At 32.1% G+C, this 72,089-nt stretch overlaps 3 protein-coding genes and 2 pseudogenes across 3 annotated transcripts; 3 read left to right on the forward strand and 2 right to left on the reverse strand.

The window, feature by feature from the left end:
- Positions 1-17,266: 17,266 nt before the first annotated feature.
- On the reverse strand, positions 17,267-19,188 carry LOC126839782 (uncharacterized; annotated as a pseudogene).
- Positions 19,189-20,586: 1,398 nt separating this feature from the next.
- On the forward strand, positions 20,587-27,815 carry LOC126839714 (cilia- and flagella-associated protein 298-like). Its single transcript, XM_050575134.1, has 5 exons — positions 20,587-20,725; positions 20,805-21,040; positions 21,115-21,285; positions 21,840-22,061; positions 27,695-27,815. The coding sequence occupies exons 1-5, from the start codon at positions 20,587-20,589 to the stop codon at positions 27,803-27,805; spliced, it is 879 nt and encodes a 292-aa protein (XP_050431091.1). The 3' UTR covers positions 27,806-27,815.
- A 3,751-nt stretch (positions 27,816-31,566) lies between these two features.
- Positions 31,567-33,947, forward strand: LOC126839783 (zinc finger protein interacting with ribonucleoprotein K-like). The gene is made up of 4 exons (XM_050575191.1): positions 31,567-31,723; positions 31,802-31,897; positions 32,203-32,298; positions 33,858-33,947. The coding sequence occupies exons 1-4, from the start codon at positions 31,567-31,569 to the stop codon at positions 33,926-33,928; spliced, it is 420 nt and encodes a 139-aa protein (XP_050431148.1). The 3' UTR covers positions 33,929-33,947.
- Positions 33,948-34,252: 305 nt separating this feature from the next.
- Positions 34,253-41,095, forward strand: LOC126839784 (uncharacterized). Its single transcript, XM_050575192.1, has 8 exons — positions 34,253-34,276; positions 38,066-38,265; positions 38,555-39,497; positions 39,565-39,697; positions 39,768-40,049; positions 40,136-40,414; positions 40,731-40,811; positions 40,944-41,095. The coding sequence occupies exons 1-8, from the start codon at positions 34,253-34,255 to the stop codon at positions 41,093-41,095; spliced, it is 2,094 nt and encodes a 697-aa protein (XP_050431149.1).
- A 27,100-nt stretch (positions 41,096-68,195) lies between these two features.
- On the reverse strand, positions 68,196-68,674 carry LOC126839688 (deoxyuridine 5'-triphosphate nucleotidohydrolase, mitochondrial-like; annotated as a pseudogene).
- Positions 68,675-72,089: the final 3,415 nt, after the last annotated feature.

A 72,089-nucleotide genomic window follows, 5' to 3' on the forward strand; every position in this document is an offset into this window, starting at 1 on the left:
ATTGTAGATACCTTATTTTATTCTCTTTATATTTTTATATTTTTTGTTCTAGCTAATATTTTAATTCTCGTTTTATGTTTTTGCTGCATTCCTGTTATTATTTCGTTCATTGTACTAAAAGGGCTCAGCCCGTATATTAATAAATAAATAAATAAATAAATTTGTTTTTAAAAAAACACAAAACCGATAATATTAAAATTAAACACTGAAAAATAAATGTAATATTTTAACGGAGTGAAACTAAGATGCACTTGTTAACGTTTTCGCTGTAGAACCAAATCTAACGTTGTTAGAAATATTGGTTCACTAGCATGGTCTAAGATTTAATCATATCCTCCCTCCAACAAGCAAAATAATCATCCCTCCCAACTCGTTGGAAGGGATGATATTTCGTTTCAGATTGCATCTACCAAACATTAGCAACTGGTCTGAACCTGATTTTTTTTTGAGTGCGTTATAAGATTCTATGGAAAGACCTTTCGTTGACCGAAACGAAATTTATGTATATATTTTTACACGTAAATACTATTTTAAAATGACCATACGTATCGCCACATGGGGAGGTTTTTTTTAAGCAAACAACCCAAATTCTTCGATAACATGGTTACACGGTAAATTTACGATTTATATTTATAAAGAAAATAACGGGGTTGACCTTTTCTGATGATATATTACACACCCTGACTTTACCGAAACGAATTTTATGTACATATTTTTTACACAGTAATCATTATTTTAAAATAACCTTACACGTCGCTACATGTGGGAGGATGTTCTTTACGTGACCAAACCAAATTCTTCAGTTTTACATCATGTATAACCTAACCTAACGGTAGATTTACTATCTACATCTATAAAGAAAACTTCTCGGGTACATACACAATTTTTTTTTTGAATCTATATATCATGGAAAATAATTAGATACGTAAATCAACATTTACTGTTAACCATTTCAGTGAACAACCCGTGTATTTTTTTTAACTTAAAATATTAGCAAATTAACTATGTCAAGTCTATCAGAAATTTATATAAGAAACGATATGTTTACCTCACGTTTTGTTTTTGAACGTATATCTCAATATCCTCTAAAATACGGGGTAGATCATATACGACGATATTCAAGTGCGTTTACCGAATGGAATGCCGCGTATTGTTGTAAACGTTTCAACAGTTGCGATTATATATGCAATGAACGCCCGTGTTGGAGTACTTTTGTAGGAATAGAAAGACAACCTGAATTTGGGGTAAGATCATTTGCCATCAACGATATTAATGGATTTTTCGCATTTATGCGTTTAATGCATTGTAAACAATGCAGACGTCCACTGTACCGATGGCTCACACTCGATAGATCAATCGCCAAGAATTGGAGCCTGCTTACATTAGACAAGTTCGTAAATTACGTTGATCTACCTATTGAATATGTTAACTTGTAATTTTTTTTTTTACTAAAATTAGATTTAAGAAACCAGAGTTATTTAATGTAATTTTTTTTTATTAATATTAGATTTTAAGAGGTATGATTGTGACTTAAATATTTTACCTAAAAGAAACTTTTTTTTAAAAAAAACAATAAATCCTTATTTTTTTTTAGTTAACTATGTATTTAATTTAATTGAATTTATTAAATTTATTTAAACTAAATTACCATGACTCGTCTATGAACTAAATATCTATCCTTATTATTTTTAAAAAAATATCGTTAAGCTTATGAATAGTTTAGGTTAGGTTAGGTTAGGTTAGGTTGAATATTAAAAAAAATTAGCTGTTAAAAATAATAATATAAAAATTGATAAAAATAATTTTCTTTGAATATAATGCATTAAATTTGCAGTTTAGGTTAGGTTAGGCTAAATATTATAAAAAAAATTAGCTGTTAAAAATAATAACATACAAATTGATATAATTTGATAAAAATAATAAAGATTTTTTTTCTTTAAATATAATACATTACAATTTGCCGATTGGGTTAGGTTAGGTAAGGTTAGGGTCAACGAGGCGGAGTTTATTGTTACACCGTCATCCATTCATACCCGCGACGGCCGACGGCCATTCTCCGGGCGGCGGACGAGACACCTACAAGACGACGTGAGGCGGGGTACAAGACAGCTGTGAATTATCCGATCGCCACCTGCGTAATCCCCAATCCCCAAAACTAATCTCCAAGGCTAATCCCCAAGTTAATCCCCAATCCCCCCATTGTTCCAGTACATACATTCCCCTTCTACTGGCGTCGACAAGATTTAAATTGAATGAAACGGCGTTGGCAAAAATTTGAATTGTTTTGAACGGCTTTAGAAACAAAATCGGAGTTGAACTGAACACGATGTTGGTAATAATAAATATAAAAATAAATTATAGGGTGCTGAAGATTGATTGACGTTAAATGGGTTGAATAGAATGGTTTGCTTTTTTAAATTGCCATTAACTTGAATAATTACGGTTCGGTAGACTTGAAAAATATTCAAATTAACGCGGCAGTCTCGGTACGGTTTTGTTATTGTTTACACACGCGCAGCACGGTATCGGGCGGTCGTGTTGTTCGGCGGCGGCGCAGTATTAATATCGGTCATTAGGTCGCGACGCGATAACTGCCGGTGTCGGAACAACTCTAGCCGGTAGGTCGCGACGGAATAACACGACGAGAATTTAAATTAATAAGTCACTCGCCACTAGATCGCAACACTATTTACAACGAAGGTTTAAAACTCCAAGTTGCCACTAGATCGCGACGACTGCGATTTACCCGCGCGACGTTCAACGGCGACGGCGACGATTTACCCGCGCGACGTTCAACGGCGACGGCGACGGAACCGGTCGGATGCAGTGTTACCACTATGAATTTGATGAAACGGTGCGTTCACACTGAACCGATTTGTTAAAAACTAGTATAAGACGTAGAATTGGAAAGACGCGGTGATAGGCTGCGTTCACCCTGAACTAGCTACTATCGGTCTTCAGCACGCGGTCAAGCAAGAAAAATTCTTCAACTCACTGAATCTCGATCCTTGGTGCTGGCTTTGGTGCTTGGCTGATATTAATAAATAAAGCTTTAATTTCAACATCATCAGTATCCCTGGCATCTCGAGGTCGTTCATATTTTTCTCTTGTAGAAGACATTTTTATATTTGTACTTTTAACAATAATATTTATTACAACTTCATCAAAAAAAAGAAAAAAACATTCTAAATGAGTTTTCATATTTTTTGCGGTCGATTTTGGACCAGGTAAATGAATAATTAAATTATGAGCACGTGTCCGATGTGTTCTAGTAGGTGCTTTCTTATTCCACCTAGTACTATCCTTCCCAAAAAAATATTTTTTTCGTAAAATTGGACCAATATCGTCACTATTAGACTCACTTTCATTTTCATAGTCACTATTTTCCGTATCCGTGTTTTCATTATTTACCTGATCCTCTAACTCATCATCACTGTCAGTGTTGTTTCCATCAATAAGTTCATCTTCATCTGCATCTAGCCATTGTTCAATATCGGTTTTGTTGCTCATTTTTTTATAATTAACACATAAATAAAAATTATAGATATAAAATAAACTAAAAAATTAAAACTTTTGTGAGGGTCGCGTGGCATTCAATTGTAATCCAACACACATTGACCTTAGATAACGACGACAAACGCTACGAACGGTATTCGATAACGAACTGATAAAATTTAACAGTATGTCATTTAAAGGTACTGAAAGTTTAAGGTAATTCCAGTGGTTTTTAAAATAGGAGAGTTAGTTTATTTTTTGATGGATTACAATAGTAATCCGCGCGACCTATGCAGGGTTAAGGCATGCGAAACTTGCCAGAAAAATAAACATAATAAAAACTTAAAAAAAAAAATGATGATTACTACTTCTTCTACAAAACCATTTCAACGGGTTTCTATGTATATAGTGGGGGGTTTTAAGAAAACACCTATGGGCAATACCCATATTTTGACTTTCCAGGACGACCTTTCACGTTACGTTGTTGCAATAGCTCTAGCCGATATAGACGCTGCAACGTAAACCAGTTATTCCATCAGTTTTTTTTAGAAATCCGGATCCAATGTATAGCTTTGACGACTATGTAGCCGATCTAAAAAGAAAGATGCAAGAAACACACAAAATCGCGCATGATAATCTTCTTAAATCAAAAAATAAAAACAAAGATTATTATGACAAATCCGCACGCGAACAGAATTTTCCGGTGGGAGATAAGATTCTACAACTACTCCATATGTTCGGAAATGAAACCAATAAACTAAAAAAACTAGTATGTTTTGAAAAGCTAAAAACTGAAGAATTGTATAATATCTTAAACAATAAAGATTAATGAACGAATTCGTTAAATTTTTTTTTCTTCCATAATAAGTTAGTAAGCATTTTTGTTTCTTTTTCATTAGCAAAAGATTCTTGTCGACAATAATATTATTCACAATTATATAATATTTTTTTTTTTGACCACAAGCCAACTTCTTAGTCGTGGACTTCGAGTTTACTAATCTTAACAAAAATAATCTTATTTTAGTATCAGGAGCTATCAGCAACTCTTTACAGCGGTATTCAGTACAAAAATTGTCTGGTACACCCATTATTTTCCATTTAGATAAATCGCAAGAACGTTTTTCCATACAAAAACATTTAAAACCAACCGTAATCATGTTAGAAAGAATTTTCAAAATAAACCGGATAAATTAGCAGCAGCATTTAATAAACTTTATGACAGCCTTTTTGAAGGAAAGGCAAACTTAAATAGTAGCTTTATTACATATTATATCAATTACAACATAGGACAAAATATTATAGTCACATGGTGTGGTGATGTCGATCGGTTGTTATTGGACCTGTTAGGAGTAAACAATAAAATTATATCAATCAAGGGTTATGATGTGCATAACAATGGCATTTTTTACATTCTAATTTCTGATCTTTGGTCAAAACAGGATATTTGTAGCCCATTTCATTATATTCCCCAAATATTTATTGATATATATAATTGATATACCCAAAAATCTTATAACACTTATATCAGTCGATTCATCGATTAATATACTATAAGGGCTATCACCAATACTAGAAATAAGATCATCGGTAAAATGTGGTGCCAAAACGTTATTAATGATATTAGTCGTTTAAGTGCTACGTAGTTTTAAGTCAACAGCTGCTTCGGATCCTTTAAAATAAGTTTTATAAAGCTCACCTAGGTAATAAATAGGAGGAATCGAGCAATGAGCTGCAATAAAAAGACTCAAGCTTCCTTCAGCACTAGACGTACTCAAGGACAAATTTGGTTTTAAAAAGTTAGTAAGACTTCTACTTGAAGAAAAGAACGAACATGCAGTTTTGTGTTTCTTACTGTTCATATGTTGTTCAAGATCGAATTTTTTAGCATTTAATGTTGACTTACAAAATCTACATTTTGCCTGTGTTGAATCGCCTTCAATTTCTAGCAACCAATCTTTAAATTCTTTTTTTAATAGCCACTCTTTACGGAATTTTTGGAGGTACTGAGGTTTACCCATTTTTGGAAATATAAATTATAATATTACACCTTACAAGTTACACAAGGTACAACGATTTTCAAATTAAATGTTTTTACTTTCTGTTATTAAAAGCAGTTATCAGTATCTTTATTATCAACTTTAATGAAATTGATAAGGCAGTTAAATTGTTAATACGATTATCAGTTGTCACACTAAACACTGTATTATCCAGACACATAGTAGAGTTTTAACCAGACAGTTTATTATCTGAAAAGTGAAATGTGATAGTAAATAATATTTTAAATTATGTTATCACTTATCATACAGATATTTTATAATTTTGAAAAATAATTTTTTTAAATACAAATTTTCTGTATAATTATTATTTCTATAAAATATTTTTTACACCAATTTCCAAAAAAGCCATTTTTCAAGCAATATGCTAGATGGTATTTTCAATAGCTATCTGTGGTTTGAAATATGCTAGGTCTAGCTATAAAATAGCTAACTTGGCAACACTGTTTTCCATCTGATTGCACGTCTAATGTAAAAAATTAACCACATTATTTAATTTGTTGGCACCAAGCTATGTAAAACTAATAACTTACTAAATTCGCCTCATACGTGTTTTGTGAACGTTCTCCTTGAACTAAATTAGGTTCTAGTTCACACTATTTTCTATTTTATTTGCATTATTCACTTTCACAGCAATAAATTGTTTATTCAACTGGTTTTGAATAACAGCAATTTCAATTGCTAGTTCAAATGTTGATAGTTTTTAATTAAGACACAAAAGATTTAATTTATAATAATAATAATCAGAAATCAAAGTCATCAATTGCGTATTTGTAGCATGCTCAATGAAAGTGATCAAGACAATTGTAACACGCTTATGACTTCAAAATAAGATGACAGGTAGGAGCTTCAAGTATAGTGTGTGGCGGTCCCAGATCATCTGCCTTGGTTTGGCGCTCGGTGCTCCTTTTATGACGATTCGCCAGGAGAGAGAGTGTTGCAATTGTACACGTGCATGACCTTAGTGTCTCTGGACATCCGGGCGTGAGAGGGGCGGGGAGAAAGTGGAAGAGCGGAAACCAGCTTTCGCACATTCGAATAGGGCAAGTTTCGAGGTGAAATCGGAACGTACAGGTTGCCAAAACATCGCGTTCTCTTTAGTTGGCCTCATTGTCGGGGTCACCGAGCTGTGAACAGAATTACAAGTCGTCTGCTTTCGCCAATATCGTCATTATGACCTTTTGGGATCGACACGTGTTGCATAAAATAGTATATTGTAGATATCACAATAGTTCACAATGTATAGTTAGATAGCATTTAAGGGCTGTGTTTCTAATATAAGTTGTACAATGTAATATATATATATATATATAAATGTATGTGTTATTTCTGATAAGGGTTGGTTCACAACAGGATAACCAAAATAATAAACTCTTGTTACGAGTAAATTACTAAATTATACGAGTTGAAAAAACTAAATCAGTTATACGTCCTTAAAGTTTTCTTGGTCACTTTTGTATTGCACAGTTTTGGATGAGTGCTTTTTACAAACGTGATTACTACATTGGTAGGAGGTTGTCGAAATTTGATTATTTTTTCGTTTACCACACAAAACGCATGTCCGACTTAGTGATGGAGAAATAGTTTTGTATTTTGATTTCTTGAGAAAGGCTTCAATAATTAAAATTTTTTTTTTTATTTATTCGAACTATTGTAAAGTCTGGGTCATTGGCTCTGAAAATTTTGTAGAAATTGATTGCTGATAAAGATAAGTAAAAAAAACGATCATTGGCACACATCAAATCTACGGTGTCAACTCCACTTTTGGTAGCGTTGTAATCCATTATTTGGTTTAGTTTACTTGTATTTTCATCAGCGACGTTATCATCGTGCATTAAAGACAATATTAGCAAAACCTTTTTTCTTTTTCGTCGCCATAGACACTAGCGTCATATCTAGTTGGGCACCGAATTGCTAACTACCAAGTTCCAAATTTCTATTCTAAACATTGCATTCGGGAGGTATTTTTTTTTTTTTTTTTGGTACCCATAAAAGTTAATCCGTATTTTAATAAATTTTCAGCTAGTGCATTACTACTAAAATACTTATCGGTTGTTGGTTTCGCTTTTTTTTAATATGTTCAGTTAGCCTGGTAACTTTTGAAATAGATAGACGAGATGCATCACTAAGACCATTATAAAAATTTTCTAATTCTTCGAATATATTATTGCTTCATATCTGTACATGTAAAGTATACCAAAAAAAAAACGATAAGCTTTATTTTTTGATAATACTATATCTTAATGTATACTCACAAAAACTTTACTAAAGTAGTTTGTTTGGTGTCCATATGTATCATAATTTCTATATGCCAAATCTCAAATTTCCCTACGTTTTCAGTATGCGTTGATATGAATTATATTATACCAAGTTGCTATACCTAGAAACACATTCACATTATCGTCAATAGCCTAAAGATAAACAGATTCTATCTCTTTTATAATTGATGCAACTAATATTGCCTTTTTTTTTTAAGTAATCGCTAACCTGAGAGGGAACTGTTTACACACTACTTGCTCCCAGACAGCATCGTTTATTAGCATCACTACAAATATTTAAAGTTATAAAATCCCGTTTTCCTCTTCGCGAGGTGGGCTCACAATTAACTTAGTTCTAATTTTGATATGTTGTTCGGACATTAATTGGGCTGCTGCTCCCCACACCACCGCCTATGCTCGCCACTCCGACCGTTTTGATACTATCATTATATCTTAACTTATCTCTTATTCCCACAAGAAGTATCTGCCGCACAAAGCAACATAATTATAGAGTCACTCGGTTATTCGGTTATGAATCAAGGACTCAAACTTAATTCATTAATTGATCAAGACATACTTAGCAAAATGATTGAACAAAAGATTGCTAATTTATGGGGTTGGTTTACATGGGTAGGAAACATGGTCTCTGGTTGTCGGAATTCTGTTTTTATATAAAATCACCATGATTTTCCTTAATACAGTACTAAATATGTCAATATTATACCAATCCTTCGGATTCAGTATAAAGTTACTTGCCGCAGCCTGTTCAAGTCTCACGCATTATGTAATGCATAAATCCCATCAAAAACAATATAAAGATAACACTAATATGCATAAAAACAGAACCCTTATAAACACCAACTCCACATGTACAACCAGACATCACGTTTATGGACAAACTTAAATTTAACATGCCCAACACACAACTACCTAAACCACCAAAACGCACATACCCGACATTACCTTCAGAATACAGTAATGTTTTAGATTATCAATCTCCCAGAGCTTCCTTATAAAATACACAATACCCACTATTACTCATAAATTTATTAATTAATAGCACAAACCTGGTACCCTAGATAACAAAAACGATCCTTATATTATAATCACATCTACGCTTTACCACTTAACCACTTCTAAAACCAACGACAAATTAACCCTTTACTCCCTCTACACAAATCCCTCAAAATGAATAAGAAAATTTCCCTAACACACGGATCTTAAAGGCGAACATTGATCAGTCCATTTTAACTTAAACGCCGCATCTTATACTACTCTTGTGCTTAAAAATATATATCTATCGTGTCTTAAACAATTTTATCTTTTACCTTTTTATATTACATACAATTATATATATATATATAAACATTTTTCTTTTAAAGTGCGTATTTAAACAATTTTTTGTGCATAAACTAAACAACATTTTACTCAATATTGTGATTAAATTTGTGTAATACATTTTTATTTTTATCTCCAACGAAAAAAGAAAATATGGAAAACAAAGCTACATACTTAGCCCTGGACACAGAGTTCGGTAATTATCAGGGCAATGACATTTTAGTTTTGGGTGGCGATTGTTGAGAGTTTTGGAAATGCCACCCCTGTCAAACTTAGAGGACCCCCTTTAGTATTGAGAGAACTTCAACCATCACCGCTCCCAAAACATCACTATACAAATTTTAGAAAATTTGTTGAAGCTTACATGTACAACAAACCTCAGCCAACCAATACTTGTTACATATCACTCTATGATTTCAAACACAAAAAAAAAACCCATCTGTTCAACTATATTAGGCATTTTCATAAAAAATGGCAATTTACTCAACCTAACCGAAGCTCATAGTTTAATATGCAAAGACACACATTCTAAATTACAGGCACACAACCCTATCTACGATGCCATGAATACATCCTGCCTTTTTAAATACTTAATCTCCAAAACCGGACTTAATCAAATTCAACAACATATAAACAACCTACCATAAATATTTAATTCATCAATAATTTCACAATTCTATTAAAAAAAAAAAAAAACCACAACACCCTTTTTACTCAAAATGACAAACAATATTACAACAACCACATTATCACAACCTTAAACTTACATAATCCAAACATTAACTTTTCAACACAGAAATTTTTTTTACACATATATAACACATTATATATATATTACACAGTTCCCATCAAACACAATATATCCGACACAGTAACCAATTCCATGGAAAAACACAATGATATAACAAATCACACCACAACTTCTTGCGCCTCAGATCGCAAAAGGCCATACAGAAAAAAACATCTGTATCTCCAGATGAACACGCAATTTTTTTAGAAACAAAACGACATCCCATCTGATGCAGGTTTACACTATGAAGGTATGAAAAACATTCTAACAAAATTATACGTAGCACAAATGTTAGACAAAATTAATTGGGATTCTACTGACTCATATCATTCCAAACTTCAGTATTTTTATACACTTGATACTTTAAACATGTTTACAAAGAAACAAATGCACCAAACATTTCGCAAAAAATTCTTACACGAACAAAAGCTAAACAAAAAATCCACGACAAACAATCACGAAATGAAAACAAATTAGCATAACAAAACACAAAACATAATATCTCGAAAGAAATAATACCAATTCAATTACTTTTTATTATCACCATCAATATTTCATTTATTAACTAATACATTAACAAAAGGACATATCTATACATAACACACAAATACATCTATCATATCAATCTAACTTTTATTTTAGAACACAAGATGCATAAGCTTTTTTTTTAATACAAATTACACAACTTACATCGACCGCAAAAGCGAGGATATGGTGAGAAATATTACTTTTGAGTATCAGGAGATCCTTTTATTATAACTGATTGCACCAAAAAAATACCTTCAACAAGTCCACAAATAAAATTGGCTCCCATCACACTACATTTTTTTCACAACAGAAACTATGAGCGTATCTTATACAATAGAGAATACATTAACATACTAAAATCAGACGACAAACAACATTTAATATATCAACACCCTTATTCCATATCCATCCTACATAACCCAATTAAACATTTCAAAGATGATAATGACAACTTATACTTTTTTTTTGACACACAAAACAAATTTTTTCATCCAAAACATCTAACCATCATTCTCACCGATGCAATAAAACAAGGCACCGATCAAGGTTTTTCTATTTCACAAATCCTAACTATCTGTAGCAAAACAGAATTCTTTCTTTTCTTTGCCACTCAACTTTGTCTCAACACAACCTTGGTCATTACTCCAAGCTTTATAAATTAATTGAGGTTTTCGCCTTAACATTATCATACATGCACTATGCTAATATTTTTATTATCAAAATCTTATCAATCACTTCAGGTATATGGGATGATGATGTGGATATACAAAACTCACCAGATGATTTAATAATACGATCACATGCTAACAAACATTTATTTTACCATTACTTTCACAATCATGCCAGAATACAAAATTCTTTTAAATATTTGACATATCCTATCAAACACTCAGAACACTCCACATTTTTCATAATGATCACTGTTTAGATCGAAATACATATACAAGAGTTTTTCCTATTCATACTAATTATATAGGCAATATTATTCACAACAAAATCATTCAGATCACATCAATCAAATACAGAAATAATAAACTAATGTCAGACGCCATTCCCAATGAAAACGGATGCATTTACCTTAATAACTCCAATAATGAACCTATAAGTGTAATATTAGATATTTTGTCAGAAGCATCCTTAATTCATGACTCTCAATCTAACAATGACCATTTTAATCTAGGTCAATTACTTTTGGGTTTTAAATTCATTGACCACAACTAAAAACACCAAAATCCTTATTATTACAATGGATAACAAATGAATTATCAACCAAACAAAAAATTCTCCAACTTATCACACAATTACATTGTAAATAATTTTTTATAACAATTGCATAAATAAATACGCGATAATCCACGCTTTTATACTATATATATCATATATACAATAATATATATTAACCTAGAATAAGGCATATCACTAACCACAGAATTTTTTTTAACTAACTATAACAATTATATATCACACAAAAAAAAAAACCACAATGCACTTATATAACTAACCTAATTTACAATAATACATCATGCATGTTAAATATATTATATATATTTTCTTTTTATTATTTCCATATAACTTAATTTCATAACCATAAAATATAAAATTATAAAAAAAAACAAAAAAATATTTACGTTATTATACACCTTAGTTCATAACATACAAATCTTTTTATATTAATTAAATCTTATAACACAATATATTCACAAATTGATGTTTATTATCTGTGTATAATCCACTATTCTATTCTATTGTTTATACATTTATCGTCTTATTACGAAAAGACTAATTACATTAAATGTTATTTATGTCAATAAACATATAGCATTAAATAACATTCATGTTTTATTATCATTACTATTATTTTATTAATATAGCATACTAGTACTTAATGTTAATTTATATCACAATTTATATATTAATACATATTATTTTATACATTATAATTATTGACTTGCATCATGTTAAATAAGCAACAAAAAAATTGAAAGACAAAAAAAAATAAAAACATTCTATTTTTACATTATATTCACAATAATAAGAATTATTAATACTTGAATGTTACAATACACATGTTAACAACTACTTATTAATTTCATTTATATTTGTTATTAACTCGTATTGCTTATACTTAAAACTTTGTACTTTATTACAAATTTGTATTCAAATTTACTCACATAATATTATTTTATATAATTTGCATACCTTATTCAAAAATTTCTGTTTAGTTATTAGTACATTAACCCTGTAAACAGTATATGTATCGCCCTCTTTTTTTTTTCATAATACCCACATGTTGTATCCATGACCCATTAAATAATAAACAACACTGTAACATATATACACACATGTTAAACTAAAATCGACCCTTAAATATCAACAGGTCAATGACACATGTTTTGACAAGATTTGACACACTAACACAAATTCATCGGCGAAGGATCATTCAACTCACTCAGCACATGCCATCACCGACCACACAAACAAACACCACATTGCCAAGTCTTAACAACACCTAATTACTACAAGGGTGCATACGTTCACACCACTCCGTCGTGACAATTTATACCTTACTGCTACAGTCATTCGTTCGATCTTCATAACAACACACGCGCTTGTTTCATAATTCAGTCATTCTCATCAATATGTCTTCCGATCTATATAAATCTTGGTACACTTCGTTTTTCATCGACGATTACCTCAACTTACTTACACAACACTCTTCTTCAATCAATTATACTTTTCAATCAGGGTTCACAGAAAAACTTTCAACCCATGTGAAAGCACAATTACTCAAACACCCTATTTTCTCCAAGCAATATCTGTTCTTGCCATTATTGGTTAGAAATAATCACTGGATACTAAACACAGTACACATTCCTTCAGCTACAATCACACAATATGATAGTTTACACAGATTCTATCCAGACATCACAAAAAATATTGCCCTAATGTTAAATCAATATTCAGATTTAATGGCCATCAATCAAACTGAATGGACAATTATAAAAGGAGACACGCCGAAACAGACATCGAGTTACGATTGCGGTCCATTTATTCTGGAATTTGCAAAACACATCACTTTACAAATACCATTCAATTTTGATCAACGATACATGCTACGAATTCGTATTCGTCATGAATAAGAAATCAGACTGCACAAAATTTTGCCATTATTCTTACGGCATGGCATACAAGACACTAACCAACAATCACAGTCCAAAACACCAAATGAAACGATTACTCTTTTTAATCTGAAATCTGAACGAAACAAACGCAGACTAAAACGACTGGGTTATAGAAGACCAAGGCATCGATCCAAAGCAAATCATACTACAAACTCACAAACATCCTCACATTAATTCATTACACACACACACACATTTTTGCAACTTATATACAAAGCCATATGCTACACCTTTTTATTTTAGTATAAGACATATTTCATTATATATTGCACTTTTATATTCCATTTATTTTTATATTCCACTTCATGTTACGAGGGCGTAACATAAAAAAGTTATCCCCCATTTGTAATAACATATATTACACAATACTTTTATACAATAATTATTATCATGTTATTAGCAATATACGAAGCGCGCGTTGTGTGTATAGTATCTCATAGGATAATTATCTATTCTCCTTGACACTTATTACACATGGAAGCGTACATCTTAAAACATCAATGAACTAATTAAGAGGGGGTTGTCTTTTCATAATCCGCTGTCCGAATCTGATCGAACTTACACGATCCTTAACGAACTTTAATGACCCGAAAGAGAGGCATAAAACCAGCTTCCGGACCAGCGGAGCGTCAGTCAGTCTTCCTTCCTCTACCTAAACCTTTCCTTTCAATACCATCTACGCCTATCTGGGTAGCTGCTTTGCAGTCCGACGCGGGATGTGCATTCTTAAATATCCATCACATATCCTCTACACACTTCCTTTATACGAGATCTATATCATACGCGTGTCGCATTTACTTAAAACATAAAAGTTGTTTATTCATTTATTACATTACCTTTACTACATCTAACTATTATCCTAATGAACTGATCGCCAAAGTACTTAAATCAATTCTAATGGTTTAACTGGCCTGACTATATTGTATGTGGTTAATTTAACCAGCGAGCAGTATAGAATGTTATAATAATCTCTTGGTGTTGCTACTACTAGCAAGCGTTAAATTATTATTATATACGCTACAAAACCGTATATAGAATTGTACTCTGTCGAGATAGGTTGATAATAAGGGTAGCGTTGTGACGCGAGCACTTAAAACACGTTATTAGTGTCTGTGGTACACCACCGGTCTTAGTTGCGTATACATACTTATATTTTCATATTTAATAAACGTCGAATGCATCTTGACAATATCACACCAGCATTAAGTACATAATAGTAAATAGTATCTCCACACAAAGGTAAAACATTATAATAATAATAACTATGTAATGATAAAATTAGGTATAGCGGAAAACTAATATAGTAATACATATGCATACCCCGCTCTCTTATATACACACATAAACATTATATACTTACCTTACCTTTACCCCCTTCCGCTTTACTTCTTTTTATTTATTACATAAAGATTTCATTGTATAAATTCAATATTTTTTTAAAATAAAAATTCAATTTATCCTCGTGGAACAATTAGTTTATTACAAGTGTGATCTAAATCAGCAGCAATGACCCATATGTTGCTACCTAGAATACAATTAGTACGTTTATATGATGGCGTTAAAACGGTTTGAAATTAAATCGATTTGGAATTTCTTAAAACAGTTTAGCTTAAAACCTATCATATCCGCTTATATATCCAAAATATTAAATCGGTTTAGAGAACATTTTGTAAAACGATTTTAATTAAATGTTTTTGCTATATGACTTAATCATATTTTGTTCCAAGAGATCTGATAATGGTCATATCATTCAATGATGATAATGTTTATACTTGATATTAATAGATATAAATTTACATTCACGTCATATAAATTACAATATATTACCAATTTTTCGTCTTGTAATAATTTTTTACATAACATGGCAAATATTAAATTTATTACTTCTGTTTCTGTGGAATTGATACGCCAAAGATTAAGGTCTAAAATAAGAAGAAAACTATTATTTAAAATTATAAAAAACAAAAGAAAACTATTAAAATATAAATTGGCGTTATATCTTTGTGGCACTACCACATTACAATCGACTATTGTCCAGGATGCTCCTTTCCTTGTTCTAGTGGACCAACAGAGTACATTTACTAGGGCTAGGAGTTTATGGATGAGGGTAGTTATATTATAACAATAATAGAAATATTAGAATGAGCCTCCTTCTAGCTACTAGTTGCATCTCTTAAATTATATTAAAAATTATTATTTACAAAAGTATTTATTTTATTAGGAGAGAAGTGAAGACTTTTGGGAGCGTATTGTAAACAATAATTTCACAGATCAAGATTGGCTAGAAAATGTTCGTATGTCAAAATCAACATTTGATTATATATGTACCCAACTATTTTTTGAATTATCACCTAATCCACTCGCAGTTAGACCATCACTATCTGTTGAGAAAAAGATGGTAATTGTGATTTTCAAACATACAAGTTGCTCAGAGTATCGAGTAGTAGGTAACCTTTTCGGAGTGCATAAAAGTACCGTTCATAATTGTGTTTACCAAGTTTGTAAAGCCATAAATACATTTTTGAAACCATTGTAAATAACCATGCCTACAATTGAAGAAGCTAAACTTATAGCACAATCTATAAAACAAAAAACTGGAATGGAACAAATTACTGGTGCTATTGATGAGACTCATGCTCCCATATTGCCACCGATAGTTGGTTATAGAGATTTTGTAAATAGAAAAGGTTGGCCATCAATGGTATTGTAGGGTTTTGTTGATCATCATTAACTATTTCGTAATATCACAATTAAGCATCCAGCAAGTGTACACTATGCCACTGTTTTAAAAGATTTAAGTTTATATAAAAATAACAACAAATTAATTCCAAAGCACAATATACATATCACTAATACAGAAATACCTTTAATGATAGCTGGTGATCCTGCATACCCTCTTCTACCTTGGCTTATAAAAGCGTATACTGGAAGTCTAACACCGGAACAAGAATCCTTTAACACCTACCTTTTTTCAGCTAAAATATGTATTGAAAATGCCTTTGGTCGCTTTAAGGGACGTTGGAGATGCTTATTAAAACGATGCGATGTAAATTATAAATTTATGCCACAGGTTATCTGAGCATTTTGTGTGTTACATAATATTGTTGAAAAAGCCAAGGACCACTACTATGCATCATGGACGAATGACGTAAGTGAAGGAAGTGCATTTTTTGCACTACCCAATAAACGTGAAGTGTCATAGTCAACAGCAGATACAAATGCAAAAGAAATAAAGGAAATTCTTAAAGTGCATATGGCAACAAATAATCTACTAAGAAAATCAACTTTTAGAAATATTTAATTTTAATTTAAACAGTTGTTGTTGTAGTAATGTAGGGTGGCCATAAAAATAAAATAAAAATACGGGACATTTCAAAAAACAAAATAATCTGATGAATAATTTTTTAAATATATAGTAGATACATGAAAACAATTTTATTTTGATATTAATGGTGAACTAGTTAAAAATTAAGATTATACATGTATTATATAAATTACCTAACTAAATATAATAATATAAAAAAAACAAATTTAAATTTAATGTGTACTGTATCATGTTTTTTATATATAAATAAAATGTGGTTGGTAAATATTCGTACGTAAACAAAAACACGAAAATATTTATTTTGATGACGATGGTTGGTCTTCTTCTGCTATTTTTGTACACTTTTGTGCTGAACTAATTGCATCAAGTAATTTATTTTCTTTCAATAAAATATTATAAAAATCATTGCAAGAATAGTTTGAAAACTGTGTTTTCACTATGATAATTGATTTTATAGTTTCAACTAAAAAACGATTTTTTTCGTCCGTCCTTAAGACATTAATGGTAGAAAAAATCCTTTCTACTGCAGAATTTGTACCCGGCATTGCTAAAGCATATTCTACAATTGGTGATATGTTAGTTGTGTCAATGTTATGAGCTTTAGTGTACTCAAATATTTCACACCACTTAACTTCCAATTTAGCTGAACTTTTTTGCCATTAATTTATTCGTGATTGAAAAACTTGTTCAATATGACTGAAATCGTCAAACAAATTATCTTCGTCCAGTTTTAGGTTTGAATTATTTTGGTTTTTTTCTATAAGAAATTTTATACATTTTTGAACATTTTCCCAAGTAGGGCAATTTATTAATTGAACCCAACAAAATACTTTTAACTCGTCAAAATGGCAACCCCATTTTTCTATGTAAGATAAAAAAGTATTATAAAATAGATCAGTACTTTTTTTGAATGAGTTTTGATCATACATATTATTGTTTTTCAAATCATTTAAAATCGATAAAATATTTGATGTAAGAAAATTTTGATTTTTTCTATTTATTATTTTTCCAACCAAAATCTCTAATTCCTCTGCAACTTCACATGCTGATATTTTATCTCCTTCTATTTTTGTCACAGTATCACAGACAACTTTTAATTGGCTTTGCAAAAAATAAAACCATACTTTAGACATAGGATCATTAAAAAAAGATTTTAAAATGGTTGGACACTTTCCTGTTTTTCGAAGTATAATTTTAAACCTTGGTAAATATCAATAATTCTTGTTATGGACGGTAATAAAGATAGCCAACGAGTTCTTACACTTCCAAGTATATTTTTATATTCGACATTTGCATATTCGCAAAACTCTTTCAAATGTTCAACTCGAACTGTAAAGATATGAAAAAATTGAAAAATTTTGTTCACTTTAATTTCTACATCAATAGGTAACACATCAGCACTTGATTTAATTGCATTATGCAAAATATGAGCAGCGCAACCTATCCCATTAATATTCGTTTTTAAATTATTATTTAAGATTGAAAAAACATTTTTTTTTCCTTTTCGTAAAATACCTCCAAAGTTAGTATTGCAATTGTCACCAGAAAATGCAATAATTTTATCCAATAACTTGTATTTTTTCAAACTTTCAATTATGTAATTTGATAAAATATCTGCTGTTTATCCTTTTAAATTTGTCACTTCAAAAACTTTAATTTGTACTCCCAGATTTGGATTAAAATAACGTATTAAAATATGTACGATTTTCAGATTTTTATGGTTAGAAGTATCTATCATGATAGTAGCAAAATTTATATTTTCTAATTCCTTACAAATCTGTTGCATGGCGAAAGGAGCTAGCACATTTAAAACAATCGATTCAGCCTTAGTTCGAGCACAAGTGAATTTTTTATTATAAATTTGTTTTAAAAGAGATGATGTGCAATCCATCGATCGAAATGAGTGATTGTGTACAACTGTATGAAATGCGAATATCCCTCCTTGTGCCGCGGTACGTCTACTTTCGTCAGTAGATCCACTCGGATTATTCTTTAAAAAAAAAGAAGTTACCTTTTCATTTTTTGATGCAGCTGATAGCGCCAATATATGTTTTTTCGCTTTTGTGGTATGTTGTTTTATATCTGAAAGTCCACCATGTTTTATAGAAAATACCGATTTACATATTGTACAAAACACTTTTCCAACTTCATCAGCATCTTTTAAAAAAGGAAATTCGGATTTTAAATTTGGAGCAAAAACACACCTCCTTTTCGGCATTGTGAGAAAAAAATAAACAAACTGTGTATTTTAAATGACACCACTACGACTGAACACTATTACTACGACGGACAAAATGTAGACTGAATGAGTACAAATATTATAACAAATAACATTTACAATGATACATAGATCTAATAATATTGTAGATAACGAACTGGCCGCGACCAGTGAGATTGTTCAAATAATAATCCAATGATATCAAAATATACGAAAATATAACACTATTATGGTATTATGACATTATATACGTTTTATATCACCGACAACAATGTGACGCAACAATTGTAATCAAAATAAGAATCTAAAAATACCTACCACTGAAAAATAATAGATTTTAATATTCTATATTGAATAATGTTGTACAAAAATATCGTAAACAAAACGATTTTATAGTAAAATAAATTTCAGAAATTATAAATTAACGGTATGGAAAAAACGGCATTAATACGGGACGGACTTGGAAAAACGGGACAAAATGCGTCCCGTATTACTTTTGTCGGGACAACGGGACACAAAGTTGAAATACGGGACGTATGGTCACCCTATGTTAATAGATAGTTTTTTATTTGTATTTTTCTAAATTTATTTTATTTAGTTATTTGAGAATAGGTAAATATACATGTTTACCATTTTTATGTTAATAATAAATAAATTCAAGTTGTGTTTGCAATTATGATTTTTTTTTTTTTTTTGGTCGCCAAAAGTTAAATTTAAAATATTAGGGTCACGCTCATAAAAGGTTGGGAACCGCTGCTTTAAATGGTTGCCATGGTATCCGTGTTCAGTTGATATATAATACGGAATTTCTATAAGAACCATTTTGAATTTCGTTATTCAAATTTGTGTTATTCAGCTTCTGCTAATTCTGTAGAACACATTCAAAGATTGATTAATCGTCTGGATATTTCTTTTTGCTACTCAATTTCCCAAAAGTTGACTCGGTAAGAACCAAGATGACATTATTAGTATTGTTTATTTGATGTTTAAAGTAAAAAATGATCAACTTAGTATAAAATTAATTACTAATGATTATGTTATTGATGTTGTATCAGTCAGGACGCTTAATAATGTAAATGTTTTGAAGTTTATGGGGTAAATTAATAATTTCTTCTGTGACTAAATGTATGTTAAAAAACAACTTTTAAATTATTACCCATAGATTAATACTGATTTATTAAAATAATTTAACCCACCAGAAAAACAAGGACCTACATTTTAATTTTACACCTAAATAATATAGCAGCAAAGGCTTCAAAACATTCATTTTCTTTTAACTATAAAATATAGTTAAATATATAAGTATTATAAGTTAATAAAGATTAATTTTTTTTTACACATTAAACAAATATAATACAAACTTTCCTATATGTTTTTTCAGTTATTTTAGTTGTAAAAATGGTTTTGATTCATGTTAAGCATGGTGATGAAAGTCAGTTTTTATATGATGCATCTTTAGAAACTCTTGTTGATGATTGTACTTTAAATATTACAACAATTTATAATGGACGTTTAAAGATATCCAGAATATGTAGTGGTATGTAATTATTCGTTATTTTACTTAACGATTAAATTATATAAATTATGAAACTTTTTTGGTGTTTATTTTCATCAAGAACTTGAAGAGCTTAAAAAACATGGCACACTATTACCATCAGAAATAATGGGTTTAACCGATGAACAAGTTTCTGAACTCAAGTTAGTTGATACCTGGGGTGAAAAATGTATACCAAGTGGTGGCTTTACATACAATAAAGATCCAATAGGACGTAGAAATGGTAAACAGCCTAATGAGCAAATGCAAAATTTGTTGACAAAAACAATCGAAGATGCTAAGGCTTGTGTTTCTAAGGTAAAATACTTATAAAATTAACTAAAAATCATAATTTTGTATATTATTTATAATGATATCCTATTGTGCCATAGAAGTTGGTTCAGTCACAAATAACTTTAACTCAGAAAAAGATTCAAGAAGCGTTGGATATGCTTAGAGGGGTTGTCATGATAATTTATCCGATGAATCTTCCACCTCATGATAATATTAGACTTGAGTTGGAAAACAATGAAGATCTGACTGGAACGCATGCGTCTCTAGAGGTTAGTAAAGCTACAAAAAGCTTAAATTATAAAATTAGTTAATGCTTTGATCACTAAAAATAAGAGTTTCAATAACACTACAAGTAATTGCTAATAAATATTAATATGTGGGCAAATATATTTGGTACATTTTACATTAATATTTAACTTTCTGATTTTATTTAATGGCTTGATATATCTTAATTTATTGTTTATTTATTTTAAATAGCTTAAATAATGGTGTAGCTACAGTCAAAATCATCCAGGTGTAAATTATTTTCTAGCGCATTATGTATATTGTATACATATACATATTATAGGTATAATATTTGTACTAAGTAGCACAAAAGCGTTCGAATATAGTATGTGCCACAAGGGTAACTGCCATTAATAGTAGCAAAGCCACTATTAATCCTAGATGATAATATAAAGTATTATATAATTATATACTAATGTCTGTTCTCACTAGTAGTTCATTTTAAATATTAAGTTTAGTCTAACTGTACTAAAATTATAAGCTTAAATGTCAAAATGGTCATAAAGGATATTAATAAAAGATATTATATTTTTGTTAGGTAATCGAACCTAGTGCAGCTCAGCTTTGGTTTTCTGGTCGTGAGTTATTACGAGATTCTGATAAAAAGATGAGAGATTTTTTGGGCCGTAATGAAAAAACAAAAATTGTATTGAAGTTGACAAAGACTGGATCAGGGCCACCAGCTCGGGAACCGCCGTTAAGTGAACAAGACAGAAAATTGTTAATGGCCCATGCGTATAAAAAACAAGAAGAGTTAAAGGTAAGGTAGTTTTGTAAATGTTGACACTGTTTATACGCATAGATCTATTGATAATGATTGTTTTATTATCATAAAATGTTCTTTATATTAATATTTTATGAGTAGGGTAAATACTTAACATGTATTAATAAAGTAAGTATTTTTTGTGATACAAAGTCATCATTAGTAACAGTGGTGCGCTATGATTTTATATAAATCTATACATACAAAAAATATATGTAGTCTATAATTGCACGGATAGTAATGTAACGTGTCTGCTTGGCTAGTTGGCTAGGCTAGGCTGAAACGACAGTCGATAGGGTTAAATTAGTGGACCCGAAGACGGGACGGATGGCTAGGCCGTATCTACACTTAAATATCCCTAAAGTCTCCTTTGTATATTTGCTATATCGCCTGAGGAGCTTAACAGGCGGTCGTACCTCTAAATAACTTAACTCTCAAGTGTGCAACGAAACGAAAACAGGTTTATTAAATAAGTAAAGCTATGTACATATATATTACACCTCTACCTGGATCCTAAAGCGTTCTCTGTAGTTAGTCCAGGTAATGGCGGAGTTGAACGGACACACGAGTACGGGTAAAGTTAAAAGAAATATAAAATAGTAATGTAACGTGAAATAATAGGTAATGGCTTTAGAATAATTAGGTCGCGGTCCGAAGATGGTAGTATGTCAACTAACTGGGCATCGGTGCCCCTGGCATTGTCCCGTGTGTCTGTTGTCTCCCCTACCTATAATGGCTTACATGCTAATCGGGGTAAACTGCTAATAATGCATATTTGGAGGCGAGTGGTAACGGGCGGCTAAATGTGACCGTTACAGCTGCTCCTCCCCTAATGAGGTCTGACCTCAGACCTAAGTTATACAAATAAAAATGGGTACTAAGAAAAATAAATAAGATATGTACAAATACCCTGAAAATAAAGGTTCCTATAGGTTGGTTTAAATTAATTATGATTTAAAGGAGGGCCACCTGTACTCTTATTTTGACCTTTGGTTAATTTCGACGATCATCCATCCCTTAACTTGTCGTTTTTATTGAAAACTTGAAAGGCCATCGCTCGACGAAAACATCCAACCTAGCTTCTCGCCTTTCTTGAAAAGACTTGTAGGTCAACCCTCTATAAAATGAATAGTGGTGTTCTCAAGGTCTTAATAAGCTACTAGTGGTTGTCATATTCTATTCCACATAAAAAGGTAATATGGGAAAAGCATGGGCTACATTGTATTGTTATTGTTTAAAATATTAGGTTGGCTAAGCTACGCATACAAGAAAACTCAAAACAACTATAAAAGAAAAATTCATTGTCTGTTTATCTCACAATATATATGTGTAATTACGTTAATCCTAATAATAATGATGAAAAACGTTGCTAAAAATAATTTATCATATACATTCATTATCTTAAGTTAAGTTGATACCTCTGCGTGCTTAAAAAAAACTACTTCATTTAAATTATACAAAATAAAATAATAATAATCGTAAAATAAAATAAATTTCATTAAGTGTTTATAAAAGAAACAGAAAAGAAGACTAACAGAGAAACGCTTAGTAGTCGAAAAAATATCGGACCCAGGGTAATTTACGCGGTTTTTTTTTTCTTCTAAAATGTATACAAACATTACAAATACGATACAAAAAAAATTACAAAAAATATTTTGACGTCGGCTAATCTTGCGCCTTTGGCGTATCGTATGTCTAGGAAATGATTTATTTTAACTATAACAATCGGTCAATATATATGTATATAATAAAAATATGTAAAACAAAGGCATTATTAACAAACAGGTTGTCTTTAAAAAGACAGTTTTAAAAGTTGACCACCGTTCAACTCCGCCATTACCTGGACTAACTACAGAGAACGCTTTAGGATCCAGGTAGAGGTGTAATATATATGTACATAGCTTTACTTATTTAATAAACCTGTTTTCGTTTCGTTGCACACTTGAGAGTTAAGTTATTTAGAGGTACGATCGCCTGTTAAGCTCCTCAGGCGATATAGTAAGTATACAAAGGAGACTTTAGGGATATTTAAGTGTAGATACGGCCTAGCCATCCGTCCCGTCTTCGGGTCCACTAATTTAACCCTATCGACTGTCGTTTCAGCCTAGCCTAGCCAACTAGCCAAGCAGACACGTTACAATTTGGATAAATAATTTTATATAGCCCCTAAATACACATTGCTTTGGAAAATTAACATTTAAATAAGAATTGAATCAATTATGTGGTCAGACATTTTGGGTTTGATAATACAAGCAACTCGGACGTCATTTAACGTAAGTACCCTTTAAAATTGTAAGTGTTCTCATAAGAAAAATAAAATATTTTTATTAAAATAAAAAATAAATAAACGAAACTATTTCAAAATAATTTCATATAGTTACGAAAATCAGCATGCGCAAAATTATGCACATAAAAATAAAATCGCCGTAAAAAGAAAATATTGGTTGCATCTGCACACCTTGTGTCAATAAAATAAATTCGTTAAAATCCGATTTAATGTGAACATAGTCAAAAACAGTTAATCGAAAACGAAACGCCGTGTAAAATATCAGTCATTATTTCATTAACTAATCCGAAATTATTTTATAAAGCCGAAAAATTAATACGCCGCATAATGTTATGACAACTCGTGATCTGACATAATAGTCGTCCATTGGTTGATAAAAATAATAAAATATTATTCAACAAGTAAAATAAGTCAATCTGAGATCGTCAGAGACAGTGCCGTGTAAAAAACATGTCAACGGTAAAACCGGACGGTCACCGGGGGTTAGCCGGGAAAATATTTGCCAAATAATAATATAACAGTCAATCTGAACAAACGCAGAGACAAACAGCCGTATAAATAAAATATAAAAACTCAACGGTAACCAACCGGAAATATGTATTTATTCACTACCAAAATCGCTGATGACATTCGCGTATTAACAACCAAAATATTTAAAATTCAAAAATTCGATCCGGACGTATAAAATAAAGGTTAGCTACTCCTTTCTCTTAAACTACCCATATGATCGACATTCGAAATTCAAAGATATGTGTTATATGGTGTGGTAAAAATGTTGGTCTCCAGACCAACGGCAAAATAAATCAATAAAATATTGAACTTTGCGGTTAAAATGCGGCACTTAGGCGGCAATATCGGCAACAATAGGTATGCGGCGATCTATGGCCATGGCAAAAACGGCAATTAAACGGCAAATAAAAATATACAAAATCAAATTCAAATTGATTATCTTAAAAGCGGCAACGTGCGGCCGAATATGATCGCCTCCTTGGCTGCGGGCGGCAACGTGCGACTAAAGATGAAACAAACGGCAAATAGGTACTATTTAGTACGCGTCGGCAAAAACGATGATGTAAATAAAATCGGCAAATAATTCGGTAGTATTGATGACTTAGCAATAGGCGTACGGCAGAAGTAGTAAGTGAATATTAAATTCTAATATAGTTGGAAAAAAAATTGACCTAGTTCATATTATCCTAGGCTGACAAATAGGGGTCGCGACTAAAATGGACCATAAAATGACCTACTTCTGGAAATTACAGTAATACATAAATGACGTTCCGATCCTAATTGCTTATTTATACTTACGGGGCAAAATATAAAGATAATTATTTTTACACGTTTGCATAATTGCACGGCACAGACCGATAATATTTACTCTTTTATATTTTGATAATATAATTTACTTTGTCTTGAGGGAAAAAAAAATCACTTATTTATTTAATATTATGAAAAATAATATTAAAACCTTCTAACTAATATTACAATAAAAATTGGCCTAGAAATTACAACGTCAGCAAAACATTGCGATCACTGGCACATACGGGTGTGTGCGTGTATATGTGTATATATCGTCTCGGGTACCGTCTGAGATTGTACATGTTACATTATTGTTCTCCGTTAAAATCATGATCATCACTTTTAAATACGTTGTTTTAAATTTCTGTTCTAACGGTCAAGGAATCGTATTATAATATTTTATAACCGTGTCAAATTCAAATAATAATATGAAGTGCGAGTCGGGGATTGGTGTCCAAGGATTGTCAGAAAATAAGACTCGGACATGTCCATGATTCATTTCTGACAACGCAATAACAGAAAAAGGCATTGCCTTACAATCGAACGTTTATAATTACGGGATAGCAGTTAGTTTGAAATTATAAAACCTGCAACGGCAGTTGTCTGCCTCCAAGGAAATATGTGTTTTTTTTTTTTTTTTTGCTAGATGTATTCCTAGTAATCACACCGTGAGAAATGTGAATTACAATTTATATTTATATTTTTAAAGACGCTACCTAACAGAAGTAAATAATTTATATATTCGCGCATAATATAATTATATGTATGATTCCCCCAAAAAAAAAACAAAAAATTATATTTTTACAAAAGAAAAATAGAAATTTATTTTTCCTTTTCCTTATACTGCCTCTTGGAATTTCCATCAAGAGACAGAGGAAAACAGAGGAATTAAAGTTTAGACATATCCTCTGTATTATAAAATTCCAAAAAGGATTTCTTTAAAGTTTCCCACGTTAAAGTTATATTTTCAACCTCGATAAATTGAAATAATTTTTTGGCTTGGTCTCTTAAATATAATGGAAACATAATTGTCTTTTTTTTTGTCATCCCAGTTGTTTGCGGCAGAAATTTTCTCAAAAGTATAAAAGTAATCTACAACATCTTCAGTTATATGCCCCGAAAATATTTGGGGTTCGCATATGTTATGACCAGCCATAATGATTAATTTTCTTGTATTAAAAAATAATTACAATCGATTTTTATATTTGAATTTAGAATTTAAATGCAATTTGATACTTAATAAAAAAAAAAAATGTACTTTACTACAACCTGAGAGTTAAATCAAAAAATTAGCAGGTACAATTATATGGGGTCGTGTCCGTCGTCTATTCCCTTAAAAATGTTAGGGTCCCTCCCTGAGGTAAAACTAACGAAAATCGGCGCCTCCACCAAATTGTAACGTGTCTGCTTGGCTAGTTGGCTAGGCTAGGCTGAAACGACAGTCGATAGGGTTAAATTAGTGGACCCGAAGACGGGACGGATGGCTAGGCCGTATCTACACTTAAATATCCCTAAAGTCTCCTTTGTATATTTGCTATATCGCCTGAGGAGCTTAACAGGCGGTCGTACCTCTAAATAACTTAACTCTCAAGTGTGCAACGAAACGAAAACAGGTTTATTAAATAAGTAAAGCTATGTACATATATATTACACCTCTACCTGGATCCTAAAGCGTTCTCTGTAGTTAGTCCAGGTAATGGCGGAGTTGAACGGACACACGAGTACGGGTAAAGTTAAAAGAAATATAAAATAGTAATGTAACGTGAAATAATAGGTAATGGCTTTAGAATAATTAGGTCGCGGTCCGAAGATGGTAGTATGTCAACTAACTGGGCATCGGTGCCCCTGGCATTGTCCCGTGTGTCTGTTGTCTCCCCTACCTATAATGGCTTACATGCTAATCGGGGTAAACTGCTAATAATGCATATTTGGAGGCGAGTGGTAACGGGCGGCTAAATGTGACCGTTACAGTAATTTTGAGAAAATATTATAATTAAAATTGTTTGCCTAACAAACGCGTGATTGTGTTTTTTTTTTGTTTCAGAAACTTAACCAAGACGATGACGACGTGTATCTCAACTCTTCCTGGGCCGACGGCGGAAGTTTGAAAAGAAGTCTACATCAAGTTGGTGACATTTCCTGGAGGCCTAAATAATCCATTCGGGTTTTTCTCTTTTGTTTTCACTTATTTTGTGAATTTTTTTGTTTTCATTACATTGTTCGACAATTCACTAAAGCTAATTGTGTTTTCCGCTGCAGTAGGTAATAAAATGCCGATTCTGGGAAGAATGGAATGCGTTGACGTCACAAAGTTCGGTACATCCAATGACGTCACTGCATTCCATTCTTCCCAGAATTGGCATGCATTTTTTATCCTAGGTCAGTGATGTCCCCCTACCCCCCTGATGATGTAGCTTTCCTAGGTAAGTATCGTGTCCCTCCCCTCGCCCCTCGGCGTACCCCAAAACTTACAAGCGTACGGACATACGTAAGATAAGTAATAGTTGTTGTTGATGTTAAACATTAGTTGTGTGTGAGTAGTGCTTCAAGATGGATTTGCTGCAAAAAATTGATAAAGAACTCGAGGTATTATTTATTACTTATCCGGTACAGGATACGATTAGAAGAGTGTCGAAGATGTCTACAAATAATTCTATTATCGACAACTTGGCTCAGCAATGTGGAAAATCATCAAATAACGATGGACATCGTTCCGGAAAACAATCCGTTTTATCTAGTCAGATTCAAGCTAAAGATTTTTAAGGGGAAACTCAGTTTTAAAGTCTCTAATGACGGCCTGTGGCACTCAGTTTTGTCTCAGCATCTTTATGGCACGGAATTGATGAATTACATTTCCTTCATTGTATAAATATTTAATAAATTCATCATTGAAAGTGTTTACAGCGTCCGTTGCAGGAACAGTTATTGTCTTTCACAGTGTGTTTAACAGATCGAGAAGTATGGTTTTTGTCTTTAAACATTTCACTTTTTATTTGACACTTGAAGTAGGTGACGGTAGTCTCTTCCTCAAATAAATGATATGAAATTAAAAAATTCTTGCAATTACCACACATTATTTGTAAACAGGCTACATTATCAACTTGGCAACAAATATGACGGGCGAATTCTTTTGGGTTAGCATTTTCAATGATGTTGGCTTTAAATAACGCTGAAACCAGAAACTCAATGTTGGCATGAACTTTGCACAAGTCTTTGTCCCTTTCAGAAACTTTTGTTTAACCACCCAAAATGGCTTTAATTTACAAAACGAAACGTAGCCAATTTTGTAATCAACTTTTTCCAAGAATTTGACATGCAAACGTTTCAAGGTATCAGTAAGAACTCTTTTTTGTTTTTTCATTTTATACCTCATTATACAATCTTTTTTACCTGGACACACCTTTGACACTTCATCATCTTCAAAAAAATCATGAATATCCTGTTTGACTAACGCATTTATTTTACTCACTTTTGATCGTAACTGCTTGTTATTTGTCAGCATACGTGAACTATTGAAAATACTTTAGTTGAAATCGTGCCACGCAAATTACACATTAACTTATACTTTTTTTAAAAAAATTCATTTCCAACCAAAAGTTTTCCAAACTCTCTTTTTTTTCAACGTGAAGAGAGCTTTTTAAAACGTTGTGTCAACTGACATTTTATTGCTTCACCAAACAACAACTTTCGTTTGATTTCTTATTTCCATGTTTCATTAGTTCTGAAACTACTTTTCTGGGGGACTTCATATTACTCGTTCCATTACTCATCCTCCAGCATTTTTGGCGCCATTTATTTGCTTGCTGTTTCAAAGCTGTTATCGTTTTCAATAGTTTTTTATTTTCTCTAACTACCTTTGCTCTGTTTCGCTGGATTTTTTTTCCTACCGGATTGTTGACGTGACTGCACTAACTGTGTTGAACTCTGTTAAATGCTGTCAGGAGGGGGTTGTTTTATCATTTCGACCCGCTGTTTAATTTTGTTGTAAGCTTTTTTTGCCTAAGCTCTCCATATCTTTCGCTTTGCCCTCAGTCCTCTCTAGTAGTCTATAAAACGCCGATTCTGGGGATCAAAGGAAGCCGCCACCGATTAAAAATGTGCAAGATCAGCATTTTTCTGGGGATCAAAGGAAGCTGCGGTTAAAAATTTGCAAGATCAGCATTTTTCTGGAAGCAGCGGGCAATTAAAAACCCATTAAAATTCCGATGATATCAATGGAATGTGCAAATTTGTTTGCAACAAATGACGTCACGTGAGTGTATTATATTGTCAGCTGACGTCATTTTTGTTGCAACAAACGCATAACTGACGTAATATTGACATAGGTCATGCATTGCATGCAATTTTTTTTTTTATTAAATTTTAATTGCAATAAATAGTAGAAGGGAAACATACATTGTGGAACAAAAGGACGATTGATGATCGATAATTCCATTGTTAGGTCCTAATTGAATCATCTCTTTGTGTAAGTCATTTGCCATATTGTGTAAACGAATCATCTCTTTGTGTTTCGGGACTAGTGCAACAAAAAAAAAATGCGATCACCACCGTTAACCTACCTCAACCTTTGCCGCCCTATAGATGATTGCCATCCGTACCGACCTAACCGTGGACGTTATATATATATATAGGTAGCATATAAATATAATGTTAACCAAACGCAAAAACAATATTTATTTTCAGGTCTATATTGAATGGGCATAAACGAACATTTTCTTAATAAACAATTTTAATGGTGTATAAATCCTGGTTACTTAGCCGATGTTACAAAAATATGTATTAGGACCACACACATCAGCACACGCATGGCAGGAGGTTTTTTTTTGCGGGGGGCAAAACAAACATTCCCCCCGTAACCTTACCGAGCCTACATACCTAAAAATTATGGAGTCACGACGAATAATATTCGGTGTTATGCATTTCAGTGAACGGTCAGACATTTTACTTGCTAAAATATTAACAAAAAAAATATCGCAATGGCAAATTCTAAATTACCATCAACTTGCATACGGAGTGACATGTTAAGTTCGCGATTTAATTTTGATCATGTGTCTAAATACCCGTTAAAATACGGGGTAAATCAGATTCGAAAATATTCTAGTGCTTTTAAGGAGTGGAATGTTGCATATAGTTGTAAACGTTTCAATAATTGTGATTACGTTTGCAACTCATATGTTTGTTGGAGCAATTTTGAAGGTGTAGAGAGGCAGCCCGAGTTTGGGATAAGAACTTTTGCAATCAAAGACATCAATGCATTTTTCGCATTTATGCGTTTAATGCATTGTAAAAAATGCAGACAACCACTGCACCGATGGTACACGATTGACACATCAATTGCGAGAAATTGGAGTTTACTCACGCATGACAAGTTTGTAAACTATGTTGATTTAGACATTGAATATATTAACTTGTAATTTTTTTTACTAATATTAGAATTAAGATTAGGATTGTAAAATAAATAGTTCTACTTAAAATAAACTTATTTTTTAGTTTAAAAAAAACCAATGCCTCATTTTATTATTTAATATAACGATATTTTTTTTGGAAGGAGTTTGCAGTGATCACCATGATCAATTATTATACTGTGTACAACCGTCAGATGTAATTTTGCTAACCTACCGTCAACAGTGTCTTGTCAACAGTAGTTTTTGCTCAGCAGTTTACATTAATTTTCACTGTTTAATTTTATATATATCGATTTTGTGTTTTTTTTTTAACAAAGTATCGTATTGTAATCTTAATATTATTGTATTACTGCATATAACATATTAACGCATTTAATCTAGTAGCTTAAATAGCATATTAACACATACTAATGCACTTAACACATTTTTTAAGCTTTTTAGCCTATTAACATAATATTACATATTTTTAGCATATTATTATTATTTTAGTAAACTTATTAAATTCTTAAACATGTATAATTGTAGTTTGTGTGAGAAATCATTCTCTACAAGCTCTAATCTTAATAGACATTTAAAAGTCCACCAAGGTATTAGGTTTACATGCGGAGAATGTGATTATGACTTTAAGTATCAAGGGAATCTATCCAGACACTGCATTGCCAAACACGGTAAGAAAACATTTTTTTTTTTGTTTGTACTTAAAACAAAAATGTGATTTAATTTAATAAAATATAACATTTATTCAGATGGTGCGGGGCGAAACGGGCGTCCGGGAAATCCTCTTCAACAAAGGGCATCGGTTATTCAGAACACATCACACATGCCTTCAACATCTGGTTTAGGTTAGTAAATGAATTATTTTTTACAAGTATATAGTGATTTTTTTTATAAGAGAAACTTGAAACACATCACCAATATTAAATTAAAATATATTTACTTTAACACCATGAAAAGAAAAAAAAATTAGCTTATAAACAAATATATTCACAATATATCATTGAATAGACCTTTAAATTTAATTTAAAAAAAATTATATAGCCATTCATATATTTTATGGTTATAAGCTATTTTTTCCTTTTAATGATTCAATCCGTTCAACAATCTTTAACATTTAATTTATACTGAAAAAATATTTTTTCCAATACAGGTCGACAGGCAGAACAACAGTTTTGGGGAAGCGCAGACGACGAAACATTTGTCCAAGCCGAAAATAATATGGCGTCAACTTCAAGAGTTGCTACAGGTTAGTGAAAAATATGTATACCGCATTAATTTTTTATACGTTAGGTTAGGGTAGGTTACCGTAGTAGGTTTTTTTTATATGTAACATTCACTATAAATTATTTAGTAAAAAATATATATAGTTATGACTTTAATATATTGTTTAGAGTAAATATTATACATTTCACCCTACCGTCCTGGCAAATTTTTTTTCAATTTATTAACACTTAGACACATTTTCACGGTTTATATTAAGTAAGGCCATTATTATATTATTAGGTGTAGATAAAAGATCGTTCGAAGAACTGTGTGACAGCGAAGGCGATGAGGCATGCTTGCAGGCTCTTGATAGTATAACGGTCAACAGAGAAAACAACGCAAATAATAAACGGTTGAAAAGTCACCGTTTAGCTGCAGTAACGAGAGAAGGATTCGTTTTGACCACCACAGGGTTTAGAGGTTTATGTAAAGCCTATTATAAGAAAAATTTTAATCAATTAGCGGACTATGAATCTTTCTTGGCTGAAACCAAACCTCAACTAATCGAACTTCTTACAACACTCGTTGCTGAAAATGCAATCAAATATACGTTGAAACTTGAGTCGACGTACAAAATCCCATCCACCGAGGTTCTTGAAAACCGGGCTTTCAAGACGTGTGCGAGGACATTGCTACCTGAGACCATCATTGAAGACCAAATAACTGATGACAGTAGAGGGAATTGGTTCTTTCTGATGAGGGGTAAAATCCTCACTTTCACTTCCCCTCTACCCCCCCAGCCTATATCTAGTCCTCCATAGTCCTTACTTTCACTTCCCCTGTACCCCTCCGGCCTATACCTAGTCCTCCATAGTCCTCGTTTTCACTCTCCCTGTACCCCTCCGGTCTATACCTAGTCTTCACTTTTACTTTTTCCCCCTCCCCGCAGATTATATTCCCCCCCCCCCTCGAAAAGTAAAAGTATTTCAAACTCAACGTTAAGTGAATGTTTTTTCACTCCTCATGTACCCCTCCGGTCTTCTTACATAATGGTTTTATTTTTAATCCGATCCCCATTGCGGTCTATATTTGTTACCGTTAACTCGACTTAATTAACATTGTCGTGCGTAAACTCGGGTACAGTCATGCCATGCATGTGTGGAGGGATAGGTATATAATAATAATATAATCGGTGCCTACCACTCGATGTTATTCGGGTAACGACCCTATCTGCGCTGTGTGTTGATATAAAAAAACAAATCTCTCTCACAACCAGTTGTCACCGTAACATTACCTTACACTATCTTATACTACCGATCGACACCCTACAGCGTGATGAACCTTGTTTACACTACATGAAAACATCAAGAATATTAATCAGTTAAATGGAAACCACTACAGTATATATTAGGTATATACTATATTATTTAATAAAATTCTCTCTAACCCACGATCTACATGTGTAGGATATCGAGTCCTTTTAGTAACTGTACTGTATAATGTAGTCGTTTAACGGTAAAAAAGAGTAATTATTTTCACCCTACTATCATGATATCACAAGGATACCCATTTTTTTTTTTTTTTTATGGATTTCAACCTTAGAAACGACTGCTACAAAACGGTATGTCCACTCAGTATTATCATTATCATCGTTGCAGTCGTCATCACCATAGAATATTCAACAAAATCAACGACAATAATCCTTTTTAAGTAAGTGTTACAGTTTCTATTATTTTTTTTCTACTCTACAAGTTAATTGCATAGTGAACGAATGTATATATATGATAGAGAGAGAGAGAAAATAAGGTTTCTCTTATAATTTTATAAATTTATAAGCTGTTATAATCTAAATATTACTTTTTATTAGTTTATGTTTAGACGAATAATACAATTTAAACAAAATTATTTTTTTTCTTTTTACTTTAGTATAATAATGGAAAACCAAATCATGGAACAATTTAACGCTGATATGGTTTATTTTCTTCATCTAATACAAAATGCGTCTGATGAAAAAACTGAACGTGAGTTCAATGATTGGTGTAAATATGTACGTTTTCAACCTTTAAGACATCCACGAGCAGCCGTAGAAATTGCTAAAGATCATTCACTTTATAAAAATGGATACATACTTTTTCATTTTGATATAAAAATCCATGATCGCCAGTATTGTGCTCGACGAAATGAACAAAAATATTACACATGTCTACCGAGCTTGCTGGATACTATAAATATTCATGGTGATTACCGGATCGAAAAATATTTAGGGTATATCATATTATTATTATTTAAAACAAAAACCTATATCAATAACAATTATTTTTACAGGTATGATTCTTTTATACAAGTCGTTCGGCAAAATGTATGTGTTAAATGCGGTGAACGAACTACATTTTGGAGAGATGTCGACCTCAAAACGTTTAAAAATCTCGATCCGATTACGGATGAAAAAGAAATACAGTCAGTTGTATATGATTTTATGGCTTTTTTCTGACTGAAGGTGTTAGAAAATCTCTTACAATATAATATGTAAAAACTTAAACTATAAAGAATAAAAATGCATTTCAATTGTTTAAATAAAAAAAATATAGATTTATTATTTTCAAATTGAGTACAGTTATTTTTTTATTAATTTAAAAACATACTATAGTAGTCTCTTAACACTATATTATTATTTATTTATATTCTAAGTATACTAAAACAAAAAAAAAAACAAAAAACAGATTAATGATGTACGTTTTACAGGTTTAAAAATATTTGTGTATACTTATTTAATTTATCGTTCACCATTATAATATTATAATTATATTAATAGTAAGTTATAAATAGACGACTGTAAATCTCGGAATCATAATAATTTTAGTTTTTTTTTATGCAAGAACTTATTTTAAAAAAAAACAAAATAAAATGAATAAGATATAATTATCATTTATTAAGTAAGAAATACATTTTAGGACTCGAAGTCTATGATAAAAGATTTATTTTGTCTACGACCTCTATATACTAAAAATGCTGACTCGTTGTTTTTCCCGAAATCATCACATTCTTGTTCAGAAAGTTGGATTGACTGTGGAAGAAAAACTCCAAGCAACTCATCATCTTTTGATAGAATCATTCGTACGGTTGGCCCATAAGTGGTTTTTAATAATCGCACCTTCTCTATTTGATATCTCGCATTGATAACCAGTTCAGCTATGCTGACCGATTTTGCGCTGGACTTCTCAGCCTCGGCGGCTTTCATCTTCAACAAACGGGCAAAGCTGGTCATACTAAAAAACAAAAAAATTATAAATATTTTTTTATTTCATTAAAAAACATCTATATTAAACAGTAAAAAGATTATTACCTTATGTTTTTTTTGAACGAAGTAAAAAGCTGAGGTCGTCTATTCATTCAGAGCTTGTAAAACGTATTAAACAGTTTAAATGGTAAGTAGTTTGATATTCTAAAAGAAAAGATAAAATCCCTCCCTCTCATTTTTAAGTAACTGCACTGAGCGGTCAAGGCTAAAGTAAGAAATTAATGCGTTATATAAAATATATCTTATAGTTGAGGCTTGAAGATAGAGGAGAAAATCATAATAAAAAAAATATCAATGATACTTATCCATAATACGTAATTATTATGCTTCTTCGTATCCTACACCACACGTGTGTTATAATGTGAACAACTTTTACCAAAATCTTTAGGTTTGTAAGAGGTCAAGGCTAAATTCTATGTTTGGTCTATACAGGTATAGTATCCAAATCGGTTAACAGACTTTCTCGATAAAAATGTTGTTTTCCTATAATTTATTTGGAAGCAGGGGTATTTCAAACATGACCAAAGGAGCTAAGAAGAAATTCTTTAGCTCGTGTTATTTAGTGTATAGTAAAGTGTTGTAAGTAACAAAACGTGTAGTTTGTAGTGTGTTATTCAGTAGTGTTAAAATTTCAGTATTTTAAAATGACCGGTTTGATTAATAAAAATAATATAACTTATAAAAAACGGAAATATACTGCATTACGACCGCCACAAGAATTAGTCGATTGCACAGTGTTCCATATTGATTATAGAAGTAAAAAGTCTATTCAAATCGGTTTGGATCCGAATGAAACATTTAATGTTAAAATTCATATTTTAACTTCTACAAGTTATGTAACAATTGGTATCATATTATTTAACAGATTTATATCTATAATGAGTACAATTTTGTTCAATTTGTCGAATGAGAAGGATCCTATGGAAAACCATAGCAAAAATACTCCACTTTTAAAAGATCAATTCTTCATTATCTCAAAATTGGTTTCACGTGGACAACAATTATTAGTCATACAATCAAAAAATGAAATAAAGTGTAAAATTATACTTTGTCGGGAAGAATTATTGAAAATTCAAGACCTTCAGCACGTTGTAAAGGCAGCACATTATCATAAATCTAATTTAACTCGTCTCCTCGTGTTAGAACAGTTGGAAATATTTGTAAAGTATTTAGACACACAGTGGAGGGAAAAAATGAGTTTTCACAGCGATGAAATGATATCATACATACAAACAACTGATCAAAATACGATTTCTAACCTAATCCCGAAAAATAAGCCAGATTATATCCATCAGCTTATTTTATTCGCTGCAAGATCTGTCGCTAACTCCTGGCTGGGGCTTAAATATTCCGAAATCGAGGTTAATATCATTTTTATATTATCATAATATTTTAACCAAATAGTTGTTGTATTAATACCAAGTATTATTATTATTGACAGGTTCACAAACGGAAAGATAAAATTAATTCATCACTAGAAACCGTGTCAGGTGTAGATTGCAATTGTGAATTATGTATTTTTACTAATATTAATAACGTATGTGATGACATTGTAGATAACGGAAAGTATTATGTATTTAAATAATTAAAATATTTATTAATAAGATATTTAAAAAAAATATATATATATCTAGTTATTATATTAAAAGACAAAACTCATATTATGTAAACTATATACTACTATAATTGTATACAAAAATAAAACAAAATATTGTTGTTTTACTCAGAGACAAAATAATTTATTCCTTAAGAAATTATTCAAACAACTATTTTCCCCCTCTCATCTTGTTATAATTATATAAAAGGACCAACTTTCTAAAAAAAAAAAAAGAAATCTAGTGCCCCGTGTACGTCAATTTTCTATATGGTTTAGCCAGTCGTGTGCTAGTCAGTGTTGCGGTTATACGCTCTTATGTATCTCATCCGTTTTTAATAGTTTTTTTTTGAAAAAAATTATACTATTTTGTTATTTTTATTAATATTAACTGTAATATTTAAAATTCATCATGTTTTCGTGTACACAATGTGGTAAATCTTTTGCAAACAAGTCTAATTTAAACAGACATGGTTTAAAACACGTTAACATAACATTTCCTTGCTACGCTTGTAATAGAATTTTCAGTCAGAAATCAAATTTGCTGCGTCATGTGAGAACTGTACATCGTAAGTAAAGCAATTAAATATATTACATTTATTTAAAACAGTAATTATTAAAAAAAAAATAGACTATAGAATCGAAAAACGTAAAAAAAACAATTTATATTATTATTTATTATAGACCTTGTTAAAAATGGAATTGATTTTACTGATGCTATTACCGGATTAGGACAAGTGTATAATAGTGAGAAGAAATAAAAAAATTGATGCGTTGGGCAAAACAGTTAGACATCCGTTTGTGATATATGCCGATTTCGAAGCACTTTTAATAAAACCAGATATTTCAGACAACAAAGGTGGAAATACTAATATTGTTGAGGAACATAAACTAATGTCATATGGATTTTTTGTAAAGGCTGCAGACAATATACCCATAGACATTTTAAAACAGTATAACATCCCTCTAACGCCCATATGGTTTCGTGGATCACAAACAATCAATTCTGAAGATGTAGCAAAACGCTTCGTGGAGGCAATTGTCGAAGTAGCTACAAACATAAGTGGTCTACTTCAGACGAATACACCAATAAAATTTACCGATACTGAAGCTCAGAGGCATGCAGTCGCTACATGCTGTGAAATTTGTCATTGTAGTTTTACACAGTCCAATGAAAAAGTAGCTGATCATGACATGAAAATTCAGACGAACACTTTGTAACTCATGCAATCTAAAGCTTCGTACCCCAAATTTTTTACCGGTTTTTTTTCATAACTTAAGCTCTTATGACGCACATTTTATCGTTACACAACTGGGGTATGATGATAAACCTATCAATATAATACCGACCAGCGAAGAAAAATATATAGCCTTCACAAAGTATATAAAAAATAATTTTTCGATTAGATTTCTCGATAGCTGTCGTTTTACACCAAGTTGCCTGTCTGCATTGACCACAGATCTTGCCAAAGCTGGTCTTTCTAATTTCCGAGAGACAGCCAAAGTGTTTTGCCCCGAAGACATGCCATTAGTGACCAAAAAAGGAGTTTTTCCCTATTCTTTCGTCGACGACTGGTCAAAACTTGAGGTCACCAGTTTGCCAGCACGTGAACAGTTCTTTAATTCACTCACAGGTGAACATATTAGCATAAAAGATTACGAACATGCATTACAAGTTTGGAATCATTTTAAATGTAAAACCTTGGGGGAGTACAGTGATATTTACATGAAAGTCGACATAATGGCTCTTACCGATGTATTTGAACAATTTCGTAATTTATGTATGGACACGTACAACTTGGATGCAGTATTCTACTTTACGAGCCCCGGATTAAGTTTCGACGCTATGTTAAAACATAGCATGGTGCATTTGGATCTTTTAAATGACTATGAAATGGTACTGCTAATAGAAAATGGAATCCGCGGTGGCCTCGTACAGGCCTGTACACGTTGGGCTAAAGCTAATAATCCTAAGACACCTGGTTACAATCCTGACAAGCCGAACACATGGTTAGTTTACCAAGACGCCACAAATTTATATGGTTATGCAATGAGCCGTTTTATGCCATCTGGAAGCTTTCAGTGGTACACCGGAAGCGGGGAGGAAGCACTGAAGGGTTTGGACTCTATGACGGAACAGTCTGAAACAGGTATGATTTTCGAAGTTGATATAGCTTATCCGTCAACTCTACATGATGAACATAACGAATATCCATTCCTTCCTGAGCTTAAATGTCCTCCAAATTCAAAAACGAAAAAACTGTTGGCCACACTTGAGGATAAAAAAAAATACGTAATTCATTATATGAATTTAAAACAAGCGATTGCGAATGGCTTAAAGGTTGAGAAGGTAAACATATATTTCAAAATATTGCTATAATAATAATAAATTAATAAAAAAATTTTGAATAACGTAGGTGCATAGAGTTTTACAATTTCATCAATCCCCTTGGCTCGCTTCTTATATAGATCTTAACACTCAAAAACGTAAATGTGCAACTAATGATTTTGAAAAAAACTTTTTCAAGTTGATGAACAACGCTGTATTTGGTAACAATATACCTTTTTTTTTTTTTTTTTTAAATTGATTAAATTAATTACTCAACCTTATATATTATAGGTAAAACGATGGAATCAATGCGGAAGCGTATTAAAATTGAACTCGTGTCCAGCCCTCGAAGACTCCAAAAATTAATTAATAAACCCACCTTTGAGCACTGTACTACATACAGCGAGAATCTTGCTGCTGTTTCCTTGGAGAACAAAATAATACATTTTTGTAAGCCGATATACGTAGGTTTTGCAGTGCTGAAGCTAAGTAAAGTTTTAATGTACGAATATCATTACAATGTTATGCGAAAACACTTTAAAGATGTTATTGAATTCGTTTATGGTGATACAGGTACTTATTAAAAAAATATATAAAAATTATAATAATAAATAGTTGTATTAAATTATAAATAAAATAACAAATTGTTTTTTCCACAGACTCACTTATATATTTGATCAAAACACAAGATTTTTACGAGGATGTCAGAAAAACACCAGAACTTCTAAGTCGGTTGGATACATCAAATTTACCGATTGATCATCCGTGTTACTCGGTAGAACGTAAAAAAGTTCCAGGGACATTCACCGATGAATTAGCAGGTCTTACGATGCATGAAATAATTGCATTGCGATCGAAGTTGTATGGGTTTAGCAAAGAAAACGTCTATAAGTCTCTGGAAACAGAATGGAGTATTGAAGAAAAAATAAAAGCTAAAGGTATACATTATACATTTTTAAATATAAAAAAAAAAAGTTTAATATTTAAATGGTATAAAATACATTATAAAATGTGTGAATCTTAATGGCCTAGTGGATTAAGGCGTCAGTTTTTCAAACCAGGTAGATAAGTATGATAGTGTTTAGTTCTAATAATATAACTTAAGCGATTTTTAATAATATATGATTTAATCCAAATAATTCCTATGCTGATTGCTTTGATTTACTACAGTTGTTAAGGTTCACAACATTTTTTTTGTTTTACTCATTAAAAATAAAAATGTATTACCTTTTACTTTATTTTTATTTTTAATAGGTATAAGAGCTTATGTAACTAAAAAACATATGGTTCTCGATGACTTAAAAAGATGTCTTTTCGATGACGACAGTGAGGATGATATGGACATTTATGGTTTCAATAAAGCAGAAGCAAAACTGACTGCTCATAATTGTGCTCTTAAGACCCTAGAATATGCCAACTATGACTTAAATACATCAAGTAGTACTTCATATCGCTACGATTACACTCCATATAGAGAGAATATATCTATAAGGTCGTTCAAACATAAAATTTGTACCGTTAAAACAATGAAATTAGCACTAAACCGAAATGATGACAAGAGGATTGTGCTTTGTGACAGGATTCATACTTTAGCAATTGGTCATTATAAAATCAAGTAATTGAAGTATAAAATATCGATAGTTCAAAATCTTATTCAAATTATTTTTATTTTAGTGAACTTCAAGAGGCAGGCAGATTATCAGAAAGCAACGACGCCGTTTTGTAAAAAAAATATTCCATTTATTTATTTATTTTGTTTGACATACATAAAATGATATTTTATTATATAAGTATAAATAAAATAATGTATATTACAGTGTAAACAGTTTTTTCCTACAGTATATATTTTTAATACTAGTCTTTAAAAAAATAAAAATTAAAAAAATATTATTTACACATTTTCCAAAAACCATTTTCTTAAAGTAAGAACTTTATAAAGTGTACATAGCTTGGGATTCAATTCTTTGTGGAAGAGACAGCAGGCAAATTCTTCATTAGGATAGAGTTCATCTATTGTTGGACAGCCCATTAATTCCATATTAATAATAGTTATGCCAGGTAAATATTCCAAAAGAAGATCTCTCTTTTGATCTCCTTTCACGTAAACTGTTCGAGCTTGTAATGAATTTAATATTCTTCCAATTTCCTCACATTCCACGTCACCATATGTGAGGCTCATTTTGTGGAAATGACGCTCTAACCATTTATTAACAGAACGAGACTTGGCACTTTGAAACAAGGACGGTGAGTATTTGAATATCCAATGTTGAACTGCCCAGCTCTCAGTATCGACTGCTGTTAATTCTTTTATTAGATATTTTCCATCAGATCTTAGGACACACTGCATATCTAATATTAAATGGTTCATTCTTGTATTATATATTATGACGTTGTACTATACAAGCAAGCAACACAGAACACGACTTTTCATGATTAAACATGGTATATTACTAATTCTTCTCATTCCTGAATCTTTTTTAAATCATCTACCTTGTCCTTAACGCTAATAGTTATTTCAGATTGCAGTTTATATTGTTCATATACTAAAATAGGCGAATCAAATGTTATATTTGATGTCATGAGTTCAATGTAAGATTCAATTCTTTTTATGGCAGCCCAAATATTATTAATTGTATCATTACATTTTGTTATATCCTCTCGATGAGTACGGAAAAGAATACCGTGTACGTTTAACTCGTTTTGAAGTATCTGCAATCCAACTTGAAGATTTGAGATTGACTTATTCTTTATGCCTTCCAATGAACCTCCAAACACGTCCATGGTCCTCGAGATACTAACTAGTATTATCATCATAGTTTAAGATCGCTTTTATCTATCCATGAGTTATGTGTTGAATCAAATCCTAACCATTTTACTAGAACTTTTGATCCTTTTTTTTGTAAGACCTTTTCCACCAGATAGTCATCAGGATATAGAGTTTTGCTTAATTCTTCATTGTAGAAACTACCTGCTATGGGTTTACCGGTATAGTCTTCTATGTAGTAAGTAGGAGGAGATGTAGAATTAGCTTTTACTACTTTGAAAATTTCACTACTCTAGCTAGGAAGATAACCCTTAGTAAAGATGGTTTTGTACATAGAAATTCTTACTCTATCGCCAACTTTAAAGCGAAATTTCTGCTCAGGTATTTTACGACCATGTATTACAACCGAAGACGGGTTAGCCTCAGCCTGATTCGGTGTCATTCTAATAGTGCTATGTTTTGTATTATTATACGTATCTACGAGGCTATCCAAGATAGAAAGCCATTCATATGAACCTTGAGCTGTAAATTGTTTGTACATTTTTGATTTAATTGTGCGATTAAATCTCTCAATTATACTAGCTTTGAGAGCGGAATATGTTGAGTATAAGTTAACATTGTATTTTTTCATCAAAGCCATGAAATGCTTATTATAGAACTCTTTCCCGGAATCAGTCATAAGGTGAGTTGTTGGGTGGGAGATGAGTACTTTCTCCATGGCTGCAGTGACTTCGACTCCAGTTTTTGTCTTCAGAGGAAAACACCAAGCTTTTTTCGTGAAACAGTCAATGACGGTAAGAATATATTTGAATTTCCGATTTTTCACTGAATGACTGGTCATTTCAACAATATCGGCTTGCAAAAGATCACCTTTCCCCTTCAAAATAACTCTCCGCCTAGTGAAATTTTTACGAGCTGGTCGATGCAGTTCTGAAGCAATACTTTCTTTAGTAGTTATCGGTATCATCGTGTGGAATCGTTTTTATAATACCCTGCTCATAAAGTTCTTCATAAATAGAAACTATTTCATTATTGACCCCTGAGTTGCCTGCAGTTCTCGCTGAATGTAATAAACGTAATCTGGTAATTAATTCTTCAGGCTGATTCCAATATACGTAATTTGTTTTCTTATTATTCAGCGACATGGAAAGACCACTGCCTGAGGGGAATATCTTTGAAATGATCTTATTATACTTGGAACCGGTTCTTTTAAGCCGACTACCATCTACAGTTAAGTGAGCTGATGATTGTTCTAGCATTTTTTTATAATTTCTCGTATCGATTTTTGTATTTTTATTTGGGTTTTTAGAAAACAATAATTGTAGTATTCCCACGGTCATGGGATATGGTCTACCATCAAGTGAAATTTGTAATGAATTTCTATCGAATTCCATTTCAGAATGACCGAAATTTATTTTACCTTTATTATCAACCGGTTTGGGTCCATATATTTTATCTCTTTGTGGTGAAATTAACCAGTTATCTAATATCATACCAATGCTCACAGTATGATCCGTTTTTTTCGACGTTATGGCGGTTGATACTTCTTTCGATGCTTGTTGTGACTGAAATACAGGGTCATCAAACACCTGATCACGATTTTCAAAACTTTGGTAATCATCACCACCATTGTTCGTGTTTTTATTTGCTATTTTCGTCAGTGGATCAATAATTGGTTTAAAACTCTGTGTAACTAACGATTCTGTATCTGCTTCACCTTGTTTCAGAGCTCTATACTTTCTCTTAATACTTTCCCTGGCTTGAGTTAACGCAGATAACAAATTTTTGTTTTTCTCCGTCATGATTACTGTAGTGTAAATGATAAATATAAATCGTAAACATGGTCTTTTATATTAAAGCAAATGTATCAAATTTGCTTCGATATCTCCCTTGATCCCTAATAAAATCCTTACATATCACTGCAAATCCATATTTATCTCGATTCCAACATGCTCTACAAAAATCTTTAAACTCGGAAAAAGTCATATCTGAACTACAGTGGTCGTCGTAAGCATGTTTTAAATTTAATTCATCCTGCTTGAAAAGTACAATTAGATTTGAATTATCACGAATTAAAAGCTTTGGAATTTTCGAATAACTTTGACCTAAATAGAAAACATCTATTTTATTATGTCTCCCACGTGAGAAGTATTCACGGATAATATGTTGGTTTTGAGAAATTACGTCATCAAAAATAAAAATACTATTTTCCTTTGCTTTCTCCGGGTCCATTATTGTTTCATTTTCATAAAACGTATACAAGTTTACACCGTCGACTTGACGAATAATTTGCTCGAGTAATTTATATTTTTCCTGACCCAAAGTCTTGGAATAAATGTATACGTTTTCGAATTTTAATCCATTGTCTGCAGTCAACAGTGTAAATATCAGTTGGGTTTTACCACAGGATGAGGGCCCAGCTATGAGGGCACGAATCGTGTTGGATAGAAGAGGACCATGTTTTGAAACTACACTATTGGCATCTATTGTGTCTGTATTGACAATAGGAAGTTTATGATCTTGTTCAACGAATCGCATGGTATAAATAAGACTGTCAAATGATAGAAAAGAACATATGATGTCTTCGTCTCGAAAGCTTAAGAACAACAAAGGTTCCGGTCTTTTAAACTCTATTATAAATAGATTACCGGTAGAGTTGCATTACCCTGGTTATCAGTTTTGCGGACCTGGGACTAGTCTCCGTCAAAGACTGGCTGCTGGTCAACGAGGTATCAATCGATTGGACAACGCTTGTAGAGAACACGATATTGCTTACGATAAAAGTAACGAGTTCAGTGACCGTCACGAAGCCGACAGAATATTACAGGAAAAGGCGTGGACGATTTTCAAGTCGAAAGATACGGGGCTGAAGGAAAAGTTGGCTGCTTGGACAACGGTGACAGCCATGCGGGGAAAAAGAAAAATTGGAATGGGTTGCGGACTCGGTGGAGTAGTAAGTGGAGCCAAAAAGTCAATTCAAAATATGAACACTGGCTGTGGTGGAAAGAAAAACCTGATGAAATTGGTAAAAACAGCTTTGGCAGCAGCAAAAAAGGTGGTGTCAAAGAAAAAATCTAAAAGTAAAATGAGGTCGTTAAAGAACAAAACGCCCAGAATATTACCGATACCTAAACAATCTGGAGGTATCATACCACTTGTCCCTCTGTTTGCCGGACTTTCAGCTTTAGGAGCTTTGGCTGGAGGGACTGCTAATGTGGTCAAGACTATTAATGACTTTAAAACGAGTAAAAACTCACCTGTTCATATAGGTAAGGGTCTTTATTTACATCCGTATAAAGGTGGGCGGTACAAAATAGAAAAAGGACTCTACCCAAAATTACAAAAAAATATCACTCAAAGAAAATTAAAAAATAAGAAAACTCGATGTAATAAGTCAAAAAACTAGTAACAGAACTGCCCAGTAGTCGACCATTGTATGATTTTGAACTAATAAAATATGCAAAATTGTTGAAAATACCTCACTTTCGCGGTGTGTTCAGTAAGGATCGCATGCCTGTTCGTTGTAAACTTAAAGAATCTGCCATAGTCAACCTTGCTCCATCGCACTCTAATGGTACTCACTGGGTTAGTTATAAGAAAAACGGATCACAAGTAAAATATTTTGACAGTTTTGGAAATCTACCACCACCTAATGAGCTAAAAAAATATTTCGAAGGATATAATGTAAAATACAATTACGATAAATATCAAAATTTTAATACTTCAATTTAAGGACAGCTTTGTTTAAAGTTTTTATGGAAAGCGTGATGACTACTGTGGCAAAGCCTAGTACAATAACTTTAAACGGTAACTCATCAGTGTTGGAATGTGATTTTTTCCCGGCTTTAGAGCTAGAATACGGATCTGAAATATGTCTTCTGAGTTTACATACATACAATTCATTGCCCAACATAGATGAAGGATGTAACGAAATCGGTATATACGGCCCTAATGGCTTAATCGTACGAAAAATACGACGCGCGCGTACTACGGGCGCGTATGAATTGACAAATTTGGAAGCTGCTATTAGAAATCTATTTTCGGATGTCGAGGTTAGGTTCAACCTCATTGGAAACAGCAGCACGTTAAAGTGTGAAATGAAATGTAGTTTGGAAATCGATTTGAGTACGGATGATAGTATATCAAGTATATTGGGGTTTAACAAAAAGAAAAAATACCTTGCCAATGAGTGGCACGTGTCTGATAATGTAGTGCAAATCATGAAAATAAATTCTATAAATATAAGCTGCTCTCATATTTTGGGATCATTTACGGACGGTCGTCCCACGCATTCAATTTATGAATTTTATCCAGATGTACCGAGTGGGTATAAACTAATTCAAGTACCTAAATATCCAGTATACTATCCGCTCAACACGTATTCATTAAGTCATTTGCGAATCGATCTGAGAGATCAAGACGGTAATTTGATAAATCTTCGTCAAGAACCTATCACAATACGATTACATATCCGTAAACGTCCGTAAATCATGGGGCTCAAGTTTGTTGATATAAATAGTGCTGCGTATAGGAAAATTATCGACAGTCGTTCGAAAAGTCTTAGTGAACCAACCAACACCGCTAGCAGCAGTAGAAGTACCACTACAATAACTAAAAAACCATTTGCAGGACAAAAGAAAATAAAAAAAACGAATAAAAAATCAAGGAAAAAAAAGTCGACTTCTGTGCTAAAAAGAAAATCAGATAGTCTCTCAAAAAGTAGTTTGGACTTTCTTCGTTCATTAAAGGCTATTTGAATAACTATAAAAATAATAATACTTCTACTTATACAATAATAATAATAATAATGGACAACTTGTTTTTGGATGTAACGGAACGTTATGTAGATGAGTCGAAAATTACTCAAATAGAATATCATTCGTTTTTACCATTCTCAACAACGGCATTGTCAAGAAATGATGAAATTCGCTTTTCTATTTCCGAGTCTGGATCGTATACCCTCCCTTCTCTTTCTTTTTTGAACATTGAAGGGAAAATAACCAAAGGATCAGGGTCTTTAGGTGAGATACGATTCATCAACAACGGTCTGGCGCATATGTTTTCAGAATGTCGTTATGAGATAAACAACACAGAAATTCAATCAGTTCGAAACCCTGGAATAACATCTACACTAAAGGGGTTATGTTCATATACAGAATCTGATAAAAATGCTCTCTTCAATGCTGCATGGGATATAACGGAGGATAATTGTGATGAGTTTGTAGCAAACGGATTTTTTTCTGGATGTATCCCACTGAAACATTTATTCGGCTTCTGCGAAGACTATAAAAAAATCTTAATAAAGACATCGCAACAACTGATCTTAAACCGAGCATCTATTGATTTCGACAGTTTAGTAGCACATGGAGGTGGTAATGAAGAACAGTTGAAAAAACATGAAGGTTCTAAATTGGAAATTACCAAAATTGTATGGAAAATGCCATTGGTTAAAGTATCGGATGAGGAAAAACTAAAACTTTTAAAAGTAGTAGATAGCCAAAAGCCATTATCTCTGGCTTACCGCAATTGGCAACTATGTGAATATCCTGTTTTACCGACTAACACCTCACATTCGTGGAGCGTCCGTAGCTGTTCAAACATTGAACGTCCACGATATGCTATTATCGGGTTCCAGACTGATCGTAAGAACAGCTATAGTAAATCGTTATCTATGTTCGATCACTGTAATCTGAAAAATCTTAAAGTATACCTCAATACTGAAGCATATCCATATGAAGATTTTCAAGCAGATTTCACAAATAGTAAGGTTGCTTTACTATACAACGCATATTGTAATTTTCAAAAATCTTACTATGAAAGAGATTGGTCATCCCCACTAATGAGCAAACATGACTTTATGAAAAAGACTCCTCTTGTGGTGATTGATATGAGCAGACAAGATGATAATATTAAATTAACAAACGTTGACCTTCGTATTGAATTCGAGACGACCGCTGCAATTCCAGAAAAAACCTCAGCATATTGTCTAATCTTACATGATCAAATTGCGAATTATAACCCGTTTACGGGGGATGTACGTAGACTTTAAATACTTGTATTACTTATATCAATAAATATATATTTATTTTTATTTTTAGAAGATTTTTAGCATTGTAATTTGTATTGCTGTATAATCTATAAGAATCCTAAATATTATTCTGAAATAAAAATACTTTTTTTTCCATAAAATATCTGTGTTTTAATTTTTAATTTTTTAGTAAACAAAAATATAAATGTATAAACATATTTTAGAGTGTATAACGCTGTTTTCCATGCGATGTCGTCGATGTCACCGCCATCGTCACTCGGTGGTTACCATCTATAATATGTAAGATTATCCAAAAATTTGTTATGCCATTCACGAAATTTGGCTTCTTTATCATCCTGAATCGGTAACATCTCTCGATCTGCAGGCGTCGGATTAGAATGGATATCATCAGATTTCTGCGAGAGCGATATTGCCCCGTGTTGATCTAAAGATGAATGATTGGAAAGATCGTTGACAGACTCATAACTAGTGGAAGTCTGGACGATGGTATTCTTTCCACGCGCTCTCATCGAACATTTAGCCGAGGATGTCCTCGAGTGATCTGTTCCTCCACACTTGCACGGCATGACTGTACTCGAGTTTACGTATGATACTATTAAGTCGAGAAAACAAAACCATTATGTAGGACTAACAAAACATTCACATAACGTTGAGTTAGGAATACTTTTAATATTCGAGGGGGGGGGGAATGTAATCTGCGGGGGGGGGGGAAAGTAAAAGTAAAGACTAGGTATAGACCGGAGGGGTACAGGGAGAGTGAAAACGAGGACTATGGAGGACTAGGTATAGGCCGGAGGGGTACAGGGGAAGTGAAAGTAAGGACTATAGAGGACTAGATATAGGCTGGGGGGGTAGAGGGGAAGTGAAAGTGAGGATTTTACCCCTCATCAGAAAGAACCAATTCCCTCTACTGATGACTTTAACAAATTATTAGTTGAAGAAGAAGACATGGCTGGCAAAGGATCGGGGTTTTCTCTGGAAAAGATTGATGGCATATTAGTAGATGTGTTTCAATATTCGCCTTTCGGTGGCGCATCGTATATGACACTCCCGGAAGCCATTGAAAATAGGAAAGCAACAGTCAATGTACAAAACACGGATCAGCAATGTTTTCGATACAGTATATTGGCAAAACACGTGACTACAGCTAACCCGCACAGAGTAACACACTATGAAGGTATGACAGACCGGTACAACTTTGCCGGAATTAGTTTCCCCACGCCGTTGTCCGAAGTAAAGAAATTTGAGAAGAATAATAAAGAAGTGTCCATCATTGTTTATGGTTTCAAGAAAGGTAATCGTACGTATAAAAACAAGGCGAAGAACAACATTCCTAACCATAACAATGTAAAAAAAGATTACATTATTATTCCATACCGAGTATGCATCATTGAGCAACCGAATCATTTCGATCTGTTATACTTCGATGATGGGAAAGGCAACTTTCATTATTGCTATATCAGAAACCTCACACGACTGGTTGGTCAGCAAATGTCAAAAAATAACAAAGAAAAGGCCATATGCAGACGATGTTTCAAGACTTATGTGGATGAAGCAGGAAAAGCCCCAAAGGAATCCAGGCTGGACGAGCATAGAAGAATATGCAACAAAAATGAATCTGTAACGCCAATTCTACCCCCACCAAAAACTTATATGAAATTTGAAAATTATGGTAATACTCAAAAACATGATTTTGTGATTTATGCGGATTTTGAGTGTTTGTTGAAGAAACCAGCTGCAGATAGTCATTTTGGGAAAACTACTGTTACCCAAGACCACGTGCCCATGAGTTATGTGTACTTAGTCAAGCCTAGCGAGGATGTCCCAAAAGAGTTGTTAGATCGATTCAACATACCACAAACTCCGGTTGTTTACAGCGGCAATAAAAACAGCGAATTAAATGATGTGCCAAAACATTTTATTCAAAGTATTACCGATGTAGCACGGAATATCGAGCAGCTTTTAAACGTTAATACCCCTATACGCATGTCGACACAGGACGATAGCAACCATAAGGCTGTCGTGAACGGCGGTCAATGCCCTCTCTGTAATTGCAAATTTTCAATATTAAGTCATCCGGTACGCGATCACCACCATTAAGCGGTAGATACAGAAAAACCGTTTGTAATAGGTGCAATTTAAAAATGCAAAGTCCAAAGTTTGTAAGTTGCATTTTCCACAATTTATCGTCTTATGACTCGCATATAATCGTTACTGAATTAGGCCATGATCCACACACAATTAACGTTATTCCTAATAGCGAGGAAAAATTCATTTCGTTTTCTAAATCTATTTCGAATAAATTTTCAGTCCGATTTTTGGATAGTTATCGCTTTATGGCCAGTAGTCTTGACAAATTAACAAATAACCTTGCCCGTTCTGACAAGTCTAAGTTCCGTTCTGTGTTGAGTGCATATGGGGCGGACGATATAGATTTGGTGACTCGTAAAGGTGTTTACTGCTATGAGTATACAGACTCATGGGAGAAGCTTGAAGAACTCTGTCTACCACCGATAGAGCAGTTCTATAGGTAAAATATAATAACTATATATAAACTAATAATAAATAATTTTTAACCAAATCATTTTTTATAGTTCACTAACCGAAAGTAATATTTCACAAAATGACTACGACCACGCGGTAAAGGTTTTTAACCACTTCAAATTTTAAACTTTAGGGGACTATAGTTTATGGTTAGTAATATATATATTTATTTTAACAAAGTTTCTTCTTGCTGGTTTGTGTAGTTCGTTGGCGATTTCCCGTTTAGACATAGGGAATTCGTTTTATTAATTTATACTCGAGTAGTTCTTGCCAAATTAATGTGATTTCATTCGATACACCCGTATTACCTGCTGCTTGTGAAGCTAATAGTAATTTTAGACGTTCACACAATTCGTTTGGATCTTTCCAAAATATAAGCTCTTTTTTATCGTTTTTTTCTTAATGTTAAAGTAAGACCGTCTCCTTTGAGGAATAAGCCTACAATGAGATTATATTTATTCCCACCTTTTCGAATATGCGTTTTGTTTTTGTTTAAGTGAACATTTGATTTTAATAACATATCTTTATAGTTCACCAAATCGGACTCAGTATAGTTGACTGGGTTTTTTGAAAAAATTAACTGAATGATACCCATGGTTAATGGGTATGACGTGTTATCTAAATAAACTACATTTTCTTTAGCCTCGAACACTAACGCACACCCCCCAAGAGTAATTTGCCCAGTTTTTTATCGTGTTTAGGTCCATAAAGTTTATCCAAATTATTAGACTCTAACAATGTTTTTATGCGCGTGTTAATAAAGTCTTCTAAATCGGCCACATCATGGCTTTGATCTTGTGTCTGTACGGCAATATCTGTACTCGTTTGTACAGATTCATTTACCGGTTTTTCTTTTGATTTATTTTTAGTTAATTTTATATCCGTTAGTTTTTGGAGAGGTTCAATTATAGGATTTAGATTTTGTCTTATGGCATGTTCGGTTTTCGCGTTATTTTGTTTAAGATCTTTAAATTTTTGTTTAATATTTTCTCTAGCTTGTATTAATTCCTTCATTAATGTGTAACTTTCCTCCGTCATGTTTGATCGATAAATGACTAAATCGCTATGTGAGTTAGACTCTATATAGTAACAAACGTGTCGAAATTGAGCCTATAACGGCCGTTATCTCTCTCATCGTCTTTGCTAATAACTATAAAATTATATTTTTCACGATTCCAACAGGTAGTACAAAACTCGTTAAATTGGTTATAGGACATATCAGAAGCTACATGATCATTGTAAATATGTTTTAAGTTGGTCTGATCCATTTTGAACACCACAAGAAAGTTTGCGTTATCGCGTAGAGTTCTTTTATCTAAATATGAATAACTTTGTGCACAATATAATAAATCCAAATTATTATGCCGATCACGAGCAAAATATGCACGTATAACACCTTGACTTTCTGTTAAAACGTCATCGAAAATAAATGTGCTTTCGGGTAAAGCTTTCTCAGGTGGAATTACAGTATCACTTTCGTTGAAAGTAAACATCTTCATACCATCAATACCAGATATAATATCCTTTAACATTTTATATTTCGGTTGATCTACAGTTTTCGAGTATAAATAAATGTTTTGAAACTTAATCCCATTAATGTTAGTAAGTAAAGAGTACACGCAGTTGGTTTTCCCTCCTCCACTAGGGGCTAAAATTAAGGCGCGGATTGAATGTGGTAGTAAATAGCCATTTTTAGACTTAGTCTGATACATCTGCGGAGGATCCGCGTTTAAAACTGAAAGTTTAGTATCTTGTGGTAAAAATATCATAACGGTATAAATATATCTGATTAAAAACGTTAGGGATCATATGATGTCTACACGTCGAAAGAACAACACCAACAAAGGTGGTGGTATACTAAACACTGCTATAAATAATCTTCCATTTGAGTTACATTTACCAGGATATAGGTAGTTAAAAATTAGTCATAAAAATAATGATTAAAACTAATATTTTTTTTTTTGAAAAAAATTAGATTCGCAGGTCCCGGGACTAAATTAAAAAAACGGCTTGCACGAGGTGATAGAGGCGTGAATAAATTGGATGATCTATGTCGAGATCATGACATTGCATACGATAAATCTAACTCTCTGAATGATAGACACGAGGCTGATAGATTATTAGAGGATAATGCATGGGAACTAGTTAAATCTAAAGACTTAAAGAACTTAAAGAAAAAGCCGCTTCTTGGTGAGTAACTACTGCTATAAAAGCTAAACGAAAGTTAGGTATGGGGGTTCAATTTAAGCAGGTTGTATCCGCAGCAAAACAAGCTGTTAAAAAGAGTACAGAGAAAAATAAGACTAAACTGGCTAAAATCGCTATGGTAGCAGCTAAAAAGGTTGTGGGTAAAAATAAAAAAAATAAAGCAGTACCCCGAATAATAGCTATTCCTCAATCTGGAGGGTTTTTACCCATTTTACCCCTGATTGCTGGTTTAACTGCAGTTGGATCTTTAGCTTCTGGAGCGAGTAATATTGTTAAAACTATTAATGATTTAAGGGCTTCTAAGAATACACCTGTCAAGTTGGGTAAAGGTTTGTTTTTAACACCCTGTGGTCAAGGAAAATATAAGTTAGGAAAAGGTTTATTTTTAGCACCTAAATTATCAGGAAAAGGAGTAAAAAAACCTAAAAGTAATAAACGAGGAAGTAAATCAAAAAACTAATATCAGAGCTACCCAAACGTGCGTTATTTGATTTTGAAATTAATAACTGTGCGCGTCTTCTAAAAATACCCCATTACAGGGGAACCTGTTGTAGAGACACGTTGCCTGTTCATACAAGAAGCCAAGAAGCTTTTGTTATTAATTTATCACGGATGGTTGACGCAGGTATTCACTGGGTGGCTCTTAAGAAGAACTTTAACCACGCTTATTACTACGATAGCTTTGGCTTAGAACCACCGCTTGAAGTTCAGAAATATTTAAAAGGTTGTAAAATCATATACAACTGTGAAAAACAGCAGCAATATAATACATATAATTGCGGACATTTGTGTTTAAAATTTTTATCGCAACCATGACAACACTAACACTAAATAGTAATTCTTCTGAATTAACGTGTGAATTTTTTCCTCCGTTAGAAGTTGTTAATAATTCAGAATTATGTCTTTTAAGTCTTCAGACAAACAACTCTATACCAAACATCAAATCTGGGTGTAACCGTATTGGTGTTATACGTGAAAATGACGGTGATGCAGTTACTAATCTACAGTTAATAACCATACCTACAGGTTCTTATGAAATAGTAAGTCTAGAAGCAACTATTAAATCACTTTTATCAGATATAGTCACATATTTTGAATTAAAAGCTAACAATGTTACTTTAAAGTGTGAAATGAAATGCAGTCATAAAATTGATTTTTCTATGACAGACAGCATTGGAGGATTATTAGGTTTTGATACTGGAATAGTATATAAGCCTGATGTAAAACATGTGTCTCAATTTATTGTTAACCAAAACATTCACAGAAAAAACATATTATATATAGTTTAGACTATACATTGATTATTTGAACGTGCTCAGCATACGATTTTTTGCTCACAAAATTAATAAATCATTCTATATTATGTACAGGATGAAATTCGCTAAAAAAAAAAAATGATTAATTTACAATACTTTAGTATATTATACTATTGATTACCCAATATATGTCGGTGTCAAAAGAAATACAAAACAAATGTATAGGGTATCATTTAATAAAATAAATTCAGCAATTTATATCGAGTTGAATACTACATTGTTTATTTGTATGTGATCAGTATAAGATTTTTTGCTCACAAAATTAATAAATCATTCTATAATATATACAGGATAAAATTCGCTAGTTAAAATGTTAGATAACTTTAGTATATTATAACATCGATTACCCAATATATGTCGGCGTCAAAAGAATTGCAAAACAAATATACAGGGTATCATTTAATAAAATGAATATAACTTAATACACAGTATTTATATATTATAATTTGCAATATCCTATAGATTTGGCGGTGTCAAACGATTTAGAAAAAAATGAAAATGTGTAGATTATGCAAAATTTATCAAGATGGATCTAACTTCAGTTCAGTTAATTTTGATGAGTTTAGCTTAAAATAAGTTATAAATAGGGGTTAGATCTAGTATTTTGCTCATTCGATTTCCGAATTTTAATTTTGTTACAATACTAATTGACCGACAACGATTTTTTTCAACACTGTTCGAGTGAATACTTTAAAATTTTTTCAAGTTTTAAATTAAAGTAAGTGAAAAATTATTTACATAAAAATAATCAATTAGAAAATAAAAATTATTAAATAATAATAAATTTTGTTTTTATTTATATCAATAGAAATCTACAGCAGTTCAAATCTAGTTTGATTGCGATTTCCAGGGTTGATTCAATCATCAATTTACATATCTCTCTAAAAAAAAAAGGTATGTATATTATTATTTATTTTATTTGATAATAATAGTATAACATTTAAAAAAAATTAAAATTTAGAATAGATCAAATATCATTATATTTTACAATTTAACAAAATAATAATAAATAATAATAATAATTATTATTATTATAAATTTAGAATAGATCAAATATCATTGTATTTTACAATTTTACAAATACTAATAAATAATTATTCAGTTATAAAAAAAAAAAATAGTGTATACATTAGATGAGTTATTATTTTTGATTCCAAGAAAAATTAATTATACAATATTTTTTAAAAATTAATTACGATTAGCATAAATATAATTAATTTTTTACTATAAAAATTGATATACTATATAGAATTTGTTTTGTTTATTAGAAATTTTAAAATTTCTATTAGAAAAAATATGATTTTATTTTAACTATAAATTTTACAGTTATGAAAAAAAAATAGTGTATATATTAGTTGAGTTATTAATTTTGATTCCAAGAAAAAAATTATTAATAGAAAATTTTTAAAAATTAATTAGGACTAGCGTAAATTAATTAATTTTTTACTATAAAAATTGATATTTTATAGAATTTGTTTTTTTTTTTGTTTCAAGAGAAAAACTGCACATTCTCCAATTACAGTTCCACAGTGGATTAATAAAAAATAGCGTATGTACATATTATAATTTTTTAAAATTTTGTTTTTTAAAATGTGTTGTCCAAGGGTAGATGCTACTCAAATTCTTGTAAACTATTTAGCTTCCTTCGAATGTACAACGTTCGAACAAATAATAATAATTATAGATAATTTTGACCATGATTATGAAATTGAAGAAAATAGTATTGCTACTAATCTAATTTACACTACCGATACCGCAAAACTGAATTTTATTAGGAATAATTATAGATTTTTTTTAAAAAATACAATGACGGAACCGGATATTATTAACATTTTTGGAGAAAAAAATATTCTGGTTTTTAATTTTATAAATATTAAATATGAAAGTGAGGAAGATGACATGACCGTCTGTAGCGAGGCATGTCAAGATGTAGTAAAATATCAAAATCCTAGAAATCATAATCCAATTGCATGTAAAATAGTACAAGCTTGTAGGGTAGTAATAAATAAATCATTAATGTATTACATAATTAATGTAAACCCAGCCCATATATCATGTGGAACGTGTAAAAAACAGTTATTCTCGTGGAGTGTAGAAACCTAAAAAAAAATAAGAATAATAGGAAGACCTTGAACAACAAGGCATGTCCGTTTTTAAATTTTTTTTTTTAGGTTTCTTCACTCCACGAGAATAATTGTTTTTTCTTGGGGCAACAACAAGGCATGTACTCTTTTTATTTTTTTTTTAGAATTTAAAACGTTTTTAAACTCAAACATTTTTTTTCTTCAAAATATTCTAAAAAATTTTTTTTCAAAACGGTTTAAATTCTACAAAAATTTAAAAAAAAAGGATATGTCTTGTTGTTGCCCCAAGGTCTTCAATTACTACCATACAAGATTGTACTATATAATGTGTATATATGTATATATTGTAATTAATTACTAAAAAAAAAACTGATTTTCAATTAAAAAATGAATTAGATTGTACTATGATATTTCTATGTATCTATATCCTAACATATATATCTAACCTAACCTAACTTATTCCTAATTTCATCAGAGAACTAATACAATTATAATTGTATCGACGAAAAAAAAAAAAAAAACAAATGATGTGTTAACCATAACTATTCTACAATTAAAAAATAATTAAAATTTGATTCAAAATACGGTAAGTTATATGTTATAGTAATCAAACAAACAAATTATTATTAAGTGAAACATAATATCACTTAGTAAAAAATGGTATTCATAAATATTTTATCTCTTTTGTTTATAAGAAATATAAATAATCTTTTTATCATAGTAAGATATGTATACATTTCAAAAAACTTTTTTAAAATATTATGGTATTAAAGTTTACTTAAAAATGAAAAATCATATATGTAATTATATATATTAAAACCAAATATAAAGTAAAGAAAGAGTTTGAAATTTAAATAGCTAAAAAGTAAAAAATGAATTTTATAACAAAAATTGTTATTATTAAAAAGTGACTTTGATGGGTTTTTCCCTGTACCCTTCAATTTTACATATAATTTTTTTTAGTAAGTACCGTTTTTTGTTGTTTTCTGAAGTCCATGCACAAACATATTCTTTTCATTATATTTGATCGGTGTTTTCATCATTGGATAAATTTCCAACACATCTACTACAATTAAAAAAAAATTATATCAAAATAATAATTATAATATACAAATTGAAAGAAATCAAATTTTACCACATTAGGTGAACAACAGGTTCTTTATCAGTTCCGAGAATGAAGTAACTGAAGATGTTTCGAGTTGATGATTCATGCAAACTTACACCAACTCCAAGGCCGTGAAATTCTAAAAAAAAAAAAAAAAAATTTATAGATTTTTAGATTAATGATCTTTTGTTTAATACTTGGTACAAACGACTTAATTAAAAAATTATCATTTTTGACATAATACTTTGATCTTATTACATTTTTTTTGATATAATAGTAAGTTGTATTGATAACGGTTATCTCCTAAAATAATCTGATAAAGTAGTAGAATGTTTTAATAGTTGATTAGTGGTTTGGTACAACACGCGAATGTTCACTTATAATAATCTACTGTTTCTGACTTAATATGTCGTTTGTACCAAGCATCAAAGAATTTTTATATTTAAAAAAAACTTACTTTGTTTCACTGTGGACTTCAATTTTTATTTGCTTATACTGATAATCTAACAGAGTAGCACACATTAGGTTATGAGTCGAACATATACTAATTTCATTAAAAAATATAGACAACATCGCGGAGGGAAAAAGAACAATTTGTAATCCATTTCACATACACACTAACATTTTTAGAACTAACAATAATCTTCGATTGTAATACAATATAGCATGCATACGTATACATTATACTGTCAAGGCTAACATAAAAAAAAAATATATATATGTATACAAACAAAATCCGACAACACACGAGGGCTGACGCCGAGACGTAGCGGTCTAATCATTCTGTTGTCGCCTGTGATTATTTTTTGATCAACAGCGCATAAGTTTAATAATAATGATAACATAAAATTGAATACAACCATATTATGATATACGTGAATTTCATTCTTATCGCCACACTCAGTTTCACTCTTCTCTTTTGATAAAAACACACATGCGCGCGCGCACGGTTTCAATGCATGTTATTATGTATATTTACTATTATTGTGAAACAAGTTCTAAATTAAATATACAATGTATAAAACAAAATTTAATATTACTTACATTCTGTCAATGGCCCAATATTATTATTATTATTTGTAATATGTGATGAATACATACTATACTTCTCACTGATAACTGATTCGGATATCACACATAACGCTTAACACACACACACACACACGGTTCACTTTTTCATCAGTTTTAATCAAATATATATTATATATACATATGAATACTATACTCTGCGCCATGAGAGAAGTAACCCGTTGCTCGACCGAAACGCGTCCGATTCCGCGCATCGCCACCGATAGGCCACACCCACGGTCGGCGGCGCTGCATATATAGGGTGTATTATAACGTAAACTCGATACAGGGTGTCACAAGTCATAAGACTCACGTCTTACGTCTTTGAACCACGCGCTTGCGTTTACTGTTGAATTATTACATTATTATATTATTATTATAATAATAATATAATCATAAATAATATATTATATACTATATAATAAATATTAAATTTATATTTAATTTAAATATTCTTTAGTTTTAATTTATATAATTAAGTTATACACGAAGGTTTGGGATGCGTCATTTCTTTGCCTGTACACCAAAAGTCGGGACGCGGCTTTCCTTTGCCTGTACACAAAAACCTCTGACCTCAATTGACCTGGTTGTAAAAATATGTTATAATAATAACATATTATATTATTATAATAAATAAAATAATAATATAATAAATTATAATAAATAATATACTCTATATACAATCACTCTGTATATCGTCTGTTTCGCGCTGTATGCACGCCTCAGCGCGACACCGAATGGCACAAAGTGGGGGAAATGGGGCCTTGGGACAGTCGCGGCCGTCAGTCGTGATGCGCGAAACGGGTTACTTCTCTCATGGCGCAGAGTATAGAATTATATTTTTCAATACTATATTATATCTCTTAAATTAAATAAGTAAGCAACCCAATATACATGTTGTATATGTAGTAATTAAATATACTTAAGGCAATTGATAAATAAAAAATAAAACAAATAAAAATAATTATATTACCTTTAATTAAAATAAGTAAGCATTGGATACATGTAGTATGTGTAGTATTTAAATATACTTAAGGCGATTGATAAATACAAAATAAAATATAAATTAATAATAATATACTTGTCCTTGCATCAGTCATGTCTACTACTATTTTAGTACACCGATAAATTCATTTAAATGGATTTAGGTTTTCTTCATCACAATGATAATTATATTACTTTTAAAGGACATTGTATAGTTGTTATCTGTTATGGATTTTATTTTTAAGATTAATTCTGTATAATTATATCTATTTGTTATATATAATATGTGTTTTTATGTTTTTGTTTTAAGATCAATGGATAAATTATTACAAAAAATTAACAACCAAAAAACTGGGAAAATATATTTGTAAATGTCAGATTTACAAGTTGAAAAGGTTTATGTTGTTGAAAGTTTATCTTCTATTGTCACCCGATACGGAAAGGCACTTTTGGCAACACTCGATAATGATTCGGAGCAACTAATTTTACCAAGACTAAAAATGACTGATCAGGAATGCGAACTATACAATCTCAGTGAAGAAAAGTTTAAATTAATATATCATGGGAAAACGGGAAACGCTTATAATTATGATATACAATAATATTATATAACAAATAATTATTGTATCACAATATTTTACAAAATTAAAAATTTGTTTAAATTTAGAATAGATCAAATATCATTGTATTTTACAATTTAACAAAATAATAATAAATAATTATTACTATAAACGTATACACGGAGATTTGTTTAGTTATTATATAAATAGATACAATTATAAGTTGTTTATGGGAAATACAAATGTAGTGAATATATTATTGGTATAATATTGATATCCTTGTGGTTAGGGAGAAAGAATACTACCAAGGTCTTCGCTCATGTCGTAAAAGGTGACTAACGCGACGTAGAGCCCCTTTCGACAAGTGGCATTCTGACAGGTCACTTCTTCTTGTGACACGCCTTCTCAGGCCCGCAATTAGCACCCAGTGCTACTAGTAGGTCCGCAGTCGTAGGGGATCCCCTTCGGGGCTAACCACAATATTGAATATATTAAATGAGTTTGCAAATTATCTTACTCTTGGATACACATATAAAATCGAAATAAAATAATGGTATTATAACATGTATACATCAGTTATTTATTGTTTGTTACAGTTGATTTGGAAAATGAGTGAAATGACGTTTCTATGTGGATGTGGCATTTTATTTAGATCTAAAAATGAATTAGATCAACACTGTTTATTCTTGGATAACCACAGACCATCTGTGATTACTACAACCGAAACTGATTCTTTAAAACGGTCTAACGCAGACGATGGATTTATGAATAGAAATTAGGAAAAAAATACTAAGATGATATGTATGCAAGTCCAAGGCAATGGTTTTGTACAATTGCAGTCTGCACTTAATTCTCACGTTCAGACATTCTTTTACAAAAACCAATCAGATATTGAAGGAATAACTGAATTTATTATCGACATTTGTGATGAAATCATTGAACTATTGCAAAATTCTACATCAAACGGTCTTGTAAAATTCAACGTTGTCCTACATGCTACATATTTTCATCAAACGACAGGTCAATCAAAGAATGTTGGATTTAAAACTACTAATAAAAAGATTGATCAAGGAACAGATTACGTGGAGTTATTGGAAAAAATTATACAAAAATTGGAATTCGAACGAGAAACACTTGACATTAAAGGCTCAGGATGGACACTGCTTTTGCTCGATGGCTTATTAATTCGTATTCACAAATATTCACCACTATCAGGAAGCTCTTTTATAGATCTGCCAAAATGTGTAAAAATAAAAAAGCTATTAATAATGTGAAAAATTCAGATAATATGTGTTTTAAGTGGGCAATCTTAAGTAAATATATGACCGGATGTCGCAGAGAAGTTTGGAATCCTCGTTATATTGAGTTAGACCGAGAAAAAAATATTAACTTTTCGGGTATAGATTTTCCCACGCCTATATCTCAAATAAATAAATTTGAACGAAATAACCCTACATTATCAGTTAATGTGTTTGCACTGGATGATAAAAACTATGTTTACCCACTGCGAATCACGAAGAAACGGACAAACATGATTGAACATATTGATTTGTTGCTGATAACTTCAGCCGACAGTAACAATCATTACTGTTTTATATCTAATTTTTCTCGTCTTGTCAGTAAACAAAGGACAAACCATCAACATCAAGACTACTATTGTAAAAGATGTTTAAAGTCGTTTCATGATGCACCACTCTTAACTCAGCCTTGGGGTGCGATGGGTCTGGATGAACACTAAAAAAAATGTGAAAAGTTCAAAGAAGCCAGGGTTGTACTTCCGGAACCGGGATCGGAAAAGGATATTTTAAAATTCAATAACATCCGCAGAGAAGAACCAATACCATTAATAGTGTATGCAGATATGGAATGTTTGTTGAAACCGGTCAATAAACAAATAACAAATAGTTCATGTATACAGAACGAACATATCCCTATAAGCTACTGCTTCTACGTTCGTCCAGACCCAAACATACTACCCGACAACATATGTGACGTCTTACCAAAAGCTCCAGTGTTGTACCGTGGTCCGGATGCGGCAAAACATCTTGTCAACGCTTTAGTGACTTCGGGCCGACAAGTATTGGACATATTGAAAACAAATATTGATATGTATCAATTAACTGTATCTGAACAAGACAAGTTCGATAAAACATCCCGGTGTGAATCTTGCTTGGTGCCGTTTGGAGATAAATGTGTAAAAGTACGTGATCACAACCACTGGACGGGAAAGTTTAGGGCCGTTTTATGCAACAAGTGCAATTTACAAAAACGGTTTCCAACTTTCATGCCGGTCGTTTTTCACGGGCTATCGAATTATGATATTTCTTAATACAAGAGTTAGCCTACGACACCGAAGACATTACTATTATACCTCAGTCTGAAGAAAAGTACATTTCGTTCAGCAAAACCATTGGAGACCGATTTCAACTTCGATTCATCGATTCGTATCGTTTCCAACAGGCAAGTCTGTCGAAATTGGCTCAGACACTCACCCGGGATGACTTTATTGAGACAGAAAAAGTTTTCAAACAACACACGGACCTGACCACGAGAAAATCAGTGTTCCCGTACGAGTATATTGATTGTGTTGAAAAGCTCGACGAGACAAAACTGCCCGATATTAGTGCATTCTACAGCAGTCTAACAAACTGCACAATATCAGAGGCAGATTATGAACATGCTAAGAAAATGTGGCACACGTTCCAATGTAAAACCGTTGGTGACTATAGCGACAATTACCTACTAGTCGATGTGATGGTAAAACACATTTTTTTTTCAAAAATTTTTTTTCATTTTTATTTACTTACGAGTTTATTAATTAGGTATTAGTGGACGTGTTTGAAAAGTTCCGGGTGGAGTGTTTGAAAAATTACGCTCTTGATCCCGCTCACTATTACTCATGCCCTGGTAAAGTAACATATTTGTATTAATTGAAAAAAAATTAAAATTAACTTTCACATAGGTTTATCGTTTGATGCAATGTTGAGGTACACCGGTGTAAAACTCGAACTTATAACAGACCATGACATGTTATTAATGTTTCAACTTGGCATTCGTGGGGGATTGACTTTGGTCGTACAAAGGCACGCTCGAGCTAATCACCCCGATGTCGATGGATATGATACATCAAAACCAAACACATATTTACAGTATTTAGACGCTACAAATTTATATGGATCAGGTGTGAAGTATAAATAAATATATAAATTGCATGTATCTAATGTAATTTATTATGATTAGCAATGATGGAACCGATGCCATGTGGGGAGTTTGAATGGTCAAACGTGGAACTGGATAAAATCTTGGACACGAAAGATGATAGCGATTATGGTTACCTTGTTGAGGTTGACGTTGATTACCCAAGTCATTTACATGATCTACACAATGACTTGCCATTTTTACCAATCAACGAACGTCCACCACTGATGGGGTCCAAATACAACAAGTTGATGACCACACTCAACCCAAAAGACAAATACATTGTTCACTACCGGGCCCTCAAGCAAGCTGTGGATCATGGACTGATAGTGACCAAATTACACAGAGTAATTAAATTCAAACAATCTAGATGGTTGGCTCCATACATTGAATTAAACACAGAGTTGCGGAAAAAGGCAACAACTACTTTTGGACGAACGGTGCCAAAGTTGATGAACAATTCTTGCTATGGTATAATAATAATAATAATAATAATAATAATAATAATATTAGAGATAATTGAAGTAATACAAATGTTGTTATTAATGTACAGGAAAGACTTTGGAAAACGTGCGAAACCACCAGGTAATACATTTGGTCAGCTGTCCGGAGAAACTATCCAAACTGGTAGCCAAGCCGTCATTCAAAGACACAACAGTATTTAATGAAAAGCTCATCGCCGTACATATGTACAAGGAAAAAATAAATGTTTTCAAACCAATATACATTGGGCAGACAGTGTTGGACGTCAGCAAGTGTATCATGTATCGTTTTCACTACGATGTCATGTTACCAATGTACGGGGATAAGCTTTCATTAACTTATATGGATACTGATAGCTTCATTTATGCAATAGAAACTTTGAACTTTCATCAAGATCTTAAAAAACACCTGCTTCAGTTTTTCGACACGTCTAACTACCCAAAGGACCATACATGTTACACAGACGTGCGAAAAAAGGTTCCGGGCACGTTCACCGATGAAGCTGGCGGATTACATATGCAAGAAATTGTGGCCCTCTTGCCAAAAGTTTATGCATACGTCTTAGCCAAACAGTATGAACTATCATCAGGCTCCACCACCACTACCTCCACCACCACAACCACAACAACCACCAGCTGTCCCGTCAAGAGATTAAAAGAAATAAAAAAACTTATGGGTGTGACATCTGGTGTTGTTGCTACACAAATTAACATGTCTGACTATTTACATTGTCTGAAGACCCAATTATCGCAATCACATACAGTTTCAATGATTCGTTCAAAATTGCACAAAGTTGTCACCATGAATACTATTAAAATATCTCTTACAAATTCATATGACAAAAGGGCACTGGTCGGTGGATCCGAAGAGTATCCCAATGTCTTTATAAAGGCTTGGGGACATTATTCACTCAAGGATATCAACAGTGAACTCATCGTTGAATAATAAAAAATAAATATTAATTTTTTTTGTATAACCTATATATTACCATTTTGTAAAAAATTATTTGTAAATACAACGTTGAATAATAAAAAATAAATATTATTATTTTTTTGTATAATCTATATATTACCATTTTGTAAAAAATAATTTGTAAATACATATTATTTTTTTGTATAATCTATATATTACCATTTTGTAAAAAATAATTTGTAAATACATGTATAAAAAAATCATCAACAACGATAAAGTTGATAGTATATAATCTGTATAATATAATAATAATGAAAATAAAACATTTAACAAAAAATGAAAATACTAGTTTTTATTATTCACAAACAAGTCAATCATGAGTAATCTGTAAGCCAATTTTTTAAACAAAACACTTTGTATAAACTGCATGCACTGTAGTTGTTCATGTGTCGAATGCAGCAAGGTTCTGAACTGAGGTATAGATCTTTCAACGGTGGACAACCCAAATCTTCCATTTCGACAACATGTTGTCCAGGTAAGTACTGTTCGATTACTTCTTTTTTCTGTCCTCCCTTCACATAGATGACTTCGCTGCGCAACAATTTCATTATTTTTGGCAGCTCGGTGTACTCTACATCACCACAAGCCGTGTCCATTCCGTGGTGGTACAACTGCAGCCAACGGTTTGTCTTTGCATCACTGACAGCTGTGGTGGGGTGTTTAAACATCCAATGACTAACCGATGTAGAGTCCATGGCCACGACAGACATCTCCTTGACCACAAACGATTGCTTGGGGTTGGCTACGGCCACCACTCCTTGTATGTCCACAATCATTGCGGATAAATATCTGCTTTCGGTATCCATGAGTTGTGTTCCGCACCGAATCCCAGCCACTTTACAAAACACTGGTTACCACGCTTGCGCAATACTCGTTCGACTAAGTACGAGTCTGGATAATGGGTCCGTTGTAGCTCTTCAGTGTAGAATTTACCCGAAATCGGGTTCCCTTGATAGTCTTCCAGATGGTATGTTGGCGGGACTGTACACGATACTTTTACCACAGTAAACAGTTCACTACTCCAGCTGGGAAAATAACCCTTGTCAAACAAAGACTTAAATTTACTGATCCTCACAACGTCCCCTAACTTGTATCTGATCGGTAAATTATCGGATATTTTGCGTAACTTTAACTGAACACTACCAGGGTTTTCCACAGCCTGAGCTGGTGTCATGCCAATGGTCCGGTGTCTGTGATTGTTGTTGTATTCGAATACTAATGTGGGCAGTCTCGCAATCCACTTGTACGATCCATGTGCAGTGAAACCACGCCACATTAATATTTTCAACGTACGGTTGAAGCGCTCGACGAGACATGCTTTCATAGTTGAATATGTTGAGTAGTGCTTTATGCTGTACTGACGCATAAGTTCTTGAAAAGTAGCATTGTAGAACTCTTTGCCAAAATCGGTTTGTAAAAAGTTCGGTTGTCGTCCCTGTGTCAGTATGCTACGCATGGCTGCAGTGACTTTTACAGCTGTCTTGTCCCGCACCGGCACGGCCCATGCATACTTTGAAAACCCATCGATACACGTGAGGATGTACCGGTACCGTCGGTCTGGGTGTGCACCCATTTCCACGAGATCGGCATGCCACAAGTCATCGAGTCCTTTGATGTTGATTCGCTGCCGTGTGTACACCCTCCGGGCCTGTCGATGCAGCTCGGTCGCAATCTTCAATTTCATATCGACCACCATCCTTAGGTCGTCGGTATTGTCAATAGTGACTGAGGTATTCCATCAATATACCCGGCTTCGGCGAGTTCTTCAAGTATAGATACAATCTCGGATGACACTCCAGTGTTGCCAGCCAATCGGGCAGCCATGAGTAGTCTTAACCGATCTATGAGTTCATTAGGATTATCCCAAAACAAATACTCTTTGTGCACGGCAGCGTTCGGGTTAAGTCTCAATTCCAGACCGGTGCCTACGTGAAACATTGGTTCAATAATATGTTTATACTTGTAATTCTTGCTGCCCTTTTTCAACGTCTTGTTCTTGTTCAAATGCACACCGGTTTCTGATAAAATTTGTTTGTATACGATCACATCGCTTTGGTTGTACACACCGGGTTTTTTTGGAACACAACAGTTCAACCAGACCAATTGACAATGGATATTCCGTTCCGTTTAGACTGATTGTAGTATCGGTAATTTTCACACTGCCCATCACTAAAGTGTTGTTTGTCAGTGTCGGACCGTACTGTTTGTCTCTGTTTGATTTTGACAGCCATTGTGCAATGTGACCACTCCAGTGCATCCCCCCATTGTTTTGATCCACATCATGACCGTCGGTCAATTTCGATTGCTGTTGCTGCTGCTGCTGTTGCTGCTGATGTACAGATGAGAATTTATCCAACGGTTCGATAATCGGAGCGAATTTTCTCTTGACCCTTGCTTGAGTTTCGGCTTCACCGCGGCGCAGTGCCAGATATTTGATTTTAACGTTTTCCCGGGCTTCGGCCAAACGGACGAGCATCGCTTGTTTTTGCTGTTTACTGTCGTCACCACCATTACCACCATTGTCTTTGTTCTCCATTGTTTATATGTCAACATACGTCTGTGTACTGGCCGAACAGCAATTATATAGTAACGAACGTGTCGAATTTGTATCTGTACCGCCCGTTGTCCCGCTTAGAGTCTAAACATATCACTGCAAATCCATAGCGATCGCGATGCCAACACTGTTGACAAAAATCTTTGAACTGATTGTATTTCATGTCACAGCTGACGTACTCGTCGTAAGCATGACGTAAATTCACGTCATCTTGACGGAACAAAAGGATAAGGTTTGCATTGTCCCGGAGAACTTGTTTTTGGATTTTGGACAGGGTTTGAGCGAGGAAAAACACGTCGACTCGCTTGTGTCGACCTCGGGCAAAGTAATAACAAATCACATTTTGTTTTTGAGTCAGTACGTCGTCAAACACAAAGACGCTGTTTGGACGAACTTTGTCCACTGAAGGCACTGCTTCGGCATCTTGATAGGTAAACACTCGCACGCCTTTGACTCCGTTCAGCACGTCCACGAGTAGTTTGTACTTGGACTGATGTAGAGATTTCGAGTAAATGTAAACGTTTTCAAATTTCACACCATTCAAATCGGTCAACAGTACAAACATTAAATTTGTTTTTCACAATTAGACGAGTAGTAGTAATTTGGGGCTTTACCGCCCATTTTTACAAATTGTAGTAAATTAAACTAGAAATGAATAACAACATCTCTTTATATAGTATAATACCTTTTATTAATCATAATAATTATAATATTTTATGATTTATCAATCTGTATAGTATAAAATAAACTTACATAAAGGTTTTTTGTCTCTATTATTCAAAGCTAAATCAATTTTAAATTACATAAATTCTACCTAACACACATGAAAATTATCCTGAAGAACCGAATCCTTTTTCTCCTCTATCAGTTTCATCTAATGACCGAAGTTCCCTGAGTTCTGGATACACAATTTTTTCACATATTAGTTGTGCTACTCAATCTCCACGTTGAAAGATAAAGTCTACATCTGAATGATTGAATAGGAGAATACCAACGTTTCCGCGGTAATCTCGATCAATTACTCCAGCTAGGATTTTTTAAAAAAAAATATATAACATTTTATTTAGTGATTAGATTTTATAAGCATACCTCCAACATCAATAAAATGTTTCCATGCTAATCCTGATCTCGGTGCAATTCGTCCATATGTACCACGTGGTACCACAATTTGTAGATCGGTCTTAATCAATTCTTTTCCATGTGCTACTACAATATATTGGTATGCACTTTTTAGATCGTATCCAGCCGCATGTTGACTTCCTCTAATCGGCGTGTATGCTTTATCGGTTAATTTAGAAAATAAAAGCATCTAAAGTTTTAAACAATCATTCATTCATAATAATCTTTATTTAATTTAACCCTAGCTTCATTTACTAATTTTATCATAGCATCATTCGTTTTTTTGTCTAAACTTTTTTCTAATTTTTTTTTAATTCATCATTCATTAACGTCATATTTATTTTATTTTCCAAACTAGTGATACATTCTTTGAATGAGTTATTTAATTCAGATTTTATTGTTTCTATTGTATTTTTTGAAACATTAGTTATTGATTCATTATGTGTATTTAGTTTTTTTTCTAAACTATCTTTTAAACCAGTCTGAGTTTCTAAGATAGAATTTTTTATACTATTTTCCAAATCAATTAATATCGAATTTAAATATTTACCAACTCCGATATCATTGAAATGATTTATATGATGACCAAAATAATCCATTATTAATTTAAAAATAGAGATCTTAACAGTGACAAGGACTTCTTATATACTAAAACCAAAACAAAAAAAACTATTTTATACGAGTTTACGCACTTCTCGGGTAAATGGCGAATACTCAACTATGCGGTCGTGTATTACATACAATAAGCACTAACACCAGTTAAATTATCATCAGCTTCTATTTCTAAACGTAAGTGAATTGTAGAAGAAATTTCAGAATCGTTTTGTTTACTAACATCTAAAACAATAATTGTAGCATTTGATAAAAACAATTTTGGACTTAGTATCGGATTTCGAAGTCCATTTTCATAATATGATTCTTGAAACGATGTATACATATTATATAATAATGTAAAATCGTTGTGCGTAAAATCTAAATTTAAATTATCATAAGGATAAACATTTGAGTTCAGAAACACTTTAATATTTTTCAACTTAGAATGATCAAATTCGCTTTTGTCTGCAGTTATTGAATTGTTACGATTTTTTTGGAGGCCTACAATGATATAACGAGGTTTTTCCAATTTCGTTAATGTTTTTAAATTCCGTAGTACATTTTTCGTGTTTCCGAGTTCAGGGTAAGTATATGTTTCAAATGATCTAAATGGTATAAACAAATGTTTTTCTTTTTCAACTATTTTCATTAACTTTAAACGCTGGCTATCATCAACACTAACATGAGGAACTTTCCAAACAATATTCTTAATATTCACACTACCTGTAGTTGCATCATCACTTTTTTTAATCAATGCATTTAAATCACTATTTGATCTAGTTAATATGAGTTCTATTCGTGAATTTAATAAAATTTTTCTATAATGCTCAAAAAAGCCTAACCAGTATTTTAGTGGTATACATGCTGTAAAATGACCATTTGTGTCTGATATGGATGAACTATTTTTGAAAGTCCATCCAGCATTTTCATAACAATAATAATTATCTGGTGTACTTGAAAGATATCCTTTGATAGAACTTGTAATACCTAACATTCGTGAACTATCTATCTCGATACCATTTAATTTTAAACGAACTTGTTCAAAAAGAAAAGATAATCCATTATTACCTAGTTTTACTTTATCTTTATCTTTATCTTCAATGTCGCCTTCGATGTATAAAAAGCTTTCATGTAAATATGGGTATACATCAGTTTGTTGTACACATATCCTAATTTCATCATTATTATTAAAAGCTTTAGTATAAGGAATATATGAGTGAAAATCAAAATTAGTTATTTTCGAATCTGACACATAACCCATATCAACTTCCAAAATATCATTTTCAGGCATTTCGATTACTTTTTAATTCAAATCCAAGTTGTCTTAAAATATTTTTATTTTTTGACGTAAGATTTATTTCTGTTTTTCTCCTTGTTGCTCGGTTAGATTTTGTTTTGGGAATGGAAGATTTTTTATGTGACGGTTCCTTTATATCTAATATTTTGTTTTGGAAATTAAAAAATTTCAACCCCATTTTATGAACCGTACCGTCTGATATGAAAAACTGTTGTAATTTTTTCACCTAAATTCTTTAGCGGTCTTTGATCCTGATCAACTAACTTTACCGTTTTATTATTTATTTCATTTGTTATCAATGGATAATATATTAAGTTGCTAGGTGCTTCAACAATTTTTGATCCGTGTACTGCTGTAGGGTAAAACTCATAGACTGAGTGTGAGGGTTTGTTACCATCAAATGATCCTTAAGCAATACTACATAATACTTTTATTGAATTAATCATACTAATATTAACAGTTTTTTGAGATTCGTGTAATTTATTCGGTTCTAATTCCACTTCATCAAATCCTAAAACATGTCTTAAACTATTATCAATAGTGAAATCGATTGTTTCAGAACAGTAAACATATGATTTAAATGTATTGATGTTTGGAAATATGCTAAATACAATATTTGGATGGGTTTTTTTAATCATGTTTTTAATATATTCATTTATTTGACTTAGTTCATAACACCCTGGTTCTATTTCAAGCTTTAAGATTTCTTTATCCGTTTGTTCACTCAGAATGTGTTCATTACTTTTTAAGAAAAAATCGAAAGATTTATTAATATTACTCGTATATGATTCCGTGAAATATTTAGATAAATGTCTTGGATTATGATCAATAGCATTCTTATCTGATTCTAGTGAAGAACTACTGCTTACAGAAACATCGCGTTTATTTATTATTGTATTGTTCTTTATAATTATTCTCAATTTATTATTGCTTTCATTAATATTAGGAAAAGAATTATATGTCTGAAGATTTAATAATGCTATTTCTGAGTCCTCAGCTATAGTTAGTGATGGAAAAAAATTTGTTGATAACTCTGTAGTGTTACCTGATAAACTTATTGTTGTTGATTCATACATTGTAAAAAATCAATACATAAATGACCACAAATAAATGTATTATAATTTTGATATTTTGAGTAATTATATAAAATATTGTACCCTTTAAAACGATTTTGGAGTTCAATTGGTGGTGGTAAATTACCAAAGCTATCAAAATACCATATGTTGTTATATTTTTTAAAGTAAGCTACCCAATGCGATCCTTTTTGACTTATTCCAGCAAGGTTAATAACCGCACATTCGTTTTTAAAAATAGTTTTTGGTAAGCTGTCACGTGAAAATACACCACGGAAATGTGGAATTTTTAATTGTGCAATATGTTTTATAATGTCTTGAGAGGAAAGAGGTCTATTAGGTAGCATAGTAATTAGTTTTTTTTCTTAATATTTCTTCTTTTCTTCACACCTAAACCTGATTTGTCTAAGTATAAACCTTTACCATTACGAACATTCAAATATAAGCCTTTACCAATTTTTTTCGTTTGTCCAGTTTTAGAATCTTTAACAGCTTTATAGATATTTGCTGCACTAGACGCAAGACTACCGAGGGCTGAAAGTCCTGCAAATATTGGTATCAAAGGTATAGCAGAACCCCTTTGATTTGGTACCTTAATTTTTCTAACTTTTTTAGACTTTCTTCGAGATATTCTTTTTCTT

This window comes from Adelges cooleyi, unplaced genomic scaffold (assembly GCF_023614345.1).
Source record: "Adelges cooleyi isolate 19-005CV unplaced genomic scaffold, UGA_ACOO_1.1 ACOO_flye_CR_arks_rails_tigmint_CR_PRNA_307, whole genome shotgun sequence".
Lineage (NCBI taxonomy): Eukaryota > Metazoa > Arthropoda > Insecta > Hemiptera > Adelgidae > Adelges > Adelges cooleyi.

Excerpts from the sequence above, each read along its gene's own strand:
- LOC126839714 (XM_050575134.1), top strand. The coding sequence starts at position 20,587 with ATGGTTTTGATTCATGTTAAGCATGGTGATGAAAGTCAGTTTTTATAT. Across the intron at positions 20,726-20,804 it reads GATATCCAGAATATGTAGTG|AACTTGAAGAGCTTAAAAAA; the intron begins GTATGTAATTAT and ends ATTTTCATCAAG. Across the intron at positions 22,062-27,694 it reads AAAAACAAGAAGAGTTAAAG|AAACTTAACCAAGACGATGA; the intron begins GTAAGGTAGTTT and ends TTTTTGTTTCAG.
- LOC126839783 (XM_050575191.1), top strand. The coding sequence starts at position 31,567 with ATGTATAATTGTAGTTTGTGTGAGAAATCATTCTCTACAAGCTCTAAT. Across the intron at positions 31,724-31,801 it reads ACACTGCATTGCCAAACACG|ATGGTGCGGGGCGAAACGGG; the intron begins GTAAGAAAACAT and ends ACATTTATTCAG. Across the intron at positions 32,299-33,857 it reads AACTTCAAGAGTTGCTACAG|AAACGACTGCTACAAAACGG; the intron begins GTTAGTGAAAAA and ends TTTCAACCTTAG.
- LOC126839784 (XM_050575192.1), top strand. The coding sequence starts at position 34,253 with ATGCGTCTGATGAAAAAACTGAAC. Across the intron at positions 40,415-40,730 it reads AGAAAAAATAAAAGCTAAAG|GTATAAGAGCTTATGTAACT; the intron begins GTATACATTATA and ends TATTTTTAATAG. Across the intron at positions 40,812-40,943 it reads CGATGACGACAGTGAGGATG|CATATAGAGAGAATATATCT; the intron begins ATATGGACATTT and ends ACGATTACACTC.